The sequence below is a fragment of the Oncorhynchus tshawytscha genome, linkage group LG02, assembly GCF_018296145.1.
Source record: "Oncorhynchus tshawytscha isolate Ot180627B linkage group LG02, Otsh_v2.0, whole genome shotgun sequence".
NCBI lineage: Eukaryota > Metazoa > Chordata > Actinopteri > Salmoniformes > Salmonidae > Oncorhynchus > Oncorhynchus tshawytscha.
Genome location: NC_056430.1, coordinates 73,138,429 through 73,210,517, shown reverse-complemented (window position 1 = coordinate 73,210,517; position 72,089 = coordinate 73,138,429). Strand labels below are relative to the sequence as shown.

The 72,089-nt window shown below is 43.9% G+C and overlaps 3 protein-coding genes across 3 annotated transcripts; all 3 read left to right on the top strand.

Moving 5' to 3' along the window:
• Positions 1-45,294: 45,294 nt before the first annotated feature.
• Positions 45,295-48,469, top strand: fdx2 (ferredoxin 2). The gene is made up of 5 exons (XM_024416785.2): positions 45,295-45,498; positions 45,939-45,990; positions 46,264-46,370; positions 46,720-46,807; positions 46,992-48,469. Exons 1-5 carry the CDS (start codon positions 45,321-45,323, stop codon positions 47,146-47,148), a joined length of 582 nt encoding a protein of 193 aa, XP_024272553.2. The 5' UTR covers positions 45,295-45,320; the 3' UTR covers positions 47,149-48,469.
• A 421-nt stretch (positions 48,470-48,890) lies between these two features.
• LOC121840575 (GATA-type zinc finger protein 1-like) lies at positions 48,891-56,292 on the top strand. Its single transcript, XM_042304446.1, has 7 exons — positions 48,891-49,011; positions 49,128-49,283; positions 51,476-51,540; positions 51,618-53,019; positions 53,199-53,308; positions 53,832-53,925; positions 55,804-56,292. Exons 4-7 carry the CDS (start codon positions 52,862-52,864, stop codon positions 55,937-55,939), a joined length of 498 nt encoding a protein of 165 aa, XP_042160380.1. The 5' UTR covers positions 48,891-49,011; positions 49,128-49,283; positions 51,476-51,540; positions 51,618-52,861; the 3' UTR covers positions 55,940-56,292.
• A 1,653-nt stretch (positions 56,293-57,945) lies between these two features.
• LOC121840573 (forkhead box protein D1-like) lies at positions 57,946-59,840 on the top strand. The gene has a single exon (XM_042304444.1). The coding sequence runs from the start codon at positions 58,103-58,105 to the stop codon at positions 59,105-59,107; it is 1,005 nt and encodes a 334-aa protein (XP_042160378.1). The 5' UTR covers positions 57,946-58,102; the 3' UTR covers positions 59,108-59,840.
• The last annotated feature ends 12,249 nt before the right edge of the window (positions 59,841-72,089 follow it).

Here is a 72,089-nt window from a genome sequence, read left to right as displayed (position 1 = left end):
CCCTCCCATACATACTTTCCCTTTCTATCTCTCCCTCTCTCTCCCTCTCATACCCACTTTCTCTTTCTCTCCCTCTCTCTCCCTCCCATACCCACCTTCTATTTTTCTCTCTCTCCCTCTCTCTCCCTCCCATACCCACTTTCTCTTTCTCTCCCCCTCTCTCCCTCCCATACCCACCTTCTATCTCTCCCTCTCTCTCCCTCCCTCATACCCACCTTCTATCTCTCCCTCTCTCTCCCTCTCATACCCACCTTCTATCTCTCCCTCCATACTCTCCCTCCCATACCCACCTTCTATCTCTCCCTCTCTCCCTCTCATACCCACCTTCTATCTCTCCCTCTCTCTCCCTCTCCTCCCATACCCACCTTCTATCTCTCCCCTCTCTCTCTCCCTCTCTCCCTCTCATACCCACCTTCTATCTTCCCTCTCTCTCCTCTCTCTCCTCTCTCTCTCCCTCTCTCCCCTCTCATACCCACTTTCTATCTCTCCCTATCTCTCCCTCTCTCTCCCTCCCATACCCACCTTCTATCTCTCCCTCTCTCTCCCTCCCATACCCACCTTCTATCTCTCCCTCTCTCTCCCTCTCATACCCACTCTTCTCTCTCCCTCTCTCTCCCATACCCACCTTCTATCTCTCCTCTCCTCTCCCTCCCACCCACCTTCTATCTCTCCCTCTCTCTCCCTCCCATACCCACCTTCTATCTCTCCCTCTCTCTCCCTCTCATACCCACCTTCTCTCTCCCTCCCTCTCTCTCTCTCCCTCCCATACCCACTTTCTATCTCTCCCTCCCTCTCTCCCCTCCCATACCCACCTTCTATCTCTCCCTCTCTCTCCCTCCCATCTCTCCCTCTCATACCCACTTTCTATCTCTCCCTCTCTCCCTCTCTCTCCCTCCCATACCCACCTTCTATCTCTCCCTCTCTCTCCCTCCCATACCCACCTTCTATCTCTCCCTCTCTCTCCCTCCCATACCCACTTTCTATCTCTCCCTCTCTCTCCCTCCCATACCCACCTTCTATCTCTCCCTCCCCCTCCCATACCCTCCTTCTATCCACCTTCTCTCCCTCCCATACCCACCTCTCTCCCTCTCTCTCCCTCCCATACCCACCTTCTCTATCTCTCCCTCTCTCTCCCTCCCATACCCACCTTTCTCTCCCTTCTCTCCCTCTCTCTCCCTCCCATACCCACTTTCTATCTCTCTCCCCCTCTCTCTCCCTCCCATACCCACTTCTTTCTCTCCCTCTCTCTCCCTCCCATACCCACCTCTCTCCCCTCTCTCTCCCTCCCATACCCACCTTCTATCTCTCCCTCTCTCTCCCTCTCATCCCACTCCCATACCCACTCTTCTCTCCCTCCCATCCCCTCTCTCTCCTCTCCCATACCCACCTTCTATCTTTCCCTCTCTCTCCCTCCCATACCCACCTTCTATCTCTCCCTCTCTCTCCCTCCCATACCCACCTTCTCTCTCCCCTCTCTCTCCCTCTCATACCCACTTTCCCTCTCTCTCCCTCTCTCTCCCTCCCATACCCACCTTCTATTCTCCCTCTCTCCCTCTCTCTCCCTCCCATACCCACCTTCTCTTTCTCTCCCTCTCTCTCTCCCTCTCTCTCCCATACCCACTTTCTCTTTCTCTCCCTCTCTCTCCCTCTCCCTCCCTCTCTCTCCCTCTCTCTCCCTCTCCCTACCCACTTTCTCTTTCTCTTGTATTTCTTTTATACATCAACACTGTGAAGTCATGTACTAGTAAAATAAATTCTCCAGCCCTTTGGCCCACACACACACTAGGATGATGCTGATTCCTTTCAGCTGAACATGCTTCTCTCTTCCCTCTGAGCTGGGATTTGGATGTAGCCATGGCCTTGGGAGCCCTGGCGTTGTGGGCAGTTATGAGGTGAAGGAGGTGATTATTCTAGGTTGACCACAGTCTCTCCCCTACACGGAGGTCGCCATGACGACGATGAGATCCAGGAAGTGAGGTCATAGTGAGGTTTCTATGATTTCTCTGGACTGGCAGAGGTAGAGATTTCTCTGGACTGCCAGACATTTTGACTCACTCATTAGTAGAAGTGAGTTTAAGCTTTTTATGCCCTGATATTTAATGTCTACGTAGAGGGAGATGGTTGTCAAGAGGAGAACGTACGGTAACTGCTCACTCAAAAATCCTTAACTCTCATTGCACTTAATCCTTAACTCTCATGGCATTTAATCCTTAACTCTCATGGCATTTAATCAGGCCTATAAAACTATAAAACGTCAGGCCCATTTATTTCACTACTTCAGCTCTACATGTATAGAAAACAGCCTTATAGGCTACAGCCACCAGCTCTATAGCTACACAGCCTTATAGGCTACAGCCACCAGCTCTATAGCTACACAGCCTTATAGGCTACAGCCACCAGCTCTATAGCTACACAGCCTTATAGGTTACAGTCATCATCTCTATAGCTACACAGCCTTATAGGTTACAACCACCAGCTCTATAGCTACACAGCCTTATAGGTTACAACCACCAGCTCCATAGCTACACAGACTTATAGGCTCCAACCACCAGCTCTATAGCTACACAGCCTTATAGGTTACAGCCACCAGCTCTATAGCTATTCTGCCTTGTTGGCTCCAACCACCAGCTCTATTGTTACACAGCCTTATAGGTTACAGCCACCAGCTCTATAGCTACACAGCCTTATAGGTTACAGCCACCAGCTCTATAGCTATACAGGCTTATAGGTTGTAGCCACCAGCTCTATAGCTACACAGCCTTATAGGTTATAGCCACCAGCTCTATAGCTACACAGCCTTATAGGTTACAACCACCAGCTCTATAGCTACACAGCCTTATAGGTTACAGCCACCAGCTCTATAGCTACACAGCCTTATAGGTTACAACCACCAGCTCTATAGCTACTCTGCCTTATTGGCTCCAACCACCAGCTCTATAGCTACTCTGCCTTATTGGCTCCAACCACCAGCTCTATAGCTACACAGCCTTATAGGTTACAACCACCAGCCCTATAGCTACTCTGCCTTATTGGCTCCAACCACCAGTTCTATAGCTACTCTGCCTTATTGGCTCCAACCACCAGCCCCCCCCCATTCCCGCCCTGCCCCTCCACGCACACACACTTAAATCCTTACGCACTGATAGGGCCTAACAACAGACCCCAGACCAGGTCACTAATGATAAGAGTGCATTCCTTCCTCAACTGTTACCATCTGAGTGTTTTTCCATCTCTCTCTCTCCCTCTCCCCCCTTCCAGGTTCCAATGGAAGCCCACATCGTTGTGCGTGATGTTTACTCTTTACGTATTGGATCTCTCACTAGTTTAGTTTGAAGTTAGGTTACATGAACAGGACCTGATACTGTCATTAGGTAGTTTAGTTTGGAGTTGGGTTACATGAACAGGACCTGAGACTGTCATTATGTAGTTTAGTTTGGAGTTTTACATGTTTCATTATGTAGTTTAGTTTGGAGTTGTTACATGAACAGGACCTGAGACTGTCATTATGTAGTTTAGTTTGGAGTTAGGTTACATGAACAGGACCTGAGACTGTCATTATGTAGTTTAGTTTGGAGTTGGGTTACATGAACAGGACCTGAGACTCATTAGGTTGTTTGTTTGGAGTTTTCCACCCCACTTGCAGAAGTTTGGAGTTCCACATGAGCCTCAGTTTATGAGGTTCAATTTCATTTTAAGTGGCCGGGAGAAAGCACAGTGGCTTTTCACAGGATGAGTTAAAGTAACTGTCTAGTGTTTCCAGATTTCTATAAAATATGACCTATAATTAATTACAATATAAGTTAAATAGTTTCCCTTCCAATTTTGTTTAATTAAGTATGTTAAAAAACTATTTTCTGTGTTGGAATGGTGTGAGGGTACCCCAACAAATAATGGTGTAGGCGTATATCGGCCATAAAAAACATGAACGCGAGTAGACTGCTGATTGGCCAGCTCCTTTTCCTCAGGAGGATGACATCGTCCACTATGAGGGAATTACAAGTATTTTTTAAACAGTCTGTTTGAGATACAACTTTGGGGTGTTTTTTATTTTTCCTCCTCCTTAGCCACAAATATGAGTAAAGGATGAGTCAGCAACATTATTTGGGTATGAGTTAACAGAATATGAACTTTTAATCGTGAGATTTTCACTGGACAGTTACTTTAAGAAATTAGTTCAGAGAAAGTGGGTGGGTGCGGTAAGTGTCTTGTCTTCCACTACTGATATTGGTAGAGTGGTTTTGTGGGGATAGCAGGAAAGAATCCGCAAGCAGTGAGTCATCACAATTAGGCCAACCCTAATTATCCAGAGAAAATGGCCCCTACTGGCTCAATTACAGAGATAACAAGGAGATTACACCCTGGACAGAAAGAGAGAGAAACAGCTGGAACACCTTTAAAGTCCTACTCCAGTCTCATTTTCACCTCAATTAACACCTGATTTACTACTTGATTAAAGGTCTTACTCACATTGGCTACGGAGAGCATGTTCACACAGTTGTCCAGAACAGCTGGTGTTCTCACGCATGGTTCAGTGTTGCTTCAGGGTTGGGGTGTAAGGTTTGAGCATAGCCTGAAGGTAGGGAGGGGAAGTTCCCCTGCTGCTCTGTAGGCAAGCCTTGTAGTGGATGCCACCTTCGACTGGAAGCCAATGGAGTGTACAGATGAGCGGGGTGACATGGAAGAACTTATGAAAGTCTGGATATAGTTTGGATGTAGTCAGCCCAGCTCTGGTAGACCACCGTCTTAATGAGAAGCAGACCAGGGCCCTGTTGGGGTTTTGTGTGTGATACATTACAACCCTCTCGGCTCCACTGGACTGTGTAACACATCATAGAGACAGGCAGACAGGCCTCCACAGGACACGCTGCAACCGTGTTCACCTCAGGCCCCCTCCTGTGGACACATCTCATTAAGTCTCACTCAATCCCCAAGATTGATGGCTGATGAGTCGCTCATTCCTCCCAGTTGCCAGATTTCACACTCATCCCCTACGGGACCTGTGTGGGTGTCAGTCGAAGACTTCTGACACAGGGAGCCCCAATGGACGCCGTTTCAATGACACATGGTGGTAATCAAAATAAATGAGAGGACGACACAATAAAACACCACACCACACAGCTGTGCAGGCCTGATCCCCTGTGGATCTCAACTCTTGAGGATTGTGTTGCTTGAGAGTAATTCCTGGTATTTTCTCTTTCTAAAGCCCCATGGAATTCCCTCTCTCTTTACCCCTTTTAGTTGAAAAGAAACTAGAAATCAGCAAGAATGTAAATGAAAGCCAGACTCAGACCTAGAATGCATCCCAAATGGCACCCTATTCCCTATATATATAGTGCACTACTTTTGACCAGAGCCCCATGTGACCTGGTCAAAATAAGTGCACTATAAAGGGAATAGGCTGCCATTTGGCGCTCAGACTCAGTGTTCGTCTTCTCCTGTATCCTGAGCTAATTTGTTGAACATGCAGCCAAGAAGACCGATAAGGTAAAAGGTTGAACTAGCAGAATACCAAGACATGCTCCAGCCTGAAACCCCTTTCGCCCCAGTCTCTTTTGTTCAGGAAGTAAAACCCCTTTCGCCCCAGTCTCTTTTGTTCAGGAAGTAGAAGTGCTTTATATGCTGTAGTTCCGGATGGATGGGCAATATGTTTGGCCGAGCAAAACCCCAGACACGCAAATGGAGGCTAGCTAAAACGTTAGCGTGACTGGAAAGGATTTGAAGTGAATTCTGAGACGCTCTCACTTCCTTTCATCCCTTTCAAGTACTTTCTTTAAAGCAGGCTCCTTCCAATTCCAATATCCATATAAAAAGGGGGGATTCGAGCGAAGGCAAATGAGTTCCTCGCATCCTGATCCTTTTTCAAACGCGACCAAGCGATGATGACAGCGTTACAACGTTGACTCCATTCCTTCCTATTGGTGGTCTGGTGTCGTCGTGATATTCTTGTCAGGTTCCCAATAGAGGGAGAGTGTGCGAGCACGGGCAGACCTGGGTTCAAATGGTATTTAACAATATTTCAAGTACTTTAGCTGTACTTGAGTGTGAGACTGGGAGGCTGCAGCGAGCGGGGCTCGGGAGCTTTCTCTCTAGCACGCCAGGGTCATTAGCTGAGGTTTGGATGGCTCTTCAAGAAATATGACAGATATCAAAAAGAACGCTGATGATGATGTACCATGAAACTCAAACTCTGGTTTATTACTCAACATACCGACCAACCCTCTAAAAACCATTAACTCTCCTGGCATTCGATAGAAATGGCAGAACATGAGAGGTTTCTTCAACATTTGGATTCTCTGTAGAACCCCATAAACACTATTGTACTATACTTGTGAGGAAGGTTTTTGGGATGTTTTGAGCATGTTTAGTCAAATGTAAATGTAGGGAAACAACAATGCGAGAGCTAATTCAAAGTTTATGCAGCAGAACATTTCAGACTTGGGAGAATCAATAAGAAAGATGGGAGCTAAACAAATAAAGATAGTTCTTCAACCAGAGTTACTATGAAAAAAAAGAGGGTTCTTCTATGAAGAGTTATTACAACATGTGTCCTTGATTTGAAGCGAGTTAACACTCTTGGAACTCGTTCAACTGATGGCGTACGTGTGTTATCCATAAATCATTTAGTCTCCTGTCTCATTCAGTACTCTGCTGGATTGTTACATATCACGAGTATCTTTTTTAAAGCAGCAGTGAATATTTCAACCTCTCTGCACGTCTGTAATATGCCACATCATCCTGGGAATCCCTAGCAACCAGGTGTCAACATTTAAATGAGTTACTGAGTTACTGTTAAGATGTGTAGATAAGATAAGTGAAGAAGGTCAATTAAGAAGATCAGTTAAGGACAAGCAACCCAAATAGAGTCTTCACACAAACAAGCTTCATGCTCACAATTACATTCAGTCATAACTTTAGTCACGTAAGACATCATTTATAGCCCATTTGATAATGAGAAGGAAATACGTGACAACCTATACTTAGCATGCGCTGTTATGATTGAGTTGAATATGGTCCTACCTCCTCAGACTGTCACCCATAGAGATCTATAATCATCTCTATGGCCCCACATGAAAACAATTACGTTTCCTATAGAATACTACAGCACTTACCATAGAATTCTATAGTAAACTGTAGCATACTGTAGAATACTGTACTACACACTGTAGGATCCCTCGATCATGTGTAGTACCTACTATAGAATGTTAGTAGTAGCCCATGTGCCTCAGTAGGTAGAGCATGGTGCTTACAACACCAGGGTTGTGGGTTCAGTTCCCGTGGGGGACCAGTATGAAAAGTATAACATGTGTACACTCACTAGCGTAAGTCGCTCTGGATAAGAGCATCTGCTGAAATGTAAAAGTAGAATACTATAATAAATACTACAGTATTACTCCCCCCCCAACACAAAAAAACCCTGCAGTAAATGCTATAGTAATCTGCATAAAAACACCTCGGTCTGCAAAAATGTATCATTTAACTATAGAAAATACTACAGTATTTAATTTGCATATACCCTGTCCATTCCCCTCTCCCCCATAGCCCAATTTATGCCACCCATAAGTGAAAAACGTATATGCCAAGTATAGATCATGTTGTGTTCCAAATAGGTTATCAGAAAGTTCAGAAGCTCCTCTGAAGTATCCATTCAGACCCCAGTCCTACCTAGAGGTTATGGAAAATGTGCTCTTTGAGTGTTTATCCAGTAGGTTTCAAAGATAATAAAAACAAAACACTACAGTAAATAATACAGTAATGTCCATAAAAACACGAAAGTAAATACTACAGAATATTACAATCTGCAAACACTACATAAATGACTATAGTATATATTACATTTATTTTACTACAGTAGTTATACTATAGTTAACTGTAAACTAACTACGGTATACTAGATTAAATTCTACAGGACTAAAGTCTGAAAAAACAACAACAGTGAATATTACAGTAAAGTCTGCAATGAACACCACAGTGAATACTATAGTATTTATACCAATGTATACAAGAGTGTTTTTTCATGTGGGGAGGCGACATGACAATCACTGTTCATGAAGTCCACAGAGTGGCAGTAGGAGATATATAATGTGTCATCATCCAGCAGGTTCTGGAAGCCATTCAATTGGTCCATGCTGGGTTGGGCCGGACTGAGCCGGGGGAAACGTGAGCCCAACAATGAACTGTAATGTTTTCCTTGGATTCGTCAACGTCAAGTCTCTCTCTCTGTGTCAGGATGTGTATCTCTCTCTTTCTCTATGTGTCAGGATATGTAATGTAGCCCCCAAACCACATCTCCATCTCAGCACTACCAGCTGGGTCCTGTTTCTGTTTCCTCTCGCTAGCCGAGGAGTGCCGACTGGACTCAACTCGAAGCAGAATTCATTCAATGGGGTATCATGTCTCCATCAGCATAGTGTTGCATAGCATACTGGCAGATACAAAACAGCTGCTGTCATCCAGGATACTAAATTGCCCGGCAGTGAAACGTGAAAGCCAGGGAGGTGAGTTGAACGTATGTGGTTGGACAGCCTGACTGCTCAGTACTCAACATGGTCTACAACGGTTTCCTCTTCTGTCCGCAGGGACTGAAACACTGTACCATAATCACACACCACACTTTAAATGGTCTCACGTAAACACACATTCTGCAGTGCACCCCAAAGTCCTATACCGTATACAATGATTTTGTATATAGTATCATGATATGATGATCATATTCATGAGTATATCCACACGTGACCGAGCACACATACACGTACACGCACTCACACATACACACACACAGGGCAAAAAGGATCTTCCCAACCCTGGTTTGACTCCTCATTTTTCAGACGGTCCCTCTCTCTGCTCCCATTGTCTATTAGATCACAAATAGAACCAGAGACGATACTATTTTTAAAATCTTTTCTGGGAAGATAATAAGTAACCCTAACCTTAGGTTTATATCAGGCCGTTTCTCTCTTTCATGTTCAGATTGCTTGGAGAGGAATTGCAATCAAACAATGCAGTTGAGGCCTTATTGTTGTTAGTTTAAAATTTAAATAACAACAAATATAAACTGTAAAAGTATATATTGACAACAACAAAAAATGATTTAGCTTATTTGTTTTACCATCTGCTAACAACATTAGCTCATCCAAACAGACTGGCATCCAGGTCACTTAGGTGAACCGCTCAGTAGTCAGTACAGTTCTGCACATCTAAATGCATGCTCTTCAACCGATCACTGCCCACACCTGCCCGCCCGCCCAGCATCACTACTCTGGACGGTTCTGACTTAGAATATGTGGACAACTACAAATACCTAGGTGTCTGGTAAGACTGTAAACTCTCCCTCCAGACTCATATTAAGCATCTCCAATCCAAAATTAAATCTAGGATCAGCTTACTATTTCGCAACAAAGCATCCTTCACTCATGCTGCCAAACATACCCTCGTAAAACTGACTATCCTACCGATCCTTGACTTCGACAATGTCATTTACAAAATAGCCCCCAACACTCTACTCCGCAAATTGGATGCAGTCTATCACAGTGCCATCCGCTTTGTCACCAAAGCGCCTTATACTACCCACCACTGCGACCTGTATGCTCTCATTGGCTGGCCCTCGCTTCATATTTGTCGCCAAACCCACTGGCTCTAGATCATCTATAAGTCTTTGCTTGGTAAAGCCCCGCCTTATCTCAGCTCACTGGTCACCATAGCAGCACCCATGAACTGCAAAAATTACTGAAGCTGGAAAGGTATATCTCGCTCACTAGCTTTAAGCACCAGCTGTCAGAGCAGCTCATAGATCACTGCACCTGTACATAGCCCATCTGTCATTAGCCCATCCAAGTACCTCATCCCCATACTGTTATCTATTTTTTTATTTTGCTCCTTTGCACCCCAGTAGCTCTACTTGTACACTCATCATCTGCACATCTATCACTCCAGTGTTTAATTGCTATATTGTAATTATTTCGCCACTATGGCCTATTTATTGCCTTACCTCCGTTATCCTACCTCATTTGCATACACTGTATATTGACTTTTTCTATTGTATTATTGACTGTATGTTTGTTTATTCCATGTGTAACTGTGTTGTTGTATGTGTCGCTCTGCTTTGCTTTATCTTGGCCAGGTCGCAGTTGTAAATGAGAACTTGTTCTCAACTAGCCTACATGGTTAAATAAAGGTGAAATAAATAAATTAAATAAAAAACAGTTCTGCATAATTCTATGTCAATCCCAATCAGTGTTTTGGGACTGAGGAGATCACCAGGTCAATGGGAGTCTGAGCCATCATCCAAACTACTAGTTGTAGTATTTTGTTTGGGATATTTAACCCCCCCAGTAGAAAGGGGTTATTTTTGTTTTCATGTGACTGATGGTCCGGGTTGTTTACGGAAGCGCAATTATACGAGCAACTGAGCGGCCATATTAGTCCCCAATGGCCTCTCAATAACAACCCTATGGAAGTCAATGGGGGGCTAACTAGCAAGCTAGCTGTTAACTGTGTTAGTGTTCAACAACACAGGAGACCCATGGCTCCAAGTCTGACAGGTTTTCCATGTTAGAGAGCAGGAATGAAAAGAGACAGAGGCATTTTTAGTTGAGGGAGAACTTGGAAAATGAGGCGATGTCGGATTTCACGAGCTTTCTAGTGAGCCTCTGACATTCTCATTTAGTTCCCATTGGGATGTGTCATTAGGGACCTTTCCCCTCCCCTTCCAGTTTAGGTATGCACAGCTCTGCCAATAGAAATGTGGACTGAAGAGGAGAGAAAGAGAGAAATAGAGAGAGAGAGAGAGAAATAGAGAGAGAGAGACACAGACAGACAGACAGACAGACAGACAGACAGACAGACAGACAGACAGACAGACAGACAGACAAAGAAAAAGACAGACAGAGACAGATGGAAAGACAGTGAAAACAGACAAAAAAAAAGGCAGCTGGAAAATGAAAATGAAAACACTCACTCACCATGGTAACCTATGCGCGCGTTGTGCCATTTTCTTTTCAATGATAATACATTTGTTTGATTGCACCTTGACTCACATTGGTTGAGTGCCCTCCACTTCTTTTCATTATCAATAGGCTATTTCTTTACAGATATTGTAGTAAACTACAGTCTAATAATATTTAATGTAATTGACTTGGGAAGAGAGGACCTCCCGGTCGCAGCCGGGTACGACAGAGCCTGGGCGCGAACCCAGGGTCTCAGGTGGCACAGCTGGCGCTGCAGTACAGTGCCCTTAACCACTGCGCCACCCGGGAGGCAGCCTATAGCCTGTTTTAGAGAATTGTCATCATTGAATATTGTAAGAGCTTTCATTGTCGGCTTATATGCCCCCTTTATTTATCCTACGGTTCTGACTTGGTGTACAGGGAGAATACTGTAAGAACAGCCCATGTTCTGAATTCTGTCGCTGTACATTTCAAAAGTCAGCCATATCAGCTATGTTTTTTTGTGGGGAAATGGTTCCATGTTTTATTTTGCTCACAACCGCTGTCATTTAAAAAGTAAAATGACTGGGGAACAGTTGCAGTGTGTGGGTAAAATCACTGGGGAACAGTAGCAGTGTGTGGGTAAATCCCTGGGGAACAGTTGCAGTGCGTGGGTAAATCACTGGGGAACAGTAGCAGTGCATGGGTAAATCACTGGGGAACAGTAGCAGTGCGTGGGTAAATCACTGGGGAACAGTAGCAGTGCGTGGGTAAATCACTGGGGAACAGTAGCAGTGTGTGGGTAAATCCCTGGGGAACAGTTGCAGTGCGTGGGTAAATCACTGGGGAACAGTAGCAGTGCGTGGGTAAATCACTGGGGAACAGTAGCAGTGCGTGGGTAAATCACTGGGGAACAGTAGCAGTACGTGGGTAAATCACTGGGGAACAGTTGCAGTGCGTGGGTAAATCACTGGGGAACAGTTGCAGGGTGTGGGTAAATCACTGGGGAACAGTTGCAGTGCGTGGGTAAAATCACTGGGAAACAGTAGCGGTGTGTGGGTAAAATCACTGAGGAACAGTAGTAGTGTGTGGGTAAAATCACCGGGGAACAGTAGTGGTGTGTGGGTAAAATCACTGGGGAACAGTAGCGGTGTGTGGGTAAAATCACTGGGGAACAGTAGCGGTGTGTGGGTAAAATCACTGGGGAACAGTAGCGGTGTGTAGGGTAAAATCACTGGGGAACAGTAGCGGTGTGTGGGTAAAATCACTGGGGAACAGTAAAATCACTGGTGTGTGGGGTAAAATCACTGGGGAACAGTAGCGGTGTGTGGGTAAAATCACTGGGGAACAGTAGCGGTGTGTGGGTAAAATCACTGGGGAACAGTAGCGGTGTGTGGGTAAAATCACTGGGGAACAGTAGCGGTGTGTGGGTAAAATCACTGGGGAACAGTAAAATCACTGCAGGTGGGCGTGTAAAATCACTGGGTAAAATCACTGGGGAACAGTAGTGGTGTGTGGGTAAAATCACTGGGGAACAGTAGTAGGGCGTGGGTAAAATCACTGGGGAACAGTAGTGGTGTGTGGGTAAAATCACTGGGGAACAGTAGTGGTGTGTGGGTAAAATCACTGGGGAACAGTAGTAGGGCGTGGGTAAAATCACTGGGGAACAGTAGTGGTGTGTGGGTAAAATCACTGGGGAACAGTAGTGGTGTGTGGGTAAAATCACTGGGTAGAAAATCAGTAGTAGGGCTGGGGAACAGTAGTAGGTGTGGGTAAAATCACTGGGGAACAGTAGTGGTGTGTGGGTAAAATCACTGGGGAACAGTAGCGGTGTGTGGGTAAAATCACTGGGGAACAGTAGTGGTGTGTGGGTAAAATCACTGGGGAACAGTAGCGGTGTGTGGGTAAAATCACTGGGGAACAGTAGTGGTGTGTGGGTAAAATCACTGGGGAACAGTAGTGGTGTGTGGGTAAAATCACTGGGGAACAGTAGTGGTGTGTGGGTAAAATCACTGGGGAACAGTAGTGGTGTGTGGGTAAAATCACTGGGGAATCCAGGGGGAAAAAGCCATATGTGTTAATTGCGTTGTTGCTCTATAACCTGTTAGTATAGAAACATGTTGACTCACCCTATTGTAGAGAAATGCCAAAACTATCCTCTTCTTTCATGTTTAATAAATGGTATATTTTGTTGTCCTAGCCTACCTGGCTAAGATGCTCACTATCCTGACTTCCTTTCATGGGCAATGATGCGCCAGGCCAGCTAGTTAACATTAACCTACTAGCTACATGTTGAACTTCCATCCTCTCAGGCCAGGGGAACAATGTTTGAATTATAATAATTTGCCAGTACAGAGAATTAAGTTAAACCACAAGTACAAACCCTTATCTCCGTTCGTGGCTAATTTAGGAGAGGGTTGATGTTCAATCACGTTTGGCTTCTGATAAATGTGATTGGTGTGAAGCCAAATCCAAACAGGTGTCACAACTTCCGCCGAAGTTGGTCCCTCTCCATGTTCGGGCGGCGTTCGGCGGTCGACGTCACCGGCTTTCTAGTCACCACAGATCCATGTTTCATTTTAGTTTTGTTTTGTCTTCATTGTACACACCTGGTGTCCATTCCATAATCATGTTCCTTATTTAACCCTCTGGCTTCCCCTTTTGTTTTGTGCGTGATTGTTTTTGTCAAGGTGTTCTGTGTACGTGTTCTGGATTGTTCATGTTTATCCTTGTTGGATTATTGTTGATATTGAGTAAATATCGTGGCTTTACTCATACCTGTGTCCTGTGCCTGACTCCACTTTATTCCATTCACCTGGAACAATGACAACAGGCTTTGTTTTGGTATGCCAGGACCATTTCCAGCTGAGCTTACTCAGTTTAGCTCAACACTGATATCAAGGGAGGCCAAATGCTCGCTGGCTTCCCTTGCATTCAATGCTACGGGTGACAACAATGTCATACTCTTTTTGTCCACAGGATAAGATAGACACATAGGCTACTGAGACACAGGGGGCGCTGTTTCCTTCGCTCCGATGCTTTCTCCAGTGAGATACATTTAGCCTCTTGCGAATTGAAGGACGTTTATGAAACACAGAGAGATGAAAGATACATTATTTGGCTTCCCTTGGCATCCACTAATACACGTCTATCCGCTTCATTAGGGAGCAGGCATAAGGTCTTACCTTCATAATGATACCGATAGAAAATAATAGCAATCTTAAAAAACGTGATTCTCCTTCATATTTCACAACCTCCGTGGGCTTTTGAGTAGCGATCTGGCAAAAAATAGTAGGCCTAAACTTGATTTAGGCTACATTGTGGCATGCTAAATGGTTCTGATTGGTCATGGATGATCAAGCAAATAGATGAGCTATATCACCTCCACTTATTTGCCCAGACAGAAACCATTTAACCAAATAGCCTATACAGATGAAGATTAAGTGAAACAAAATGACATTGATTGACTATCAGAGAAGTCAGTGAAGTCAGGTCCTGAGGCCTCGGATACTAAGTGACTGCGAGTAAAGGAATCCAATTACTAAACTACATAACATGGCAAAATATTCCAATAAATGAGCCAACTAGACAAGATGATCAGGAACTAACATTTTCCCGGCCTAATTGTAGCCTAACCAATATCCAAACGGAGATTCACTGAAAACAAAAATCGGACATTTCTTGATTTATCAAGACTCGTCCCCAAGCTTGTCTCAAAGCAGCACGATGACGAAGTCCCCGATCAAAATGGAGCTGAAATTATCATCTAGCTGACCACACGCAGGTCCTATTGCATCAAAAGGGTTGTATGAGTTTCAGGTCGTTTGGCGGAAATAAAAGTGTTGGCTTTACTACAGGCAATACCTTTCACATATCATGAAAAGGCGGGGGTATGGTAAAGTTGGCTGGAAAATGTCCATATGAAAGGGACGGCCTATAATGGATCCATGGATGAGCCAGGAATACTTCAGTATGCAGAGACGGACCCTTCTCTAATTCAGGAGTGTTTAGACTGGAGAGAGAAGAGAGCCCTCAATAACCCCTCACTGGCCACTCCTGAACCCCTCTTTCTCTCTTCCCTTCCGCTGTTCCCACACTGACTGCGTGTGTGTGTCTTGTTTCCGCAGTGTCTTTGTGTCAGGAGTAGAGAAGAGATGTGTACACTCACACATCTGTGCTAATGTTTAGTGGAAACTGTAAGTTCCTGATTCCATGTCGGATTGAGATAATTGCTCTTGGTTTGACCCTGGGAAACCAGCTAGCATTATGCATCAGCTGCAGCCTATCTTCTACTAGCCCTATCGTGTATAATAGCATAACATGGAAACCAGCTAGCATTATGCATCAGATGCAGCCATCTTCTACTAGCCCTATAGTGTATAATAGCATAACATGGAGACCAGCTAGCATTATGCATCAGATGCAGCCTATCTTCAGCCCTATCGTGTATAATAGCATAACATGGAGACCAGCTAGCATTATGCATCAGATGCAGCCTATCTTCTACTAGCCCTATAGTGTATAATAGCATAACATGGAAACCAGCTAGCATTATGCATCAGATGCAGCCTATCTTCAACTAGCCCTATAGTGTATAATAGCATAACATGGAGACCAGCTAGCATTATGCATCAGATGCAGCCTATCTTCTACTAGCCCTATCGTGTATAATAGCATAACATGGAAACCAGCTAGCATTATGCATCAGATGCAGCCAATCTTCTACTAGCCCTGTAGTGTATAATAGCATATGGAAACCAGCTAGCATTATGCATCAGATGCAGCCTATCTTCTACTAGCCCTATAGTGTATAATAGCATAACATGGAAACCAGCTAGCATTATGCATCAGATGCAGCCTATCTTCTACTAGCCCTATAGTGTATAATAGCATAACATGGAAGCTAGCATTATGCATCAGATGCAGCCTATCTTCTACTAGCCCTATAGTGTATAATAGCATAACATGGAAACCAGCTAGCATTATGCATCAGCTGCAGCCTATCTTCTACTAGCCCTATAGTGTATAATAGCATAACATGGAAACCAGCTAGCATTATGCATCAGATGCAGCCTATCTTCTACTAGCCCTATAGTGTATAATAGCATAACATGGAAACCAGCTAGCATTATGCATCAGCTGCAGCCTATCTTCTACTAGCCTTATAGTGTATAATAGCATAACATGGAAACCAGCTAGCATTATGCATCAGATGCAGCCTATCTTCTACTAGCCCTATAGTGTACTAATAGCATAACATGGAAACCAGCTAGCATTATGCATCAGATGCAGCCTATCTTCTACTAGCCCTATAGTGTATAATAGCATAACATGGAAACCAGCTAGCATTATGCATCAGATGCAGCCTATCTTCTACTAGCCTTGTATAATAGCATAACATGGAAACCAGCTAGCATTATGCATCAGATGCAGCCAATCTTCTACTAGCCCTGTAGTGTATAATAGCATAACATGGAAACCAGCTAGCATTATGCATCAGATGCAGCCTATCTTCTACTAGCCCTATAGTGTATAATAGAATAACATGGAAACCAGCTAGCATTATGCATCAGCTGCAGCCTATCTTCTACTAGCCTTATAGTGTATAATAGCATAACATGGAAACCAGCTAGCATTATGCATCAGATGCAGCCTATCTTCTACTAGCCCTATAGTGTATAATAGCATAACATGGAAACTAGCTAGCATTATGCATCAGATGCAGCCTATCTTCTACTAGCCCTATAGTGTATAATAGCATAACATGGAAACCAGCTAGCATTATGCATCAGATGCAGCCTATCTTCAACTAACCCTATAGTGTAAAATAGCATAACATGGAAACCAGCTAGCATTATGCATCAGCTGCAGCCTATCTTCTACTAGCCTTATAGTGTATAATAGCATAACATGGAAACCAGCTAGCATTATGCATCAGATGCAGCCTATCTTCTACTAGCCTTATAGTGTATAATAGCATAACATGGAAACCAGCTAGCATTATGCATCAGATGCAGCCTATCTTCTACTAGCCTTATAGTGTATAATAGCATAACATGGAAACCAGCTAGCATTATGCATCAGATGCAGCCTATCTTCTACTAGCCTTATAGTGTATAATAGCATAACATGGAAACCAGCTAGCATTATGCATCAGATGCAGCCTATCTTCTACTCGCCTTATAGTGTATAATAGCATAGAATGTATCTTGCACGAGGATTAGCAGCACAGGTCACTCATTGTGACAGCATAACATGTTGACATTCCAAATCAGAAACCCTGTACAGCTGTACACTAAGGCTGTGTTCCCCAAAGACACCCTATTCACTATGTAGTGCACTACTTTTGACCAAGGCCCATCGGATAATATATCTGGGATAGGGTGTCATTTCAGATGCAGACTAACAGTTCCACTCATAGTGCTTCCTTTGAAAACAAGTCATCCACACAGGATTGCCCGTCGTACATCGATTTTACGCTCTCGCCACTCTACATCTGAGCTGTCGTCGAGAGACGTAACATGCCACATTAGCTGTGAAGCTTTCAGGGAACTCACCCCAGGTCTGGTGCTTAGTAATAAATCAACACTGAGCCTATGAACTCTGCAGGGTAACATTTTTGGTATGTGCTCAATATGGAGGAGCCCCAGCTTGAGAGCAGCAGGGTCTCAGTTCATTAGTTATAGGAGAGGAAAGGGGAATTGACAAGAAGATGAGCTGTGCATCACACATCACCATATATAACCTTTAATAGTTACAGGTAACACACACCTTCCTGGCTCTGTGTGTGTGTGTGTGTGTGTGTGTGTGTGTGTGTGTGTGTGTGTGTGTGTGTGTGTGTGTGTGTGTGTGTGTGTGTGTGTGTGTGTGTGTGTGTGTGTGTGTGTGTGTGTGTGTGTGTGTGTGTGTGTGTGTGTGCGTGCAGTGCGCTCATGTGTGTGTGAGAGAGAGAGAAAACAAGGGCTATAGAGTGAAAGAAAGAAAGAGCGAGGTTGAGTGAGAAAGCAAGGAAGAGAAAGAGAGAGTGAGAGAGAAAGAGAGAGGTGGGGTGAGAGACAGACAGACAGATAGACAGAGAGAGAGACAAAGAAAAAAAGAGAGACAAAGAGATCGAAAGACAGAGAAAGAGAGAGTGAACGAGAAGTAGGGAGATTGTATGTGAAAGAGAGGTAGGGAGAGAGTGTGTGGGAGAGGTAGTGATAGAGTGTGTGGGAGAGAGAGGTAGGGAGAGAGTGTATGGAAGAAAGAGTTAGGGAGAGAGTGTGTGGGAGAGAGAAGTAGGGAGAGAGTGTGTGGGAGAGAGAGGTAGGGAGAGAGTGTGTGGGAGAGAGAGGTAGGGAAAGTGTGTGGGGGAGAGAGGTAGGGAGAGAGTGTATGGAAGAGAGAGTGTGGGAGAGAGAGGGAGGGAGAGAGTGTATGGAAGAGAGAGTGTGTGGGAGAGAGAGGTAGGGAGAGAGTGTATAGAAGAGAGAGTGTGTGGGAGAGAGAGGTAGGGAGAGAGTGTATAGAAGAGAGAGTGTGTGGGAGAGAGAGGTAGGGAGAGAGTGTATGGAAGAGAGAGTGTGGGGAGAGAGGTAGGGAGAGAGTGTGTGGGATCAGCAGCTGGAGGGCTCTTTCTTTCTCGATGGGGCCTCTGTTTATTTACTATACTACACTTCCACTCCTCTTTTTCCTCTCTCCTTCTCCCGCTCTGTTTCATTCCCCCTCTTTCTCATCCTCTAACTCTCCCACTCCCCCTCTCTGTCATCCTCCCACTCACGTCTTCCTCCCATATATTTTAAATGGTTTCTCCCACTCTCCACTTTTACCCTACTCTCCAACTCCGGGACTTCCCTTTCCCACTCCCCCTCTCTCCATTTATCTTTTCCGACTCATTATCCCCCTTTCCCAAATGGTCACTCTCCCCTCTTCTACAGTATGTGTTCTTCTGCCCCTCTCCCATTCCCAAACCGTTTCCCATATGCTCCTATATGCTATGTATGATTACCAGAAGAACTAAGAAGAAGAACATCCATTGTTCATTGGTTATGGTTCCCTGTGGCCATTTTTATATACAGTATAAACCATCACACAGCAGCATGCCAGTCAAGGGCAGCGAGTCGGCCTAGATTACATCTAAACTCCATGTTAGTTTCTGTCCCCATCTTGACTCAGTTGTATGTCTTGGTAAACGTTCAACTTCTCTGTAATTGATCTGGTTTGTTGGTGCACTATGATGAACCGGCATGTTTCCGTGTGTGTGTGCCAATGTTTCCACAGGAAATGGCCCCGGTCTTAACAGGGTGAGCAGGTTTAGGCTCTGATATGTATTCTGCTCTAGAACAGCCTGAGACACACACACCACACACTCATGGACGGACGGGGGCAGAGGCGCAGGCTTAATTTACCAACAAACCACATGTTCTCAGGGACACCACAGCAGCTCATCAGCAGTATCTTTCAGTCTGTCAACTTTGCCCTCTTACTGTCCCAAAGCTCAACTCCTGACTGAGAAGTTGTTTTTGATCCCTCCCTCCCTCCCTCCCTCCCTCCCTCCCTCCCTCCCTCCCTCCCTCCCTCCCTCCCTCCCTCCCTCCCTCCCTCCCTCCCTCCCTCATTAGAAATGACTTTGTGTAAAGGGCAGGAGAGTGATATAATATGCCCTATGTATAATTGAACTAATAACAGGTTAGAACGAGATCCCACAGTCACTGGGTCCTGCAGGAATGGAGTTTAAGAACCTGGTATAGAGGGACTGGCTCCAGATGCTTTGGTTTGTGAGTGTGTGTTTGTGTGTGTGTAAGTGTGTGTAATTACATGTGTGTGTATGTGTGCAAATGCATGTGCGTGTGTGCGCATGCGTGTGCATGCATGTGTGTGTGTGTGCCTGCCTCAGCATGAATGCCTGCTGCAAGGCAAACCATGTAGGATACAGGCTCCGGAGAATAAAGTTGTGTGTTTTGCGACACAGGAGAAGAATGAGAAGAGTCCCTAGCAACACAGCTGGCGCTGTGAAAGGATACTCTATTTTTATCATCTTGTGCTTATTTGGCTGTTTCCAATCACTGTGGCTCTTTCTAGAGAATCCTCAGGAGTACTGGAACTTCCAGAGCTGTCTGGATGATAGTAGAGCTTCTCTCTCATTTAGGCATTATCTCTATTTTCAGTTTCTAAGACAAACATCTGCTCAGTGGTAGGTATAGTTAGGTCAGTTTAATGACTACAAATAATGGATTATTTCTAAGAAAAGAAGCTGAATTCGGAGATAGGCGATGGTAATGGTTTGGTCATATTTATTGAAGACAAAAACAATGTTTTGTTCTCGGAAAAGAAGCTGAGTTCGAGGCTGACGATTAGTTCATTTTAATGAAAGGAAAAACAAGGTCCATGTTTGTGCCTGTTGGACGTAAGCAGCTGGTATAGGTTGTGTTCAGTGTGCAGAGTGAAGGAAAGTATGTCATCAAGTAGGTTGTTAGCTGTGGACTGACTGCTGTGTTAAGTCCAGAGTCCTTGTCATAAGAGGGTGTATGTGTGCCCGCGCGTGCATGCATGAAAGCCCAGGAGGTTGGTGGAACCTTCATTTGGGAGAACGGGCCCGTGGTAATGACTGGAGCGCAATAGGTGGAATGGTATCAAACACATCAAACGCATGGTTTCCATGTGGTCGATACCATTCCATTGACTCCGTTACAGCCATTATTATGACCCGTCCTCCCCTCAGCAGCCTCCACTGGTATAAAGCTTGGTGGATTCTGACTGTGTATGGTAAAGCACACTCTCCAGGCCCAAAATAATGCCTAATGAACCACACCCTCTAACCACTAACCACACTCTGTACTCTGGCTCTCTGTCTTTGGTAGAAACTTAGAACTGCTGGAGTCTATACATGTTGGCTTCCTTTGTTTTCATTCTAATAAATATATTTCCTTCATGTTTCTGGACAAGACTATGCCCAGCATGTCTTCTGGCAGGGTTTACTCCCTCCAGTAAACGGCCTGCCCTGAAGAAAAAGGCAGAAAGACTGGCCCCCATCTCAGCGACGCCTGCCTGCACTCCCCAACCCCAAACCCACAAAGAATGGGAACGGAGAATAGTGGGAAAGAGAGGGGGATGGAGGCAGATGAGAGAGGGATTGAGGGAGGGTTTATGAAAACCACCATGGATGAAGGCAATCTTTAATAAGGGGGAAATGTGAGTTTCTGTGGTTACTGGTAACGGCACCAGTTGTCTAGGAGGAAGATTGTGAGATGTTGAACGAAACAGTTTGTTTACCCAGAGGAGTGAACGAGTCCATAGCCCCCCCACACACACACACACACACACACACGCATTCAGAGCCGGTCAGCTCTCATGGCTACAATCAATTATAATGGTCTCCATAGACTGACAACATTCTAAACAATCTACAGACCATGCCTCAGATTGATTATGGCCTGTATTGTATTCTCAAAGCATATTAGCCACTTAGCCTGTTAACCTTGCATTAACCTTAACCCATATCTCTACAAGTACTCTGTGGGGGGAAGAATGTGGGGAATTTTCCCTTAATGTGCTTACATACCTCAGAAGTCCTTCATTAGTGGCAGGATGTGACATCACTTAAAAAACATGTGTGGGTTGGTTGTCCATCTACTGTCCTTAATCTACACTCTGCCTGGACTAACATCTACACTCTGCCTGGACTAACCTTTACACTCTGCCTGGGCATCTACACTCTGCCTGGACTAACATCTACACTCTGCCTGGACTAACATCTACACTCTGCCTGAACTAACTAACATCTACACTCTGCCTGGACTAACATCTACACTCTGCCTGGACTAACTAACATCTACACTCTGCCTGGAATAACATCTTCATTCTACCTGGACTAACATCTACACTCTGCCTGGACTAACTAACAACTACGCTCTGCCTGGACTAACTAACATCTACACTCTGCCTGGAATAACATTTACACTCTACCTGGACTAACAGCTACACTCTGCCTGGACTAACATCTACACTCTGCCTGACTAACATCTACACTCTGCCTGGACTAACTAATATCTACACTCTGCCTGGACTAACATCTACACTCTACCTGCTAACATCTACACTCTGCCTGGACTAACATCTACACTCTACCTGGACTAACATCTACACTCTGCCTGGACTAACATCTACACTCTGCCTGGACTAACATCTACACTCTGCCTGGACTAACATCTACACTCTGCCTGGACTAACATCTACACTCTGCCTGGACTAACATCTACACTCTGCCTGACTAACATCTACACTCTGCCTGGACTAACATCTACACTCTGCCTGGAATAACATCTTCACTCTACCTGGACTAACATCTACACTCTGCCTGGACTAACATCTACACTCTGCCTGGACTAACTAACATCTATACTCTGCCTGGAATAACATCTTCACTCTACCTGGACTAACATCTACACTCTGCCTGGACTATCATCTACACTCTGCCTGGACTAACATCTACACTCTGCCTGACTAACATCTACACTCTGCCTGGACTATCATCTACACTCTGCCTGGACTAACATCTACACTCTGCCTGACTAACATCTACACTCTGCCTGGACTAACATCTACACTCTGCCTGGAATAACATCTTCACTCTACCTGGACTAACATCTACACTCTGCCTGGACTAACATCTACACTCTGCCTGGAATAACTAACATCTATACTCTGCCTGGAATAACATCTTCACTCTACCTGGACTAACATCTACACTCTGCCTGGACTAACATCTACACTCTGCCTGGACTAACATCTACACTCTGCCTGGACTAACTAATATCTACACTCTGCCTGGACTAATGTGTGTAAGTGACTAGAGGAGTGATGGATCACTTAAAGATGCACTCCAGTGATTGTGTTACTTTATCACACAGATACAGTAAAGGTTTAAAACAAATCTTCATGGAGTAGGCCATTCGAGGATGCGGTCTGATGGTGCCCTCTGATGTCATCGGCCTCCCCCCTTGCTTGTGAAAACAATAGAGGAACCCCCCCACTGGTGCCATGTCAGAGGATACCTCGACCACCTATTGAGATGGACATATAGTTAAGTAAATCAGATGATAAATGATCTGAAAGTGAGACTGGAGTAGGACTTTAAGTATGGTTCATGTAAACTAGTTGAAGCTCCACAGACACCCCTGTGTTACTCCCTTCCCTATGTTTAGTGTTAGTCATGGTCAGGGACACTGTCGTAATTTCACATTCACACTCCCTGAACGTTGTCTACAAAATGTCTTGGAGGGAAAGTACCAGCTCAACACAAAATGTTCTATATAAGTAATTTGGTTTGGATCAGGGTGCTATCTCTACTGTAGGCTACATGTTCAGCTATCCAGTGGTAAACATTCACTTACATAAAGAATGTTCTCCCTCACTGATTGTGCATTTGTTGTCTGGTTGTGCTTTTACTGTAAGCTTACTGCCTGGGAGCTGCCTGGGACTGAGGGGGTCTGAGGGGACTGAGGGGCCGTCTCCAGTGGCGTTTCACTGTGTTTACTCAGGTCTGGCTGAGGGGCCGTTTCACTGTGTTTACTCTGAGGTCTGTGGGGTGTTTACTGAGGGGGCCGTCTCCAGTGGCGTTTCACTGTGTTTACTCTAGGTCTGAGGGGACTGAGGGGCCGTCTCCAGTGGCGTTTCACTGTGTTTACTCTAGGTCTGAGGGGACTGAGGGGCCGTCTCGAGGAACAGTATGTTTGTCTAACCAGATAAAAGGTGGAGACTGCAGGGTGAGATTGAGAGATGGCTGAGACAAGTAGAAAGCAGAGCAAGAGCAGTAGAGTTGTACCTGTAAACATGATTATATGTACTATTATTTATACTAATTACATTTTCATGATCGTCATTGCATTGTAATGTATTTACTGATATGCTGGACCACTATACTGCTTTGGCAATATCTACAAATTGTATTTCATGCCAATAAATCAATCAGAGAGAGAGCGAGAGAGAGAGAGAGAGAGAGAGAGAGAGAGAGAGAGAGAGAGAGAGAGAGAGAGAGAGAGAGAGAGAGAGAGAGAGAGAGAGAGAGAGAGAGAGAGAGAGAGAGAGAGAGAGAGAGAGAGAGAGAGCATAAGTAGATGGTAAACATATGATACTACACTATAGTACATGACCAATTCATTACTGCATTTAAATCAAAAGTGAATAAAATCAAATCCCATTTTAATCTTCACTAAATGTGCACATATGTTATAATGTGCTCAACATATTTGGGTATTATATGTTGTACAATCATCAACCGCGTGGTCTATAATGTGGTAAAAAAGCAATTAAGAGTCCACAGGATAATTGTTCTTTCACGTCATCAGATATTTAACTAAAATTGAGACCGCTTAGGGTAGCAGAGAGATGCAGAATAAGCACAGCCACAGAAGCCAACACCACAAGAGAACACAACCGACAGTAACTCTGTGCAGATGAGGAGGAGGAGACGGGGCTTTAGTAGCCACCACATTGCCTGACACAGGAACTTCTAGATGCAGTTGGCTCAGTGTCTCTAGGCTGACTAAGCTTACTGAGGAGAAGCCTCCCTGGGAGAACACAATCCAGTGGTCCCATTTGGATACATGTGATCTAAGCAGTATGTGGTTAGACTAGAGTACTGCTACTACGGTTCAGGGAAAGCTGAGTGTCTGGGCCGACTAGGCATACTGAGGAAAAACATTGGAGAATTCACATGAACTACATGCAAACCGTGATCACTGTCTTGCTGACATTATTTTGTTCTACTTCTCAGGTCTCCCTAACTGACTCCCACAGAGACAGATATGTAGAGACTTTGATGGAAACCTGGAGTGGCTGGTAAGGGCTGCTGTGGAGGAGGACGGGCGCGTATGCTGGGGGGCCACACACACACACACACACACACACACACCACCACCACCTCATCAAGCGAGTTCCCCACCACCAGTCCAGAACACCCAGATTGAATGATAACCCTATTGCTCTCAATGGACAGATCTTTCTTGAAGATAACCCACTGAGGGACGATGTTCTCAGTGGAGATGGTATCTGAACCTCCATGTTGAATCTCCAGGACTGGGTTGCACTCCAAATGGCACCCTATTGCCTACATAGTGCACTACTTTTGACCAGGGCCCATAGGGTTCTGGTCAAAAGTAGTGCACTATGTAAGGAATAGGTTACCATTTGGGATGTAACCCGGACTCTTTGATGGGCACAGGTCCATTATTCATACATCATGTGGGAGAGAGGGGAGAAAGACTCAGTTACCATAGTTGGAAGCCTGACTGTTTCTTAGCAGTGATCTATGCTCTGGCCCTTACATGGGGGTTTACACCATCACACAGTGTTTGTTTTCAACTGCTGAACGTAGCCTTTAAGATACAATTGGCGGTTGTGTTGTAATAGAACGTTAACGTCAGTATATCTTCAATACCTCCTAGTTTGTGGTACTGTGTGACTCATTACAGAGGCCTGTAGATTTGGATCAGGTTTTAAAACATAGCCAACCGTCAGTTGACCATTCCATCCTTGTTATTGTAGGGGTCCGTTGTTGGAAACGGAACTGCTATTTAAACAGGGTACGTTTCCTAACACACCCATTCACTCGGCTCCCTCGGCTCCCTCGGCATCCCTCGTCGCGAGTGTTCATCTAACACTCATATCCTCATATTGTACTGCAGGAAAACTAGAGACCCAAACCTAGCCCTAACCTTTCATTTACTATGAGCAATGGGAAAAATGTATGTCAACAGAATGTTTTGTAAAACGCAACCCAGAAATGCTGCTGTGGTTTTCACTTTTCAGAGACATCTGGTGGTTGTCTTTCATATTGTTTTGGACAGTGATTCCACTGGGCAAAGACGTCATAGCAACCCTCCAATTCGGATAGATTTTTTTCTGATTTGATTGAGAACTAAGAAACGAAATCAATCAAAATCCCTGTGTTGATGTATATTGAACTGGACAGAAATGGCTAACAACGAAAGACCACAACACCAAGGTTTCTCTCTCACATGGACATTTTCCACTCTGAGATGTTTAGGAGCAGTGGAAGGCAGGACGTCAAGTGGTCATCAAAACACTTCGTAAAAACACAACTGAAATGCTTCAAAGATTTTCTGGGCCTATCTGGTAGATTACTATACTGGCACTGTATTGGACAGGACATACATGATTGACAGGTGGTTTGAGACCACCAAGTCTCTCTAACACTGATATTTGGCTCCCGCAGAGGTTCGGAACTTCGGGAGCAGTGGAGAGGTCAGGGGGAGCGTCCCAGGAACGGCACAGGGGAGGTTAGAGTTTGGCAGAGTGCCAAACTCCCGGGAACGTGATCTGGATCCAATTCCTGGTCCAATAAGCTGGACCCGGAATAGGAGCCAATATTCCGCTAAGCTCTTCCCATTCCCAAACCCCTCTGGAATACTTCATAACATTCCAAGATTCTTTCCAACATCCTTCAACAGTGTGCAGGTGTGCTATTAGTGTGATACTACAACAAACACATGTCAGTGGAAAGAATGTAGCCTCATGCCTGTTCACTTACTTAGCTCTGATCCTATAGGGTATGACGTTAGTCTGCTTTAAGCATAGTAAATGAGACATTGAAGTCTTTCTTCTAAGGGGGAATTCCAAACTGTGGCGGAGATCATTGTATATCTGTTCCACTGGAATGTGTGGAGATTCTTTCCCTTCAGCTACACCAGATAAGAGATCAAAACGCTCAGCTCCAAGTCTGTGGGTTACCATTTCATTAAAAACCACAACCCCAAATGTTTTTTTGGTGTATTCATTTTCGCACATTCATTGTCTTGGCAGAGAATCTAGATTCAAAGCCCAAATGCTGGGAAAAGGCGATTAAATACACAGTCATCTATCTGTCTGGTGTCGCTGGTGTGTGTGTTTTAATGTTTGGTTGTTTATGTCTGTTTTTGCAGTGTGTATATGCTGTGGCGTTCCCTCAGGCATACCGTAGTAGACAGGTGGGTAGGGTCTAGAGGAGGTAAGCATGCCAGCAAGGCAATGTACAGGACCCTGTGTGTGTGTATGTGTGTGTGTGTGTTTGTGTGTCACTGTCTGTCTATGTATGTGAGTAAGCCCTCTTGCACTGTCTGTCTGGTTTATATTGATTGTCACACAGAGCGGTAGTTCAGTCTGAAGTGTCTTTGCCCCACAACCCTCTGGGCTGTCTGGATCTCTTTAATGAGGAGGGAGATGATTGAGTGATCTGTCATTAGCAAGGATTTCAGTATATATTATGAGAGACAGTAACCACAGTTCCAGTAGTATTTCTGTGTGACACAAGACAGGGTGTGTGAAAAAGTCTTATTAGAGACATCTCCTAAAAACTGAAGATGACTCAGTGAACACTCCTTACTTTATGCTTAGGTGCACTTTGTGTGTTTGTGTGCCAGCATGCATGCTTGTGCTTGAGTTCCTGTGTGTGAACACACGTGTGTGTGTGTGTGTGTGTGTGTGTGTGTGTGTGTGTGTGTGTGTGTGTGCCTGCAAGTGTGTGCCACATAAGTGTGTGTGTGTGTGTGTGTGTGTGTGTGTGTGCCTGTGTGTGTGTGTGTGTGTGTGTGTGTGTGTGTGTGTGTGTGTGTGTGTGTGTGTGTGTGTGAGGTCAGGGTAAAAGCACAGGGGGATCTGAAGTGGTGGAGGGAAGGTTTACTTTTAACCCAACAGGAAACCCTGTGGCAGTAACTCACAGAGGTGGGTGACAGGGCTCCGCATGATGCCAGGGACTGATACACCCTCCTGGGCTTGGGGCCTGGCCACCCTCCCCTACTACCACCCCCTCTTCCAGGAAGAACCAGAACAGAGCAAAGACCGTTCAACTGCCACCCACCCAGCCTGGCCTTATCAACATCCCTCTGGCCTGGGGGGTTGGAGGGTAGGGGGGGTTGGCTGGTGGGCTGGCTATAAGGGGGCTTGGGGTGGAGAGGGTCACAAAGGCTGTTGTGGTTTAGATCTAGGTTTAACAATCCTTCTTTAATCTGTCTCCTCTCTACAATGATTGAAGTGGATTTAACAAGTGGCCTCAATAAGGGATCATCATTTTCACCAGGATTCACCTGGTCAGTCTGTCATGGAAAGAGCAGGTGTTCCTAATGTTTTGTACACTCAGTGTAGTTGAACTGAGACTGTGACTGACCACACAATAAAGTGTCTTCTCTAATTCTATTCAACATATTACAAATCATTTTTATTTATCTATCTAGTCCTTATTTGATCAGTTGGATTTTAAAATAGCTCATTTGCATGAGATTAGTTTTCAGGACAATTTGGCCCTGATGGGACCACACACACACACACACACACACACACAAACAAATCTACGAGACCTTATCCCGAGATCTCAGTAAGGGTGGAAAAGTACCCAAAACCACAGAATCAATGCTTTGTTTAAATTGTTGGTCCTTTCCCTAAATCAAGATAGCTCTTCACAGTGTGTGAAGACAAATGTCTCTCTCCAGGTTTTATGCTGAAGTAAAGCCTGCTGTATATGTTGTCAGAGTTGTAGATCAAATCTGATGAATAGAGGAGTAACATCCCTGCTAGAGAACAGTGGGCTCTTTCAGTGGACCCATGCCGTAATCTGTCTTGGAATCAATTAATGGTTTAGAAAATAATTTCATCTAACTGCCTTTGGAATCATTCACTTTTAGTGAATCATTTCAGTAATATACCAAACAGTCAAATTACTTTTAGGGAATCAGTCAACTTATTCACCAAGGAATCGTTTAACTTTTAGGGAATCATTTCATCTACAGTAACAGTCAAAGGTTTGGGCAGACCTACTCATTCAAGGGTTTTTCTTTTTTACTGTTTTCTACATTGTAGAATAATAGTGAAGACATCAAAACGATGAAATAACACATATGGAATCATGTAGTAACAAAAACAGTGTTAAACAAATCTAATTATATTTTATATTTGAGATTATGTAAAGTAGCCACCCTTTGCCTTGATGACAGCTTTGCACACTCTTGGCATTCTATCAACCAGCTTCACCTGGAATGCTTTTCCAACAGTCTTGATGGAGTTTCCACTTATGCTGAGCACTTGTTGGCGGCTTTTCCTTCGCTCTGCGGGCAAACTCATCCCAAGCCATCTCAATTGGGTTGAGGTCGGGTGATTGTCTGATGCAGCACTCCATCACTCCCCTTGGTCAAATAACCCTTACACAGCCTGGAGGTGTGTTGGATCATTCTCCTGTTGAAAAACAAATGATAGTTCCACTAAGCGCAAACCAGATGGGATCCTCCATGCTTCACTGTGGGAACCACACATGCGGAGATCTTCCGTTCACCTACTCTGCGTCTCAAAAAGACACGGCGGTTGGAGCCCAAAATCTGGACTCATCAGACCAAAGGACAGATTTCCACCAGTCTAATGTCCATTGCTCGTGTTTCTTGGCCCAAGTAAGTCTCTTCTTCTTATTGGTGGCCTTTAGTAGTGGTTTCTTTTCAGGAATTCAACCATGAAGCCCTGATACACGCAGTCTCCTCTGAACAGTTGATGTTGAGATGTTTCTGTTACTTGAACTCTTTGAACCATTTATTTGGGCTGCAATCTGAGGCTGGTAACTCTAATGAACTTGTCCCCTGCAGCAGAGGTAACTCTGGGTCTTTCCTGTGGCAGTCCTCATCAGAGCCAGTTTCATCATAACGCTTGATGGTTTTTGCGACTGCACTGAAGTGTTCCGTGTTGACTGACCTTCATGTCTTCAAGTAATGATGGACTGTCGTTTCTCTTTGCTTATTTGTGCTGTTCTTGCCATTCTTGCCATTCTTTCCTTGCAGTCATGAGTGAACAGGCAGTACAGGACGGGACTGAGCACGCACCCTTGAGGGGCCCCCCGTGTTGCAGTTCAGCGTGACGAATGTGTTGTTACCTACCCTCACCACCTGGGGGCGGCCCGTCAGGTTGTCCAGGATCCAGTTGCAGAGGGAGGTGTTTAGTCCCAGGGTCTTTAGCTTAGTGATGAGCTTAGAGGGCACAATGGTGTTGAACGCTGAGCTGTAGTCAATGAATAGCATTCTCACATAGGTGTTCCTTTTGTCCAGGTGTGAAAGGGCAGTGTGGAGTGCAATAGAGATTGCATCATCTGTGGACGTAATGCAAATTGGAGTGGGTCTAGGGTTTCTGGGATAATAGTGTTGATATGAGCCATGACCAGCCTTTCAAGCGTTTCATGGCTACAGACATGAGTGCTACGGGTCTGTAGTCATTTAGGCAGGTTACCTCAGTGTTCTTGGGCACAGAGACTATGGTGGTCTGCTTGGAACATGTTGGTATTACAGACTTGGGCAGGGAGAGGTTGAAAATGTCAGTGAAGACACTTGCCAGTTGGTCAGCACAGGCTCGGAGTACACATCCTGGTAATCCGTCTGGCCCTGCGGCCTTGTGAATGTTGACCTGTTTAAAGGTCTTACTCAAATTGGCTGTGGAGAGCGTGATCACACAGTCGTCTGGAACAGCTGATGCTCTCATGCAAGTTTCAGTGTTACTTGCCTCGAAGCGAGCATAGAAGTTATTTAGCTCGTCTGGTAGGCTTGTGTCACTGGGCAGCTTCGGCTATGCTTCCCTTTGTAGTCTGTAATAGTTTGCAAGCCATGCCACATCCAACGAGCGTCAGAGCCAGTGTAGTACGGTTTGATCTTAGTCCTGTATTGTCGCTTTGCCTGTTTGATGGTTCGTCGGAGGGCATAGCGGGAATCCCTATAAGTTTCCGGATTACTTTGAAGAATCTCAAATATAAAATATATTTTGAATTGTTTACACTTTTTTGGTTACTACATGAGTCCATGTGTGTTATTTCATAGTTTTGATATCTTCACTATTATTCTACAATGTAGAAAATAGTAAAAAAAATAAAGAAAAACCCTGGAATGAGTAGGTGTTTCCAAACTTTTGACTGGTGCTGTATATCTGCCTAGGAATCAACGGTAAGCCTTTAGATTGGGATCTAAGGGCACAAAGGCACTGTTGCGGTAAACCATGGACTCTGTCTCTATCTATAATCCAAATGCAGCCTGGACCCTGCCTGCTGTAGACAGACACATCACAGGCAGGCAGGAAGGCATGCCAAAGATCCCTCTCTCTTATCATCTCTGTCTGTGTGGTGATAAGACCCTGAGGCTCAGACAATAACTCTGCTGCTCAGGTACGGATGTTGCACTCCACACGTTCCACTCCCAGGGAGTCAGACACAACAGGAGTAGCATTATGGATAGACCTAAGTTCCAATAGTATTGGTTTTCTTTAAAGAATACTTGAAATAGCTGTGTTTGAGCTTGCCTGCTGCGATGGATCCGATCAAGCAGGCACCAACTAAATCAAAAAGCAGTGCTTGTAGTATTGTTTTGCCTGAAGTTTCTCTGTCCATTTTCTCCGAAACGTGGTAGCATCAGAGCCCAGTTGGCAAAGATGTATCTCTCCAATTGATTAAAGTTTGTTCTTTGATTCATTTGGGGGTTGGATGAGAAGTGAGTGAGTGGGAGTGAAAGAGACACAAAAAGAGAGATGGAGAAGTGAATGATAGGGAGTCTTCTGCCAGTATAAGCACTAGTGATATATTGACTTGGACTCGGTCAACAACTGACCTCAGTTCCAGGCCCGTTGAGACGCTCCTCTTACCCCTTGTTCAGGTCAAAGATGTTAGAAACAGAGATAAGTACAAGAGGCTTCACATTAGAAAGTCATGATGACCGAAGAGCTTTAAAGAAAACAACCACATTGCTACCATAAATGGAGTTTCTTGGTATTTGTTAGATCTTTGTAGCAAAGTTGTCCTCCAATTTAACGTAATGGACAATATATGTCAAAGTCACTTATTGGTCAGGACTTCCTGGTTAAATAAATATTTAATAGATAGACGTGAAATGGTGGACAATGCATAAAGTGAAGAAGTAGCAGTGAAATGCTCCTTTCATTGTTGTGCCTTAAAACTCCACGTCTATGACTGCCAGGAAAGCAGAAGACCCAATTGAAAGGTAGGAAGTGAATATGCTTTTCTTTAGCCTGTCAGTGTCCAGCCTTTACCAATAGTTTCCCTACTGCTGGTTCCTACCATTGAAATGGTATTATTCTTTTGTTCCTCTGTCTAGCATGACTGCCCGTTGTTGGAGACGGCAGTAAGGAACATAGCTGTGGTTTGGAGAGGAAGAAACCATAGATCTCTACCAAATGGCACCCTATTCCCTACATAGTGCACTTATTTTGACCAGAGCCCCGTTAAAAGTAGTGTACTATATATGGAATAGGGCGCCATTTGGGATGACACCCATAATCCATAATGAGTTGGACACACAGATAAAACAATGTCAGAAAAAAAGAGCAAAGAAAGACAGACAGAGCGGACCGCACACGCACTAACGTAACACCAAGGAGCGAGGGAGTCTGTTGTTATGTGAAGATGGGAGACTATTGCCAAGTGGGCGAGTGTGCTCAAGCAACCGGGTCCAGTCCAGGCAGTGTGTGTTGGTTTAGCTGTGTGTCAATGTTGGATATCCTCCCCTCTCTCTCTTCTGAATGCAATATGTGGTCTGGTGGTTAGGAAAATGTTGGTGGTCAGCTGAAAAATCTCACTCTAGTTGTGAGGAATTGTTCTAGTTCGCACTTGCTGGGGCGAACACTTCATTGGGTCAACCAGTTTACAGAAATGAGAGACGATTTACAGCCTGTTTTTCTCCTTTCATGACTCCCCCTCATCAATGTGTGCCAACTTATAAATCAGTTACCTACGCAGCTTTTTAGAGGTTGCTTAAAAACTGGAGTCTTAAAACATTCAATGGTATTACAGGAACCCATACCACCATTATGAACCCATATATTCGTAGAGCACAGCCACATGTGAAGTAAAACAGGACCCAGTTCATCATAGTGTTAACACTTTGTAATCCCTATGGAACTTTCTATCCAATGTCTCACAGGCCTCCAGTCTGAACCTTGACTAGTCAGACTAGGTTAACTGGGGTCACCAAATGTCCCTGCAAACAGATCAAGACATAACCCCCTCACTCCCCATAACTCCCCCAAACTCACCACCTCAACTAGGGGTCACGGAAAGTCCCTGAGACAGATCAAAATATAACCCCCCCCTCCCCCTCCCCACCTTAAACTCACCAGCTCACCTGGGGTCACCAAACGTCCCTGAAACAGATCGAGCCCCCTCCCCCCACCTTTCAACATTACGAAGATATCCGGTCCCCAGGCCGCTCCTCTCCACTCCCCAGAGAGACCATCAATCATCATGCTGTCATGACAACAGGGGAGGGCCCTGGGCTGGCTGATACTCCCAGGGTGTATCTGTGTTCTGTGTGTCAGACTGGGTAAAGTGATTGACAGGTCAGTCTACCATGGCAACTTGGAATGCTGTGGCTTTCTGTGATTGACATGTTGGAATATATTGTAGTAGGATTGTTCAATGGATGCATTTATTGATATAGGTATGTTAATTAGGGTTCATTTAAAGTTCTGTTTCATGATTACACCCGTCTCAGGCAAAGTTAGAAGTACTTCAATTGAATCCAACAACATGAAACAAAAAGGTTAATCAATTTGATATTGATTCATATGTTTTTAAATGTGTTTCTCCAAAGATTATAGAAAACAAACACCATCAGGACTGAGCGATGGCTTCCTTGATGTGTTGTGGTCTTTGAAATGATTTGTTATACAACCCTGTCACCCCTCTGTTTCTCTATCTCAGGTTGAAAGGTCAAAGGTTAACCGTTTCAAAAGGTCAACAGTCATACTGTCAATACTGTCTATTACTTGGCCAGACACTGGTAGCACACCAACGACTCACAAACAACAAACAAACCACAGACAAACCAAGCATAACCCTTACTACTGAAGTCTGTGGGTTAGCAGAGCTGTGGTCCATGTGCCTCAGTTGGTAAGAATGTGGCTATAAACTGTGGAGTTTTGGGAGAGTGAATGGGCTCAATGATTGTGACAGCTTTTCACGTCATTCCACACATAAGGCATGGAAAGTATAGCACAAACCAAACAGTAAAGATATCTCTGAATCACCACATCAATGTCACAATGCCACAGAGATCAGAAAGATGTTCATTGACATAACAATCAAAACCTGCAGAAAGCACAGGCACAATTCACACACACACCCTCAAAATGTCACAATCAGTGTGCAAATGTCTCAGGGACATCATCAAATCTAAGCTCAAGCTATCAAACAAATCAAGAAACAATTAGTCAAACTTATCAAACCTTTATTCACATGTAGTTTACATTTATTTATTTTTTTGTCATTTTGCAGATGCTCTTATCCAGAGTGACTTACAGGAGATATTAGGGTTAAGTGCCTTGCTCAAGGGAACATCAACAGATGTTTCACCTATGTTTCACCTTGGCTCACAGATGTGAGATGTTTCACCTCGGCTCTGGGATTCGAACCAGCAACCTTTCGGTTACTGGCCCGATGTTCTTAACTGATAGGCTACTCACCAAAATCCTCTGTTCCATAATTTTCCGTTTAATTTCACAGATATTCTTGCGTTTCCATGCAGACAGAGGCTTTCAGGGCATAGGGGACATAGTAACCTGTTCTTTATTACTTACGTAGCTTGGACCGGTTGAGGTTTGTGTGTCATCTGAACGACCTGAAAGAGAAAGGAGTCCCGATACTGCTTGTCTTGCACAAGTCTACATTCACTCAGGCACACAGAGCAGCTGCAAACATGAGATAACGATGAGACGACATGAAATATGGTGTTCAGAAGACGTGTTCTGACTTGCCCTTTAGCCAACACACTCTTTTAGAGGCCATCAAATATCCCAGGATGACAGGATGATGCAAAGTGGTGTGGATGACCATAATATCATTAGAAGACATTTGAATATTAAAATTCTTCGAAAACACATGCACACATACACACACAGGCGCGCACGTGCACGCACACACACACCAACCATGATTGAGTGTATAGAGTTTCACGTTTCAAGTTGTATTGGTCACGTGTAGAGAAACCCATAGGAAGAGTCTGCTAACATATAACTCTGTCCCTGACGGCCTGTCCTGGGTGGAAAGACCTGGGAATATCAGAGTATCAGAACACAGCCATAGGCAGAACTGGAGACTTCTCAGAGGGGAGTTCCAGAGGAGCATGACGACTCCACTAACCTAACATGCCCAGGCCACCGCTGAGGAGGAAAGGTAAACCCAGGCTTGCCTCTGGGTAGAGAGAGGGGGAGAATGTCCACTGGTGTGTGTGCGAGTTTGTCTGTGTGTGAGCATGTGTGTTTGAGCTTGAAATAAGACAAGCATGGCTTTCCCATCGGAGGATATTCAACCCAATGCTTAGAAACCAAGGGTAGAGCTGAGATAATATTGACACACTTATGCGCTCACACACACAAGTCACCACAAGAATGGCAAGAGGGGACAGGCTCGAGCTAGAGACCATTTGATCTTGTTCAGGTCATGTGTGGGTGGACAGTTTAACAGTCCTCCACCCACCAGACCCTTACAGAGCCGCAGCTGACGACCCGAGGGCTCAAGGATGCACCGGGAGTCACTTCCTGGTCCCTGATGGAATCCACAGGCACACAGGTTTTGGGCCTGCTCTAACATTAACTGAAGGATGAATCCCCCTAACAGGAACGGTTTACTATTCTTGAGGAATTTGGCACTCACTCAAGCACATCACACACAAGTCTCACACACCCACACTTACACACACACACACACACTGACTAAAGACCTTCCAAAGACTCACAAAGAACAAACACACACACACACACTATGGCAGACACACACACACACACACTCACAGGATCAGACCTGGGTGTATATACAGCCATATGGGTATGGTATGTATTTCAAATATTTAAACTACTTCAGGCCTGTAATGTATATTACTCTAGGGTAGGCTTGTGGTCTGTCTGTTTGTCCTTGATCATCTGTGTACTGAACATAATGGAGTGAGTGTAATGTATATTACGTGTTTTTCAGTGTTTGTCAATTCCCATGACTTTCGGGGCCTTAATGAAATATTACTGACAAGCCCTTAACCAACAATGCAGTTCTGAAATAGGCTTTACTCTAGGTTAAAAACATGATCAAAAAGGCCTGAAAATGACATAACAATAACGAGGTTAATAGTTATAAGAGGGATTACCAGTCTGTCAAAGTGAGGGGGTACATTACTCGAGGGGGGTTCAAGACTGACTTGGGGCCATTTGATTCATATTCAGCAGTCTTATGGCTTGTGGGTGGAAGCTGTTAAGGGGCCTTTTGGTCCAAGACTTGGCGCTTAAGACTGACTTGGGGACTGTAATGTATATTACAGTCTATTACTTAAGACTGACTTGGGAGTCTTTAATGTATATTACCTCTACTTTTAAGACTGACTTATGGGCCTGTAATGAATTAACAGGAAGAGGAACTTGGCTAGCCATCAGAGCTGAATTACCCTTACTTTAGACTGACTTAGGGCTGTAAAGACCTTCCCTTGGTTTAAGACTCACTTGGGGTCTGTAATGTATATTACCTCTATGTTTAAGACTGACTTGGGGCCTGTACAGTATATTAACTCTATTTAAGACTGACTTGGGGCTGTAATGTATATTACCCTAGGTTTAAGACTGACTTGGGGCCTGTAATGTATATTACTCTAGGTTTAATACTGACTTGAGGTCTGTACTGTATATTACTCTTGGTTTAAGACTGACTTGGGGCCTGTAATGTATATTACGTGAGGTTTAATTCTGACTTGGGGCCTGTAATGTATATTACTCTAGGTTTAAGACTGACTTGGGGTCTGTACTGTATATTACTCTAGGTTAAAGACTGACATGGGGCCTGTAATGTATATTACGTGAGGTTAAAGACTGACTTGGGGTCTGTAATGTATATTACTCTAGGTTTAAGACTGACTTGGGGCCTGTAATGTATATTACTCTAGGTTAAAGACTGACATGGGGCCTGTGCTGTATATTACTCTACGTTTAAGACTGACTTGGGGACTGTAATGTATATTACTCTAGGTTTAAGACTGACTTGGGGCCTGTAATGTATATTACTCTAGGTTTAAGACTGACTTGGGGCCTGTAATGTATATTACTCTAGGTTTAAGACTGACTTGGGGCCTGTAATGTATATTACTCTAGGTTTAAGACTGACTTGGGGCCTGTAATGTATATTACTCTAGGTTTAAGACTGACTTGGGGCTGTAATGTATATTACTCTAGGTTTAAGACTGACTTGGGGCCTGTAATGTATATTACTCTAGGTTTAAGACTGACTTGGGGCCTGTAATGTATATTACTCTAGGTTTAAGGTTTAAGACTGGTTTACTTGGGGCCTGTAATGTATATTACTCTTGGTTTAAGACTGACTTGGGGTCTGTACTGTATAATACTCTAGGTTTAAGGTCTGTACTGTATAATACTCTAGGTTTAAGGCCGTCTTGAGGCCTATGGACAGATCATGATAAAGCACCAGACTTCTTACACTAGAGGAATGACTCGTTTTATGGGGATGTATATCACATCTCACATGTCAACAAGAACGCCCCACTGTGGAATTTTTACTGCCATGAAAGCTTTAGTATTATTTGTTAGTCATGTCTCGAATGGACATTTCAAGGCTGAGGATGTTTACCCCTGAGACTGTTGAATTGGCCCAGGGGGCAGTAGAGGAGTGTGTGTGCGTGTGTGTGTGTGTGTGTGTGTGTGTGTGTGTGTGTGTGTGTGTGTGTGTGTGTGTGTGTGTGTGTGTGTGTGTGTGTGTGTGTGTGTGTGTGTGTGTGTGTGTGTGTGTGTGTGTGTGTTGCATTGCGACCCAGGGTGCAGAAGGAGAGTTTAGGACCCCACCTCTAGACTCCAGTCAAAACATAATCTTTGTCTCTTCATCGTCCAGTGACCTCAGTCAAACACAGTCCCCCTCACTGCCTGCCTGGATCAGATAGGCCCTTGCCAGAGATATTAGAGAAAGTAGGAGATAGAAATCCCATTGGGAAATGAATGGAGAGATGTACAACGCCCCACCCAGCAGACTGTCGACCAATCACGTTCACGTTGTCATGCTGCGTCACGTAGTTGGTAAGCTAATCATCATGCAATCCCTTCTCAAAGTCAGGGTATGAGTCTATTTTCCTTGAAAGTACATAATATCATGATTCCAAAGCTATACGATATTACATAGAACAAGTTAATTATCTCACATCTTCTTGTTCACAAAATTCATGCTAATGTTGTTATGAGCTAGCGCCCAATTGACTCCCAGTCACTTTTCTTCTTATTTTGTATCATGGCATTTGCAGATTTTGTTTGTGCATGCCGCCACCTACTGTGGGGTAGTGTGTGGTCGATCACATAGCCTACATTTTGTGATACAAAAATAAAAAATGCACCACCAACTAACATCTACAGTGGCAAGAAAAAAGTATGTGAACCCTTTGGAATTACCTGTACTTCTGCATAAACTGGTCCAAAAATGTGATCTGATCTTCATCTAAGTCACAACAATAGACAAACACAGTCTGCTTAAACTAATAACCCACAAACAATTTGACATTTTCATGTCTTCATTGAACACACCGTGTAAACATTCACAGTGCAGGGTGGGAAAAGTATGTGAACCCTTGGATTTAATAACTGGTTGACCCTCCTTTGGCAGTAATATCCTCAACCAAAACGTTTTCTGTAGTTGCAGATCAGACCTGCACAATGGTCAGGAGGAATTTTCGACCATTCCTCTTTACAAAACTGTTTCAGTTCAGCAATATTCTTGGGATGTCTGGTGTGAACCGCTCTCTTGATGTCATGCCACAGCATCTCAATCGGGTTGAGGTCAGGACTCTGACTGGACCACTCCAGAAGGCTTATGTTCTTCTGTTGAAGCCATTCTGTTGTTGATTTACTTCTGTGTTTTGGGTCGTTGTCCTGTTGCATCATCCAACTTCTGTTGAGTTTCAATTGGCGGACAGATAGCCTCACATTCTCCTGCAAAATGTCTTGATAAACTTGGGAATTCATTTTTCCATTGATGATAGTCAGCTGTCCAGGCCCTGAGGCAGCAAAGCAGCCCCAAACCATGATACTCCCTTCACTATACTTTACAGTTGGGATGAGGTTTTGATGTTGGTGTGCTGTGCGTTTTTTTCTCCACACATAGTGTTGTGTGTTCGTTCCAAACAACTCAACTTTAGTTTCATCTGTCCACATAATATTTTACCAGTAACACTGTGGAACATCCAGATGCTCTTTTGCAAACTTCAGATGTGCAGCAATGTTTTTTTTGGAGAGCAGTGGCTTTTTCCGTGGTGTCCTCCCATTAACACCATTCTTGTTTATTGTTTAACGTATCGTAGACTCGTCAACAGAGATGTTAGCATGTCCCATTCTTCTTAACCTCATTGAGCATTCTGCTCTGTGCTCTTGCAGTCATCTTCGCAGGACGCCACTCCTAGGGAGAGTAGCAACAGCGCTGAACTTTCTCCATTTATAGACAATTTGTCTTACGGTGGACTGATCAAGGCTTTTAGCGATACTTTTGTAACCCTTTCCAGCTTTATGCAAGTCAACATTTCTTAATCTTGGGTCTTCTGAGATCTCTTTTGTTCAAGGTATGGTTCACATCAGGCAATGTTTCTTGTGAATAGCAAACTCCCATTTTGTTAGTGTTTTTAAAGGGCAGGGCAGCTCCAACCAACATCTCCAATCTCGTCTCGGTGATTGGACTCCACATTAACTGACTCCTGATTCCAATTAGGTTTCGGAGAAGTCATTAGCCTAGGGGTTCGCATACTTTTCCCAACCTACACTGTGAAAATTGAAATGATGTATTCAATATAGACAAGAAAATACAGTACTTTGTGTGTTATTAGTTTAGGCACACTGTGTTTGTCTGTTGTTGTGATTTAGATGAAGATCAGATCTAATTTTATGACCAACTTATGCAGAAATCCAGATAATTCCAAAGGATGCACGGGCATTGAACCAGCATCTGTAGTAACGCAGTTACTGCGATGCAGTGTCTTAGAATGCTGCGCCACTCGGGAGGCTTCATCCACAAAGTTTTAATGCTTATCAATTGCCTTGCACAAAGTATCAAAATTCTAAAATAGTACTTAAACAGGACTCTTAAAGAATTTGATTTAAATGTTAATTGTATTTTTGGATCACAGAAACAATAACAAAATATGGAAAAATAAATAAAGAGAGAGTAGCCCCAATCTGCCGGAGCCCCAAGTAATACATTTGGGCCAGATAACGCTCACCGGAATCGGCACAAGCCCCAAGTAATACATTTGGGCCAGATAACTCACACCAGAATCGTCCCGAGATCAATTCCCGCAACCTAGCCATAAGTATTACTGTCGAAGGCGGCCCAGACATCGGCCGAGTCTGACTCTCAGCCGAAATCGTCCCAGATCCACTGTGCTAGCTGGGAAATCATCAGGTTCAATTTCTGAGCTATCAGAGCTATCACAGACAGCAGAATAGGGTTTGTACTTGGTGCCATTCTTCCTCAACACACATCTTCCCACTGCACTCGGCTCTTCTCCTTCTTCCTCTCTGTCAAATCTGTTCACCACGCTCATGCCGCTCCTTCATCTGCTGTACTGCTTTCAGAACACCCACTGATGGCCTTATTCTTCTGTTCCATCTCTGGCCTCGCCATGCTCCCAAAACGTGCCACAGTCGTCAGCCAGGTCTCCTCCTCATCATCCATTTTAGCAAACAATCCAACTTCACCACCGAGTTTCAGTCGCCGGTTGACAGCCTCCTACTCACTCCTTGAAGGAGAGGTCTCCAAACTTCCGGTGCCGACAGAGATGGCCACCTCGCTTCGCGTTCCTAGGAAACGATGCAGTATTTCGTTTTTTTAATGTGTTATTTCTTACATTGTTACCCCAGGAAATCTTAGGTTTTATTACATACAGTCGGGAGGAACTATTGATATAAGAGCAAAGTCAACTCACCAACATTACGACCAGAAATACGACTTTCCCGAAGAGGATCCTCTGTTTGGCCCACCACCCAGGACAATGGATCAGATCCCAGCTGGCAACCCAAAACAACGGCGCCGTAGAAGGGGCAGACGGGGCGGTCTTCTGGTCAGGCTCCGTAGACGGGCACATCGCGCACCGCTCCCGAGCATACTACTCGCCAATGTCCAGTCTCTTGACAACAAGGTAGATGAAATCCGAGCAAGAGTTGCCTTCCAGAGAGAAATCAGAGACTGTAACATTCTTTGTTTCACGGCAACAGGGCTCACTCGAGACACGCTATCGGAATCGGTACAGCCAGCTGGTTTCTTCACGCATCTCGCCGACAGAAACAAGCATCTCTCTGGTAAGAAGAAGGGCGGGGGTGTATGCCTTATGATTAACGAGATGTGGTGTGATCATAACAACATACAGGAACTCAAGTTCTTTTGTTCACCTGACATTGAATTCCTCACAATCAAATGCCGACCGCATTATCTACCAAGAGAATTCTCTTCAATCATATTCAGAGTCGCGTATATTCCGCCCCAAGCAGACACATCAACGGCCCTGAAAGAACTTCATTTGACTATGTAAACTGGAAACTATATATCCTGAGGTCGCATTTATTGTAGCTGGGGATTTTAACAGGGCTAATCTGAAAACAAGGCTTCCTAAATTCTATCAGCATATCGATTGCGCAACCCGGGCTGGCAAAACCCTGGATCATTGTTGTTCTAACTTCCACAACGCATATAAGGCCCTCCCCCGCCCTCCTTTCGGAAAAGCTGACCACGACTCCATTTTGTTGCCCCCTGCCTATAGACCGAAACTAAAACAGGAAGCACCCGAGCTCAGGTCAGTTCAACACTGGTCCGACCAACCACGCTTCCAAGATTGCTTCGATCACGTGGACTGGGATATGTTCCGCATAATGTCGAACAACAACATTGATGAATACGCTGATTCGGTGAGCGAGTTTATTAGCAAGTGCATCGGTGATGTTGTACCCACAGCATCTATTAAAACATTCCCCAACCAGAAACCGTGGATTGATGGCAGCATTCGAGCAAATCTGAAAGTGTGAACCACTGCTTTTAATCAGGGCAAGGTAACCGGAAACATGACCAAATACAAACAGTGTAGCTATTCCCTCCCCAAGGCAATCAAACAAGCTAAGCGTCAGTATAGAGACAAAGTAGAGTTGCAATTCAGCGGCTCAGACACGAGAGGTATGTGGCAGGGTCTACAGTCAATCACGGACTACAAAAGAAAAACCAGCCCAGTCGCGGACCACAATGTCTTGCTCCCAGACAGACTAAACAACTTCTTTGCCCGCTTTGAGGACAACACAGTGCCACTGACACAGCCCGCTACCAAAACCTGCGGGCTCTCCTTCACTGCAGCCAACGTGAGTAAAACATTAAAACGTGTTAGCCCTCGCAAGGCTGCAGACCCAGACGGCATCCCCAACCGCGTCCTCAGAGCATGCGCATACCAGCTGGCTGTTGTGTTTACGGACATATTCAATCAATCCCTACCCCAGTCTGCTATTTCCACATGCTTCAAGAGGGCCACCATTGTTCCTATTCCCAAGAAATCTAAGGTAACTGAGCTAAATGACTACCGCCCCGTAGCACTCACTTCCGTCATCATGCAGTGCTTTGAGAGACTAATCAAGGACCATATCACCTCCACCCTACCTGACACCCTAGACCCACTCCAATTTGCTTACCGACCCAATAGGTCCACAGACGACGCAATCGCAATCACACTGCACACTGCCCTAACCCATCTGGACAAGAGGAATACCTATGTAAGAATGCTGTTCATCGACTACAGCTCAGCATTTAACACCATAGTCCCCTCCAAACTCGTCATTAAGCTCGAGACCCTGGGTCTCAACCCCGCCCTGTGCAACTGGGTCCTGGACTTCCTGACGGGCCGACCCCAGGTGGTGATCTCCACTCCGCTGACCCTCAACACTGGGGCCCCACAAGGGTGCGTTCTCAGCCCTCTCCTGTACTCCCTGTTCACCCACGACTGCGTGGCCATGCATGCCTCCAACTCAATCATCAAGTTTGCAGACGACACTACAGTGATGGGCTTGATTACCAACAACGACGAGGCGGCCTACAGGGAGGAGGTGAGGGCCCTCGGAGTGTGGTGTCAGGAAAATAACCTCACACTCAATGTCAACAAAACAAAGGAGATGATCGTAGACTTCAGGAAACAGCAGAGGGAGCAGCCCCCTATCCACATCGACGGGACAGTAGTGGAAAGGGTGGAAAGTTTTAAATTCCTCGGCGTACACATCACGGACAAACTGAAATGGTCCACCCACACAGACAACGTGGTGAAGAAGACGCATCAGCGCCTCTTCAATCTCAGGAGGCTGAAGAAATGTGGCTTGTCACCAAAAACACTCACAAACTTTTACAGATGCACAATCGAGAGCATCCTGTCGACCCCATTTTGTTGCCCCTGTCTAAAGACAGACACTAAAACAGGAAGCACCCGAGCTCAGGTCTGTTCAACGCTGGTCCGACCAATCGGATTCCACGCTTCCAAGATTGCTTCGATCACTGGTACGATCACTGTATCACCGCCTGGTACGGAAACTGCTCCGCCCATAACCATAAGGCTCTCCAGAGGGTAGTGAGGTCTGCACAACGCATCACCGGGGCAAACTACCTGCCCTCCAGGACACCTACACCACCCGATATCACATGAAGGCCAAAAAGATCATCAAGGACAACAACCACCCGAGCCACTGCCTGTTCACCCTGCTATCATCCAGAAGGCGAGGTCAATACAGGTGCATCAAAGCCGGGACCGGGAGACTGAAAAACAGCTTCTATCTCAAGACCATCAGACTGTTAAACATCCATCACTAACAATGAGTGGCTGCTGCCAACATACTGACTCAACCCTAGCCACTTTAATAATGAAAAATTGATCTAATAAAAGTATCACTAGCCACTTTAATAATGGAAAAATGTATGTAATAAAAGTATCACTAGCCACTTTAAACAAAGCCACTTTATATAATGTTTACATACCCTACATTACTCATCTCATATGTATATACTTTACTCTATACCATCTACTGCATCTTGCCTATGCCGTTCGGCCATCAGTCATTCATATATCTTTATGTACATATTCTTATTCATTCCTTTACACCTCTGTGTAAAATGTAGTTATTGTGAAAATGTTAGATTACTTGTTTGATATTACTGCACTGTCGGAACTAGAAGCACAAGCATTTCGCTACACTCGCATTAACATCTGCTAACCATGTGTATGTGACAAATAAAATTTGATTTGGTTTGATTTCCCTGTCCTAGAATCGCCCAGGCAGCCCATTGACAATGTATGGGCACTGTACACAATGGTCGTTAATACGATTCCAATCGAGTTTCCCATCTCCTTAAAAGCATCAATTCAATTCAAGGGCTTCATTTGCATGGGAAGAATATGTTAACATTGCCAGAGCAAGTGAAATATATAATAAACAAAAGTGAAATAAACAATAAAAATGTACAGTTAACATTAAACTCACAGAAGTTCCAAAAGAATAAAGACATTTCAAATGTCATATTATCTGTGTATACAGTGTTGTAACGATGTGCAAATAGTTAAAGAACAAAGGGGAAAATAAATGAACATACACCTGGGTTGTATTTACAATGGTGTTTGTTCTTCACTGGATGCCCTTTTCTTGTGGTAACAGGTCACAAATATTGCTGCTGTGATGGCACACTGTGGTGTTTCACCTGGTAGATATGGGAGTTTATCAAAATTGGGTTTGTTTTCAAATTCTTTGTGGATCTGTGTTATCTGAGGGAAATATGTGTCTCTAATATGTGTCTGTGACCACCCCTACACACGCATGGCTAGACCTAAACTCAACATATGTTTCATTAAAAATATATATATATATTCAACCTGAACTGAAAAGACAAAGGACAATGTTGTTTGTACCCATAAAACCCCAACTACATAAAACAATAGAGCTCGAATTTAAGGCTTGCAGTAATTTCATATTTCATTCGTTAACATTAATTAAGGTATCAGTACGCGCACTCCTTGGGGGTACATCCACATAGGATAAAGTAACCTAGTTGTTCTTTGATATTTTTATTTCTTTATTTAACCTTTATTTAACTATATACAGACATTACAGATATACAGACATTGCAGACGAGAATTGTTGGTACACAAAGACTGAGATAAAAATATATATATATATATATATATATTTTATATAGAGAATTTGTAATAAAGGCAAGTTAGACAAGTCAGACTAAAAATGGTTTTGTTCGATAAATGTGTGTTGCAACAGCGCGCTCTGCCGCTCAAATAACCGAAGACAGTCCAAACATGCTTATGTCATTGCTACTTTTGTATTGGCTGCTTTCATTCACGTGATCAAAACATAATCATGGCGGTCTCCGCTGGAGTTCGGTCGAGCGTGGGACTGACTTTGAGACTTTCTAGAGTTATACCAGATTGTAGCACATGTCCTTTCAACAGGTTGAATAGTTATTTGAATGGTATAGCTAGTTCGTCGAATGTTGATCGTTTTCGGACGTTGAACCGACACTTGCAGACATCCAAAGGTGAGTTGATCGGTTGCTAACTATCGCAGCTACACTTGGATTGCTATCTAACGTTAGCTAATTGTTCAGCTTCCATGAAACCAATTCATTTATATCAATTTAGTGCTGGACAGCTGCTAACAAGTTAGTTAGTTATGTCTACGAACATCGTAACTAGGTACTATTAGTAAGGATCCCGAGTGGCGCAGTGGTCTAGGGCACTGCATTTCGATGCTTGAGGTGTCACTACAGACACCCTGGTTCGATTCCAGGCTGTATCACAACCGCCGTGACTGGGAATTGGGAGTCCCAAAGGAATCTGTTACTAAGAATGTTTGATAAGTTGTGTAACTAATCTCCAAAGCTGCAAATTCCCTGTAACTAAGTTGGTCTCAAAGTCAGACAACCCGTAAGAGGATATGGAACTGAACGTCAACGATGTCTTTATTTTCTTTGTGAAGGGCTGTACCACAGTGAGGCGGGTGCAAGTGCAGAAGACCCCCAAGAAGAGGTGTAAGTAACTACCTTGCCAGTGCATCATTTAGCTAGCTATTTAGTTAGTTAGTTAGCTATTTATGTATTTGCAATTTTCACTCCATTACAGTACATACATGGTCAGGCTAGTAACCCTAACCCTTATGCAGACAAACTCAAGGGGATATATATATATACATACTTTGTTACTGATTTTCCTTAATGTCATTTGAGTGCATCATGCATTTATCACTTGCATTGTCATTTGTGATCTATGAGTTTTTAATATTGTTGTTTTTGGCCTGCTCTTAGGGTGAATGTGGTGTACATAGATAGATCAGGACAGAGGATTCCAGTGAAGGCCAAAGTGGGAGACAATGCAATGTACCTGGCCCATAGGCACAACATTGAACTGGAAGGTGAGTGCTAATAGGGTTTGTAATGACGTCCTGAGAGAATTCAGGTCAAAAGTTGGTGATTGATTTCTCCATTATTGTATTCATGAAAACAATTTTTTTTTTTATTTAACTAGGCAAGTCAAATTCTTATTTTAGAATGATGGCCTACACCGGCCAAACCCGGACGGCGCTGGGCCAATTGTGCACTGCTCTATGGGATTCCCAATCACGGCCGGTTGTGATACAGCCTGGATTCAAACCAGGGTGTCTAGTGACGCCTCTATCACTGAGACGCACTGCCTTAGACCGCTGCGCCCGGGAGCCACACTTACATCTGGTTTCTTTCTTCCTGTCCATGTGTGATTTTAAGGAGCTTGCGAGGCATCACTAGCTTGCTCAACGTGCCACGTGTATGTGAACAGAGACCATGTCGACAAGCTACCAGAGCCTGACGAAAGGTATGAGATTGTTTTATTATAAAATATGCCATAGTCCATGAGAGCTCATGTCATTGCACGTCTTATGGTTGTACATTGTCCCTGTCAAACGCATACTATAAAAAACTAAACTTTTTTCATTGTCAACAAGACTCTTATAATGCAATGCAAATCAATGGCTTCAATTTGATTCTTCTCATCCCAGAGAGGATGACATGCTGGACATGGCCCCAGCGCTACAGGAGAACTCCAGACTTGGCTGTCAGATCATCCTCACCCAGGAGCTGGAGGGCATCGAGCTTACCCTGCCTAAGGTCACCAGGAACTTCTACGTGGACGGCCATGTTCCCAAACCACACTGAGGACACTACACTCCACACTAGCACCCTACTTAGTGTGAAGCAACGTATTGGGCATGCATTCTAAGTAGTATGCTAGTATGGATGTTGGAACACGGCCCCTCAGGACTGAGTCGTAAGAGAGAAAGAGAGTCGCTTGAAGGATCCCTCCCAAGTCAAGAATGCTCTTACATATCCACATGACTGTGTGACCGAAGACAAAAGCTATATACCAGTCACTGGCTGCATTTAGACAGCGCCCCTGATGGGATTGGTCAAAAGACCAATTAGTGGAAAAAATATCCGAATTGGGCTGCCTGTGTAAACGCAGCCTCTGAAGTGTGTTGTATTTGGCTCACACTGAAAGTAATGCTGATTGTGGAAGAGTTAGATGGTTTTCAGCATTCATGTATAAATATGTCATGTGTATAGAAGAGTTCTCAGGCCAAGATTGAGATGTCTATCAAACCGTTCAATGTCACAAACAGTTCTTTGTTTCATAGTAACCTGAGTCAGCATTTCAGAAAGGCCTGTTGTCATTGCTATGCAAATAACTTTGTCCTTGAATAGAACATTCCATGTTACAACTCATTTACAAAGGTCAACATACATCTCAGGTGGAGCTTCCAAATAGTCTTGTCTCTACAATAACAGCACTCGCATACAGCTAATGAACAGGATGTTATGTGTACGTATACATAGTTTTCACCATTATATCTACTTTTGGCCAGTATCTAGGAATTTTAATGTGGGTGTGTGGTGACTAGTCAAGACCTTAACAAGCCCATCCACAACACTGAAAGCCCTTTCCCTACATCAAGCCTGTCAGGAATCATTAACTGTCTCTGATATAGCACTTTTGCAGTGTGTTTTGTAAGCAGAGGGCAGCTTGAGATCGATTGGAATGGAAAGGGTTGAATCTGTTAGATAACTGATGATGCCAAGGAGATACTTGGGCTGCATTCACACAGGCAGCCTCATTTTGATATTTTTTCCAATCACAGATCGTTGCACATCAAAGCTGATCTGATTGGTCAAAATGCAGCCTAAACCATTTTAAACTGACAGATGCATTTTGTCCAATTCCCAAGTCATTTCTGTTTCTGTCCATCCATACCCAGTAATGATTTGCCTTGTCAATTCACCGTTAGTAGTCTCATAACTGTCCATCAAAAAACACCTGTATCCAGTATTAGTTGGCTCCTTTATGAACCTGGAATGCTTTCACTTGTACTGTAATTAATGTCTGTCATACGCACAAAACGTGTAGGTGTATTATGTATATATGGTATATCTCAAATTTGCAAGTCTATTTTAGATTTGTGCAATAAAAATACCAAAAGTTTGTACTAGTCTGTCTTAAGCCTTATGCTTTTTAAAAACCACACTGAAGGCAATTGAACACCACAAGTGCAGTATTCAACACCAGTCCTTTGAGAGCAGTTTAAATCCTCAAAACCCAGGAAATGGAAACCAATTGCATAGTCGACCATTTAGCAATATCATACAAGGGTCAAGAAAACCACCTCTGGCCCTTTGAGGACTGACTTTGAATACCACTGCTAAAATGGCTGCGTTTAGGCAGCCCAATTCAGATAATTGGTCTTTTGACCCATCACAGATCTTTTCCCGAGCTGATCTGATGGGTCAAAACGCCTATTAGCGAAAAATGATCAGAATTGAGCTGCCTTTCTAAACAGCCAATGTGTCACTGCTAAATACTGATACATTGTATTTGTTTTGTGTGGGAGATCATTTTAAATGGTTCAAGATAAAGCATCGCTAGTCAAAGTCAACAGTAGACCTACAATTTATACCAAGAACCTCCGTTTCGCGTGTTTTGTAATGGATGGCTATTCGTACAAAGCATTACTAGCCTATTTACCTGTATGTAAAAACGTTTTATATATATATACAGAAGAAACCGAGACGCCACAAGGCCAACAATTCGGGAAAATCCAGAACGCAAATCACTCAACCCACACTTTTATGTGTTTATGCAGGTCAATCAACTTCAATCACAGACATCTGTGGCATCCTGTAGGCCCAACAACAAATGCATTGCGGTAACGTGACTGTCAATTTCCTGAAGCTAGTGATCAAATTGGGGGAAATAACTTGTCATCTCTCTCAAGACCGACTCAGTGAGAAAACCAAGGGTGAGTCTGCATGTTGGCCCTGATCGCCTTGGTAAGAGACAACCGTGATCACCAACGTGATCAGGGCATTACATAATCAAACGATTGAACTCGATAGTTTCAATAACTTTAATCCGATCGATCACAGGGATCTCATAATTCGATTTTTTTATTTAAATACTTAACATTTTCTAAGGTAGGATGTGGAGATATTGTGTGGCAGAAAAGTTCGTATTCAAACGCACAGCCTCAGTGTGCCCTCAGACTAAACAGTGAGCTCGAGCAAGACGTGTCATCCTCTTTCAGGACGTTAATCAAATAGTAGAATGCAGATGATTACGTTTTGAGGAGAAATTCATACAATTTGACAAAGTAAGTGTGATCAATAGGCTATATCGTGTTAGTTAATGTCATTGTAGGCTTACTCATTATTTGCTAAAGGTTTGTTGGGCCATTAATTCTAGCTCTGCTCACGAAGCTAATTTGATTTTGACAGCTAATTCAGACTGTTCTAGAAGTTAAGAGTAGTAGGGTACTAATAGGCTACTTTACAGTCTTTTTAGCTTGAATTATTATAGTACATTGAAATCAACTATCAAGTATAATCATTTATTGTAATTTGTAAGTATTTGTTTTTATTTAGGAAGTGTGTGTGTGTGTGTGTACCGGTAAAAAGTTTTAAACACCTAGTCATTCAAGTGTTTCTTTATTTTTTACTATTTTCTACATTGTAGAATAAAGTGAAGACATCAAAACTATGAAATGACACATTGAATCATGTAGTAACCCAAAAAGTCTTAAACAAATCAAAATATATTTGAAATTCTTCAAATAGCCTCCCTTTGCCTTGATGACAGCTTTGCACACTCTTGGCATTCTCTCAACCAGAGAGAATGCTTCATGAGGAATGCTTTTCCAACAGTCTTGAAGGAGTTCCCACATATGTTGAGCACTTGTTGGCTGTTTTTCCTTCACTCTGCGGTCCGACTCATCCCAAAACGTCTCAATTTGCAGAACTCCATCACTCTACTTCTTGGTCAAATAGCCCTTAAACACCCTGGAGGTGGATGTCGTTGTCCTGTTGAAAAACAAACAATAGACCCCCTAAGTGCAAACCAGATGGGATGGTGTATCACTGCAGAATGCTGTGGTAGCCATGCTGGTTAAGTGTGCCGTGAATTCTAAATAAATCACAGACAGTGTCACCAGCATAGCACCTATTCCTCCATGCTTCACGTTGGGAACCACACAAGTGGAGATCATCCTTTTAACCTAGTCTATGTCTCAAAGACACGACAGTTGGAACCAAAAAACTCAAATTTGGACTCATCAGCCCTAAGAACAGATTTCCACCGGTCTAATGTCCATTGCTTGTGTTTCTTGGCCCAAGCAAGTCTTCTATTATTGGTGGCCTTTAGTAGTGGTTTCTTTGCAGCAATTCGACCATGAAGGCCTGATTTTCACAGCCTCCTCTGAACAGTTGATGTTGAGATGTGTCTGTGACTTGAATGCTGTGAAGCATTTATTTGGGCTGCAATCTGAGGTGCAGTTAACTCTAATGAGCTTATTCTCTGCAGCAGAGGTAACTCTGGGTCTTTCATGTGGCGGTCCTCATGAGAGCCAGTTTCATTATAATGCTTGATGGTTTTTGTGACTGCACATGAAGAAACTTTCAAAGTTCTTGAACATTTCCATATTGGCCTTCATGTCTTCAAGTAATGATGGACTGTCGTTCCTCTTTGCTTATTTGAGCTGTTTTTCCATTATATGGACTTGGTCTTTTACCAAATAGGGCAAGCTTCTGTATACCAACCCTACCTTGTCACAACACAACTGATTGGCTCAAAAGCATTAAGAACGAAAGAAATTCCGGAAATGAACTTTTAAGGCACACCTGTTAATTGAAATGCATTCCAGGTGACTACATCGTGAAGCTGGTTGAGAGACTGCCAATAGTGTGCAAAGCTGTCATCAAGGCAAAGGGTGGCTATTTGAAGAATCTCAAATATAAAATATATTTTGATATGTTTAACCCTTTGGTTACTACATGATTCCATATGTGTTATTTCATAGTTTTGATGTCTTCACTATTATTCTACGATGTAGAAAATATTAAAAATCAAGAAAGAAAATCCTTGAATGAGTAGGTGTGTCCAAATTTTTTACTGGTACTGTTTTCTTTCCACAATATGGGCACATCAACATGAGCACAGGAGCCATTTACAGACCAGGCAGCCAAGGGACCATGGAAGATCCGGACACCCAGGAGGGCCTGCAGGTGTGTGTGCTGTGCTTGAGGTGGGTCAATATTATCTCAGTGTGTGGTTGAGTCTTCTTTCTTTTATTTTTCTTCAGGTGACCCAGTCCACTATCCTCTACCTCATCCAAGAAGCTTCCAAGCTAGCAACTCCCACCCCTGTCCACAACCGCTCTGTAGACTCAAAGCCTAAGACTTTACCTGTATCAAATGAAAGGTCTAAAAAGAATCAAGTGTCTGATCATAGACCTTCTCCTCCTCAGCACAGTTCCTCTCTCATGAGACTTCATAACCAGCCAAAAGATGACTTAGAACAATGTAGGAGACATACGAACTCAGTCCTGCCCAGCCGTCATAGTAGCAGCAGTCCGTGGGAGTTGATGAGCCTGATCAACATGCAGTGTGAGAGACTCCTCCAGTCAGATGACCAAGAGGGAACCTCATCTAGGGCTCAGTTGGTTCCTATAGACTCTGACGATCATCCTCCTGAAGGTGTGGGGTACAGTAAGAACACTGTCGCTGTCTGCCCCACTCTAGTCAGTACCAGAGGGGATTCTCCCCATCCGCATGTCGGGTCCAGGGGAGAGATGGGGGAGTTGGGTGGAGGTGGTTATTGCTCACCCATATGTCCAGGTACCAGTTCTCAGACATCACCGGATGTCAATGGCAGCGACAAAACTAAACCTGGTGTGGGAGCTTCAGACTCTGAGGTTGTAACGAACAAAGAAACAGGAGCCACATTTTGTCTTAACGGTGATGGATTGTCTGTGAGTGAAGAAAGCAGAAGGGTCCCCTGTGCCTTAGTCCAAGATGACAACACAGTGAAGGAGGTCCGTCCTGAGGCAAAAGACGGGCTGTCAGTTAAACATCCGTCTGTGTCATATATAAACCTGTTTGGGCAAACGCTTGTCCACAAAGTAGCTACAATTATGGATGCAGCAAGTCTGTCGTCTCCCTCCGTAGACACCATGACATGCTTACATCCAGGCCCAGAAGAGCTGAACCTTAACATGACCCTGGACTTCAACTCAAACATATGTTTTACCTTTGACCCCAAGGAAGACATGCCACCAGCCCCAAACTCCTCTTATAATACTATGTTGCTCATATTGAACAGTGAAGCAGGGTCTGTGAATGTGAACGAAAAGTCAGTACAAGATGGCAGTTTTGCAGGCGTCAAAGCAGAGCTCAACGAAAGCTCCATGGAAGAGAACACAGACACAGTACAAGATGCCAGTATTATTGCAGACTCTCCGTTGGACCTCACCCAAAGGTGCAGGGACTTGGAGGATGACATGGGCACTATCCCCGCAGCCCCCAGTCTCCCTCTCTGTCTGACCCCATGTGGAGGTCCACCAAGGCCCCTAGGAAGCAGCTCCGTCCCAGCCGGAGTGTGGATGTTGGAGACCCAGACTTCCAGGGAGTGACGTTCCGGATGCAGACGGAGCTGGACGACAGCAGGGAGCAGTGTCGCCTTCTCATCACCTCCAAGAAGTACAGGTATGGTTGATGTCAGAGTGCTTTGCTCTTTCTCCCCATAACTCAAAAACGTGTATTATATTATTTAGCGCTGCCGTAATAAAACGGATTATATGAAATTCAGTTTGTATGTCACAAATTTCCCTATGCAGTATATTGTTGTAAAATATCTCACAATTGTGTGTGTGTGTGTGTCCTAGTGAAGAGCTCTCTAGTGGTCCGACCAGGAGGTCACTGAGAGCAGGCAGGTCCCGTTCATCCCAGAGTTCCATGAGGACCAGCAGCTCTGAAGAGAGCGACCCCTCCTCCAGTGACTACCAATCTCTATCACTCTTCACCGGGAGGGGGCGCCACTACTGCACAAAACAATACCAGCACCGTAGAAATAGGCAGAACACTACACTCTTAGAAAAAAGGGTTCATGAGAGGTTAATTGCAGGGATGTTTTGTGTAGAACTATTTCTACTCCAGTAATCCAGGAGGGGGTACCATTACGACACAAATCCAAACACTTTAACTAGAACCATAGACAGGTGGAATACATTTGATGAGGGGGAGTTTTAATGGAGGTATTTTGGGAAACGGCTGTGTAAACATCCTAAGACTTTAATGAGTAACGTAGTGTACAGTGTTGAGGGCAGGGTTGCGAGATCAGGTTGTGCTTTGGCACTCCCACTCACCGTGCACCTAGAAAGAAAACCGAATGAGAGAGAAGCCGCATACTGAGTCATGGAAACATGTCATTTCATTATTCTACAACATATATTTAGGAGGATTAGGGCACAAGGCCTGTTTGTTTGTACTGATAGCCACTCCTTTCTCCTCCCCATCAGAGAATAAGATCTGTGCCTCTTGCTGCACCATGAAGACTCCTCTGTGGCGAGATGCTGAGGATGGTACCCCGCTGTGTAACGCCTGTGGAATAAGGTGAGTCACGTTAAATACAGTGCATTATCAAGCATATCGTCACGGCCCAGAGTTTCTCCTGGTCAGGTCACGTGGCCATGAACTCTGACCCTGTGGTTATAGTAAATGGTGACAGTGACGTAGATGGTTTGATGATCACAATATTGCATAACTCTGTATGTGAGCAGAATTAGAACTTGAAGGACACGTAAGGCCATCAATCACTGTGACCTACAGTTGAAGTCGGAAGTTTACATACACTTAGGTTGAAGTCATTAAAACTCGTTTTTCAACCACTCTACACATTTCTTGTTAACAAACTAAAGTTTTGGCAAGTCTGTTAGGACATCTACTTTGTGCATGACACAAGTCATTTTTCCAACAATTGTTTACAGACAGATTATTTCACTGTATCACAATTCCAGTGGGTTAGAAGTTTACATACACTAAGTTGACTGCCTTTTAAACAGATTGGAAAATTCCGTAAAATGATGTGATGGCTTTAGAAGCTTCTGATAGGTTAATTGGTATAATTTGAGTCAATTGGAGGTGTACCTGTGGATGTATTTCAAGGCCTACCTTCCAACTCAGTGCCTCTTTGCTTGACATCATGGGAAAATCAAAAGAAATCAGCCAAGAACTCAGAATTGTTTTTGTAGACCTCCACAAGTCTGGTTCATCCTTGGGAGCAATTTCCAAATGCCTGAAGGTACCACGTTCATCTGTACAAACAATAGTACGCAAATCTAAACATCATGGGACCACGCAGCCGTCATACTGATCAGAAAGGAGACGTGTTCTGTCTCCTAGAGATGAATGTACTTTATTGCGAAAAGTGCAAATCAATCCCTGAACAACAGCAAAGGACCTTGTGAAGATGCTGGAGGAAACAGGTACAAAAGTATCTATATCCACAGTAAAAGAAGTCCTATATCGGCATAACCTGAAAGGCCGCTCAGCAAGGAAGAAGCCACTGCTCCAAAACTGCCATTAAAAAAGCCAAACTACAGTTTGCAACTGCACATGGGGACAAAGATTGTACTTTTTGGAGAAATGTCCTCTGGTCTGATGAAACAAAAATGGAACTGTTTGGCCATAATGACCATTGTTATGTTTGGAGGAAAAAGGGGGAGGTTTGCAAGCCGACGAACACCATCCCATCCGTGAAGCACGGAGTTGGCATCATCATGTTGTGGAGGCGCTTTGCTTCAGGAGGGACTGGTGCACTTCACAAAATAGTTAGCTCCATGAGGAAGGGAAATGATTTGGATATAAAGAAGCAACATCTCAAGACATCAGTCAGGAAGTTAAAGCTTGGTCGCAAATGGGTCTTCCAAATGGACAATGACCCCAAGCATACTTCCAAAGTTGTCCTTAAGCCATTTTGCCACAACAAAGTCAAGGTATTGGAGTGGCTAGCTCAAAACCCTGACCTCAATCCTATAGAAGATTTGTGGGCAGAACTGAAAAAGTGTGCGAGTAAGGAGGCCTACAAACCTGACTCGGTTACATCAGCTCTGTCAGGAGGAACAGGCCAAAATTCACCCAACTTATTGTGGGAAGCTTGTGGAAGGCTACCCGAAACGTTTGACCCAAGTTAAACAATTTAAAGGCAATGCTCCCAAAATACTAATTGAGTGTATGTAAACTTCTGACCCACTGGGAATGTGATGAAAGAAATAAAAGCTGAAAGAAATAATTCTCTACTACTATTCTGACCTTTCACATTCTTAAAATAAAGTGGTGATCCTAACTGACCTAAGACAGGGAATTTTTACTAGGATTAAATGTCAGGAATTGTGAAACTGAGTTTAAATGTATTTGGCTAAGGTGTATGTAAACTTCCGACCTCAATTGTATATCCCCTGTTATTCTCCTCCATGTCTACTTACTCCTCAGGTATAAGAAGTACAAGGTACGCTGTCTGCAGTGTTGGCACATCCCTAGGAAGGAGGGCAACTCCAACTCGCGCTGCTTCAAATGTGGAAACTTATCACGGCTGGCTACGTCCCACCGCAAGCACTCTGCCTTGTAGGGGAAGGGAACACATTTAGGCCTTGGCATGAGGTCCTAGACACTGATACCACAAACAGTCCCCCTCCAGGTACATGGTAATTGGCCACACCTCCTGACTTTGACTCGTGGAGTTATTTGATCATTTATTGCATCACATACTGTCATAGTGTGTCACGGTGTTGGCTGAGCCATGGTGAGTCAGTCTGACGGGTCTGGCTGCTTTTAGCACTGTAGCGTGCGCTTGTCACTTTAGGAAGAAAGAGTTCAAATGAAGAACAGTCTCCTGCTTGGAGGCTGTGTCTGACAATAGACTGTCTGTCTGAAATGACCCTGACCAAAGTAGTGCACTATACAGGGAATTTGGAGTCTCTGGCCAAAAGGTAGTGCACTTTTGGGACTAAGGACCCATGGCTCTGGCCAAAGACGGTGCCCTGCTTTACTGGGAATAGGTAGCCATTTTGGACTGTTTACTCTCCTTGTTTACTAGGCTTGACATTGGTGCTATCCAGTTTGTATGTTACATTAAGTTCAATTAATTTGAGTGATATATTATCTGTTCTTGTTTAGTTTATTATTATTTTTTTTCTATTTGGTTGTTTCTGGACTGCCCTTAGCATTAACTGGCTGGATTAGAGATGAAGCAATTCCTTATCTTGACTGTTTCCTGTAAACAAATCAAAATAAACGTTTGTGTTAGTGTGTACTACACTTTTGGGTTTGGTGTGCATAAAATTTGTGGTAACATATCTTATTCGGTTTGTTTTCATTTAATCTCTCAACCCTCTGAATGTGTGTGCCTACGACTTGGTCTAGAATGAGGAATATGAATTGATGCGGAACCATATTCAAACTGATTTGTGAGAATTGCTTCAGGGATGTTTCTATGCTTAAATTAAATGCAATTAGTGGGACTTTAAAATGTATCAAAATAAGAAAGATGCAAATTTACTATCAGACACTGCTGCAGCAGGGTTGAATACATGACCTGGCCTGTGCATTATTTTGTGCCGGTAGTGAAACGGCCCTTCTTCTTTTGCCGATGTGTCTTTTTCCAAATCAGAAAAGTGCATAATCCGTTCTGAAATAATAACCACACAGTATTAGCCATGTGCTTGGCCACCCACTTGCGTTATCTGCTGGAAATATTGGAATTCTCATAAAGTATTTAGTATAGACCCGTTTTAAATTAAAATCTGTCTACTGCTAGCTTGTCTTTCACATGTATAGATAAGTGGCCTAACCTAATCATAACATTTAGTTAAATCATATATTATTCGTTATAGCTGGCCATAAATTTAATGGAAAGAATGGCTAATACATGATGAACTTTAATTGATTATACAATATCGAGCTAGCTAGTGTCTTTAACACCCTTATAATGTTTATGCATTACTGCAGAGAGACCACACGTAAAAGCGCAGCAGGTGTGCGTGCTCTGGCACCGACGTCATTTTGTGCTAGCTCTCTAGTTCAGTGCTTCTTCATCCATTTCTCCTTTCAGAAAACAATACATTTTTAACCATATTTGACTCTCAAGTGAAATAAAAGCCATCATAAAAGGATGCTCTGGATCGAGAACTGGGTAGGATTGGCATTTGTTGTGGGAGACCGATTCTATTCAAATAAAAGGCTGTAGGTATTCAATAATGGTTTTACAAATGGGAAAACGGGATATATTCTTGAGTCCTGTTATCTGTTAAACGTGTCGAAGAAAACTGACAATAGTTCACCCATCAAATGATTACAATCGGACTTCTGATTTGAGTACAAAGTGAATTTCTATTGAGTGTATGACAACAAGCCCCAAAGACTGTGTCCTAATGTGCCATTGTGTGTTGGACATAAAGTTGTCTAATGGCCTATGCTTTATTCCATACGTTAGTTCTCTCCAAGATCAAAAACACGTTTGTAGGCCTAATGGTTGTTGTGACTGCTTGTGATGGATGTTTACGTTAGTAAGTCTTTGTCGTAATTATTTTCAGGACTGAGGAGGAAGAGCAGCAGGAGGAGGGGGTGAAAAGTATTTTGGTGCAGCTGGGTTTTCTTTTTCTTTTTTGTTAATGAAAAGCGAAGAGGCAGGAGGCAGGCCCGTCGCGTGTGTCGGCTCTGGCTGGTGTCCGACCCGAGGCTCATCATCTCGCCTGTTGGCGCATGCAGGTGGCACCGGACCCGCGAGAGGATTATGACCCTGGAAGGAGAGCTCGAACTCATGGAGAGGGCAGATGCCGACGTGGATGGAAAAGGGAACAAAGCTACACGGAACGAGGGGTATGTATCATTAACCAAAGAAGACGGGGCCGATTTGGAGCAGCAAGGCGCTGCGTCCTTGTCTCCAAAACAGCCAGCGAAGGATACGGAGGATGAGGGTGAATTTACGCCGAACTGCACAGAGAGAATCGCTGCCTCGGTGAAACCTCCGTACTCCTACATCGCTCTTATCACCATGGCAATCCTCCAGAGCCCGAAGAAAAGACTGACTCTCTCGGAGATATGTGACTTCATCAGCCAGCGCTTCACGTATTACGGGGAGAGGTTCCCGGCGTGGCAGAACTCCATCCGCCACAACTTGTCCCTCAACGACTGCTTCGTCAAAATGCCCCGGGAGCCCGGTAACCCCGGAAAGGGGAACTACTGGACGTTAGACCCTATGTCGTCTCATATGTTCGAGAACGGGAGCTTCCTACGGCGGAGGAAACGTTTCAAACGGCAGAATTACCGATTTGGGATGATGGACACCCGGTGCCCGCTCGAGCGCAGCAGCATGCTCCCTGGATTTTCGTTCTACGGGACGAACGGAATAGGGCCGTGTCATTTTCAGGTACCCGGTTTGGAATTGTACCGTCACTTGGGCATCGAACATCATTCTGTTTCTAACCAAAGCATCCCACCAGTGAGCAGCATCTTGCCCGCGCTCTCCTCACTTCTATCAAGGAATTCGAACGTTGTCCAAAAGACATTTCTTCCACATCCGTCTCTTAGCTTTGAGAATTTCGAAACGACGCGCCGCTCAGCCTCGACAGTGGGCCAAGCTTTGGTCCCCGGATCTTCATTTCTGTCCCCGGCTTCGCTCCATTCAATGGGCGCTCCGCATCTCTGGAGCTTTCATCCCGAGTACCACAAACTACGCTCTCTCCCCACCTCCAGCCGTATAGCAAATGAACTCTTGCAGCAACTTGGTGACAAATAGCTTAATCAATAGTGTTTTCTGTATTGACGAGGATTCATCAGGGAAAACCACCTTTCATAGATTTGTATCTATTCAATTAAACAAATGCTTCAAATGAAAAAAATATGTTTTAAAGATGTGTCAATTGAGTCAACATTTTTAACAATGTTAGTGACCAACCCCAAAAATATGTTTTAAAGATGTGTCAATTGAGTCAACATTTTTAACAATGTTAGTGACCAACCCCAAAAATATGTTTTAAAGATGTGTCAATTGAGTCAACATTTTTAACAATGTTAGTGACCAACCCCAAAAATATGTTTTGAAGATGTGTCAATTGAGTCAACATTTTTAACAATGTTAGTGACCAACCCCAAAAATATGTTTTAAAGATGTGTCAATTGAGTCAACATTTTTAACAATGTTAGTGACCAACCCCAAAAATATTTTGAAAGATGTGTCAATTGAGTCAACATTTTTAACAATGTTAGTGACCAACCCCAAAAATATGTTTTAAAGATGTGTCAATTGAGTCAACATTTTTAACAATGTTAGTGACCAACCCCAAAAATATGTTTTGAAGATGTGTCAATTGAGTCAACATTTTTAACAATGTTAGTGACCAACCCCAAAAATATGTTTTGAAGATGTGTCAATTGAGTCAACATTTTTAACAATGTTAGTGACCAACCCCAAAAATATGTTTTGAAGATGTGTCAATTGAGTCAACATTTTTAACAATGTTAGTGACCAACCCCAAAATATGTTTTAAAGATGTGTCAATGTCAACATTTTTAACAATGTTAGTGACCAACCCCAAAAATATGTTTTAAAGATGTGTCAATTGAGTCAACATTTTTAACAATGTTAGTGACCAACCCCCAAAAAATATGTTTTAAAGATGTGTCAATTGAGTCAACATTTTTAACAATGTTAGTGACCAACCCCAAAAATATGTTTTAAAGATGTGTCAATTGAGTCAACATTTTTAACAATGTTAGTGACCAACCCCAAAAATATGTTTTAAAGATGTGTCAATTGAGTCAACATTTTTAACAATGTTAGTGACCAACCCCAAAAATATGTTTTAAAGATGTGTCAATTGAGTCAACATTTTTAACAATGTTAGTGACCAACCCCAAAAAATATGTTTTAAAGATGTGTTGAGTCAACATTTTTAACAATTTTTTTAACAATGTTAGTGACCAACCCCAAAAATATGTTTTAAAGATGTGTCAATTGAGTCAACATTTTTAACAATGTTAGTGGCCAACCCCAAAAATATGTTTTGCAATATAAATGTTTGAGGCCTATATTTTGTGTAAATAAGCACTTTATAATTACATGTTTTCATTTGATTTATAACGACATTTGGCAACATCATTAATTGTAATGTTGAAAACAACACTGAATTTTAAAAAAATCAAATTGAACATGTCAGATTTATTATACAACTGCTCTTGATTCACTAACGCAGAACCTCTCCGAATTAGCCTAATCTCCCAAATGTGCCAATCTTGCCAGTGGCAAATGTAATCTCTATACTTTGACAATGTTATATTTGGCCTTATTTATCTTTAAGGCGAAGTTTGTTTTCCTACACTGTGGAATCAAAAACACACAAAATATTTGGAGCGCAAACAATGTGGAGCCCTGAAACATAAAACCACACGTTTTCAATCGCCTTTTATTTTGAAAGGTGCCTGGTCTCATTTTTGTTAAAGTTGACCATATTTGGTTTGATTGACTGGCGTTATAATTTTACAAATTATCATTTGAAAATGTTTCATTCAGTAGCTTAATTTCTGCTACATTTGGACATGCCTGCGTGGCAGAAAATATGAGCTTCACCTTCTTGGGCACGCGAGTGTAAACCGTTTAAATGTGACGACATTGAGTTTATTTTATTTTACTCTTCGTGTCAACGTGTGATTGATTTCTACATATATATATTTTTTAAAATGTGTAATGTATATGCAAGATCTCACAGTGCACACACACATCTGCCCATTCTTCATCTCTCGATCGAGTTTCTCTGTATGCGCGTGTGTGTGTGAATCGGTGCGTGTCCTGCACCCCTACATGTGTTAGAAGGCATTCCACAGTCAAAACGAACGCCTTCGTATTATAAAGGCCTACAGTTCCAAATCCGGCACGCTAAATAAGTTATGAAACATCTGTTTGTTCTGTAATGTTGCTACACGATTAACCAGACGCATCTAGAGAGATCCAGCCTACATTAAACATCACATTGTTATATTGAGTGTAATGTGCAGTTGTTTACTTCAATGTAGCCAATATTTGTCTGTGTCTATAGATTCTGTGTGCTGCATAGTTCGTTTTGTCTTGGACTTGGGCTTTAGTGTTTACCATATGCCTGCCTCTCCGTTTCAGAAAGACCCATGTCAGCATTACTACACAGCTTATAACACACTCATATTACTCACTTTAGTTGAAACCATCAGTGCATACAGCATAGGGATACTATTAATACATACATTTGTGGATGGGAGTCATTATTGAGTTTTGGGGATGGATGGACATGTGTTTTGGAGCATTTGATCTCCTGCTATAAATCCTAGTGTTATTGGATTGGATTGCTGAGCATCGGAACACACAAAACCTCTCCACTTTCCACCATTGGTCATCTCTTTGAGCAGTTTGTTTTTCCTGGCACACACCATCATATTGGGCTTTTAATCAATTATACCTTTTTCTCCTTCCCCTGTTCCCTTGCCTCTGTTTAACTGTTCTCGCTGTGTGTGTGTGTGTGTGTGCGCGGCACCCGTGCGCCCCATTAATACTCAACTCGGCACTGTGTTTTAAAGGCCCCTGTGCGCGCATGGCGGGCGATATGAAGGAGTGTGTATTTGGAAAAGGGGACCCCCCTCGCGGCAACAGATGACAGTGACATATAGCAGGAGTGCCACCCAGAAGGCCTATGAGCTCACACTTCAGCCATGCATCCACAGAGAACGAGAGAGATGAAGGGAGGAAGGGATAGATAGAGAGAAAGTGTGTGCACGTGCACAAGTGTTTGTGTGGAGCTTCTGAGTTTCAGGAGAACAAGGATACAGATGATGGTGCCAGAAAGGAGTTTAGTAGAGGACAGGGAATCAAGTGAAGGAGAAAGAGATGTGTTTGAAAAAGGGAACATCTGAAGAGTAACAGAGAGAAAGAGAGTTTAACAATGGTGATGGTGGTGACAAAGAGTGGCTTTGATTTTACAGTCAGGTATTTACCCAGTTACTGAGAAATTACATCATAATTACCTATAATTACATTTGGATCTTTGTGTTTTACTGAAACAACCACTCCTATGTGCCGTTAAGTACCAGGTAGTTTAGAACTCTTTGAAGTAAGTGCAAAAATTCCATTCTTACCACAGAAGTGTAAATAGGGACTGTCAAGTAAAATCCTTCCATCCTATTCTGTTGAAATAACTTTGACCGCAATGTTCTTACCCCAGGACCTGTATTCAAAAAGCATCTCAGAATAGAAGTGCTGATCTAGGATCAGGTCCCCCTTGTCCTTATAATCTTATTCATTATGATATAAAAGGCGCGTTGCAACGGCAAAACTGATCCTACATCAGCACTCAGAGACATTTTACGAATATGGTCCCAGATTCTTTTCTATTACTTTTAGAGATGTGATGCACCGAATGTTTCCAATTATCTCATAGCTAGAAATAGGACCACAACAAAAGCAGGAAAAAAATAAAAGTCCAAATAGCCCTAATTTCTCTGCTATGTTTAGCCTCGCTACGTGATGTCAGAGATGTCAGACAGCCAGATGTCATGACTTCACCCTCACTCACCCCTTAACCGATCCAACACATATCAATCTGTGTGTGTGTGTGCGCGCGCACGCGCACATACACATCTCTACCATACATCAGTCACAAACCCCAGTTTCCAGGTCAACAAACAACACCAGCCATTTACTTCTTAGAGGAAAGACAGATTGACAGAACTGTAGGAAAGAAAAATGTAGGAAAAAACCCCAGATACTACCCAGGTCTAGTGTGATTTGTAGATGGAGGGGTATTTTAGTTCGGATTAGCCTCTGATAGAAAAAACTGTTGACTTGGTGTTAGACACACACACACAACTATGCTGCTCTCCTTGTGCCACCTTGGTGTACGAGGCAGGGTGGACTGGTGTGTATGTGTGTGTTGTGTCTCTGCTTCTCTTTCCTACTGCTCCTCACTTCCTTCTTCTCTCCTTGTCTCCTGCTTATCTTTCTATCCAAACTCTCACCTTCTTGTCTTTGCTCAGCCCCCCCTCTCTCTTTCTCTTTCTTTCCTTCTTTCCTTCTTTCCTTCTTTCTCTCTCTCTCTCTCTCTCTCTCTCTCTCTCTCTCTCTCTCCCTCCTCTGCCAGTCTGCCCTCCTGTTGTATTTCATATCTGTATTCTAGGTCTATGCCACCCAGCCGTCTGTGTAGTGAATATGCTGTTCCTCCAGCCCAGTGCTAGGTAGCTCACTGTGTTGGTGGTCCCTGGTGTAAGCTGCATCCTCCTCCTCTCCTGTTCCTTTTTTTATATAGCAAACACAAAATGGTTCCTAATTCTCTGCTGCTGAAGGGTTGTTATTTGTGGCTTTTGGCTGGGGCAGCAGAGCCAGGCTTTTAATTAGAACAAGCTGCTGGATCTCCAGTTGTCTTTTCTTCCTTCGTGGCCTGAAGGACTCTCGCTCCAGATCTGGAATAGTACAGAACAATTCATTACGTTCTCAGACACTTAGGGTGGTTGTGATCTGCCTGGGTGGAACCTGTTGATGTATGAGATTGAGTCCACACTTTATTTGGATCATCCAGATAGTCCCTCTGTCGATGCTCTAGAGGTTGTCTTACTATCAACAAACTGTCCCTTGATAAGCAACTTGCTTGCTAAGGTTAGGTTTAGAATAAGGATTAGGGTAAGGGTTAAGTTTAGGGTTAGGATAAGGGTTAAGGTTAAAGCTAGGCTTAGGGTTAGTAGATAGATAGTCTACAGACTATCAGTTATATTTCAACTATCCAAATAAAGTGTTACTGAGATTGAAGCAGGCTAGTTGTGGTCTCCTGTGCCTAGGGTTTTGGGTTAGAATGAGGGAGGGAGGGAAGGAGGGAGAGAGAGAGGGGGGGGGGTGAAAATCTAAATAAAGAGTTTCTCACAGTATGTTCCGGAGCGTTTGGGGGCTGGACAGACAGCGCTGTTCTGTGTGTCGTCCTACAGCCCATGAATTCATAAATATACCCCTGCCATCCCTACCTCTCTCTTTCTCCTCTCCCTGCTCTGTGTCCAGCTCTGCCTCCAGTGCTCATAAAACCAGGGCTGACAGGTGCTGGAGACCCAAAGCAGGACTGAGGGAGAGAGAGAGAAGGAAAAGGAGTGCTTTTACAGTGTTTTAATTGTAGACGCTACAGTGGAGGGCGCGTTCAGACAGGGCAACACAGATCTAGGATCAGCTTCACTCCCCAAGTCCTAACCTGACCTAAGACTAAACTGACCTAAGTCTAGCATTTACAGCACAGGGCAACTTAGACCTATTCCTTGAAGCCAACACGCCATTTCCTCAAGCCTGAGGGGGAGAGGTAGGGGGAGAAAGGGCGAGTCAGCCACACCAGTGGGGGAGGGAACGACAGTGTCAATGGTAGCTTTGTTATTTTAGAGGAGGACTCGTTACTCCCACCCTCTCCTCCTTCCCCCCTTCCCCAGCCTTGTGGGTCCAGCCAGTTACACAGATGGGAGCGGGGGATTGCTAGGATGTTTTCCGGGGTCGTATTGACGATCCCACATACCGCACTGCCAGACCACCCTGGTGGAATTATTATTTGGTCTAGTAAACGTGCATGAAGAGATTCTCTCTCTCTCTCTCTCTCTTTCCAATGTTCATATTATATTCACTGATAGTTTGCCTGGTTTCACAGCTGTCACACCACTCATTTAGCTACAGTAGGCCTAGCATCATTAGCTACAGTAGGCCTAGCATCATTAGCTACAGTAGGCCTAGCATCATTAGCTACAGTAGGCCTAGCATCATTAGCGACAGTAGGCCTAGCATCATTAGCTACAGTAGGCCTAGCATCATTAGCGACAGTAGGCCTAGCATCATTAGCTACAGTAGGCCTAGCATCATTAGCGACAGTAGGCCTAGCATCATTAGCTACAGTAGGCCTAGCATCATTAGCGACAGTAGGCCTAGCATCATTAGCGACAGTAATTAGTGGCATCATTTTTGGAAAACAGAATGCATTGCTGGTATTTGTATTTGTGTAATGACCGATGCTGGAGATGAGAAGCAGGTACGGGAGTCAACATTTATTCAGGAACAGACGGGTAACAAACAGGAACAGAGTCAGCACACGGGTAAACAACAACAATTAATGCTGAAGTAGGGAACAGAGCGGGTAACCAGACAGTATTAGGGGAGGTAATGATAGAGGTGATTGAGTCCAGGTGAGTCCAATAATCGCTGATGCGCGTGATGGGGGGAAGGCAGGTGTGGGTGATGATGGTGGCAGGAGTGTGTAATGCTGGGGATCCTGGCACCTTCGAGCGCCAGGGAGGGGGAGCGAGGGCAGGCGTGACAGTACTCCCCGGGCGAGCCTGACGGGCCGGCCAAGGCACCGGTGTTGGACTGGGAGCCTGGCGAGCCGGCTGAGGCATAAGAGTCTGACAATCCGGCTAGGGCGTGAAAGACGGTCGATCCCACTGAGGCGTGGGAGCCCAATGCTCCGACGGAGGCATAGCAGCCTGGCAAGCCAACTGGGCGTAAAAACCTGATGATCCGGCTGAGGCTCGGCGTGGGATGGGCACCTTCTGAGCCAATCCGGGGCAAGAACCTCTCGAGCCAGCTAGGGCAGCCTGAAGAGCTGGCTTAGGCATCCCCGGTTCCATCAGTGGCGGGCCCCGGACCCGACGTCACCACCAACCGGAACGCCAGCACTCCCCGATGCTTTGTAATGATGGCTTCAGCATTCTGTAACTACCGACGCTGGAGATGAGAAGCAGGTACGGGGAGTCAACATTTACTCAGGTACAGACAGGTAACAAAACAGGAACAGCGTCAGCACACGGGTAAACAACGACAAACGAAAATTCATGTTGAAGTAGGGAACAGAGCGGGGAACCACACAGATACAGTATATGGGAGGTAATGACAGAGGTGATTGAGTCCAGGTGAGTCCAATAATCACTGATACGTGTGATGTGTGGAAGGCAAGTGTGCGTAATGATGGTGACAGGAATGCGTAATGCTGGGGAGCCTGGCACCTTTGAGTGCCAGGGAGGGGGAGCGGGGGCAGGCATGACAAATTGTATTTATTATTGATCCCCATTACTCTTCCTGGGGTCCAGCAAAATTAAGGCAGTTTATACAATTTTAAAAACATTACAATACATTCACAGATTTCACAACACACTGTGTACTCTAAGGCTGTTCCACCACTACCACATATCTACAGTACTAAATCCATGTTTATGTGTGTGTATAGTGCGTATGTTATCGTGTGTGTGTACATGTGTCTGTGCCTATGTTTCTGTTGCTTCACAGTGGTAATATAATGGACCTGTATGTACAGCGTGGTAATAAACTGGACCTGTATGTACAGCGTAGTATTATAATTGACCTGTATGTACAGCATAGTAATAAACTTTACCTGTATGTACAGCGTAGTAATAAACTGGACCTGTGTGTACAGCGTGGTAATAAACTGCACCTGTATGTACAGCGTGGTAATAAACTGGACCTGTGTGTACAGCGTGGTAATAAACTGGACCTGTATGTACAGCGTGGTAATAAACTGGACCTGTATGTATAGCGTGGTAATAAACTGGACCTGTATGTACAGCGTGGTAATAAACTGGACCTGTATGTACAGCGTAGTAATAAACTGGACCTGTATGTATAGCGTAGTAATAAACTGGACCTGTATGTATAGCGTGGTAATAAACTGGACCTGTGGTAATAAAACTGGACCTGTATGTACAGCGTGGTAATAAACTGGACCTGTGTGTACAGCGTGGTAATAAACTGGACCTGTGTGTACAGCGTGGTAATAAACTGGACCTGTGTGTACAGCATGGTAATAAACTGGATCTGTATGTACAGCGTGGTAATAAACTGGACCTGTGTGTACAGCGTGGTAATAAACTGGACCTGTGTGTACAGCGTGGTAATAAACTGGACCTGTGTGTACAGCGTGGTAATAAACTGGACCTGTGTGTACAGCGTGGTAATAAACTGGACCTGTGTGTACAGCATGGTAATAAACTGGACCTGTGTGTACAGCATGGTAATAAACTGGACCTGTGTGTACAGCGTGGTAATAAACTGGACCTGTGTGTACAGCGTGGTAATAAACTGGACCTGTGTGTACAGCGTGGTAATAAACTGGACCTGTGTGTACAGCTGGTAATAAACTGGACCTGTGTGTACAGCGTGGTAATAAACTGGACCTGTGTGTACAGCGTGGTAATAAACTGGACCTGTGGCTAATAAACTGGACCTGTGTGTACAGCATGGTAATAAACTGGACCTGTGTGTACAGCGTGGTAATAAACTGGACCTGTGTGTACAGCGTGGTAATAAACTGGACCTGTGTGTACAGCTTGGTAATAAACTGGACCTGTATGTACAGCTTGGTAATAAACTGGACCTGTATGTACAGCGTGGTAATAAACTGGACCTGTGTGTAGCGTGGTAATAAACTGGACCTGTATGTATAGCATGGTAATAAACTGGACCTGTATGTATAGCGTGGTAATAAACTGGACCTGTGTGTACAGCGTGGTAATAAACTGGATCTGTATGTACAGCGTGGTAATAAACTGGACCTGTGTGTACAGCGTGGTAATAAACTGGACCTGTGTGTACAGCGTGGTAATAAACTGGACCTGTGTGTACAGCGTGGTAATAAACTGGACCTGTGTGTACAGCGTGGTAATAAACTGGACCTGTGTGTACAGCGTGGTAATAAACTGGACCTGTGTGTACAGCATGGTAATAAACTGGACCTGTGTGTACAGCGTGGTAATAAACTGGACCTGTGTGTACAGCGTGGTAATAAACTGGACCTGTGTGTACAGCGTGGTAATAAACTGGACCTGTGTGTACAGCGTGGTAATAAACTGGACCTGTGTGTACAGCGTGGTAATAAACTGGACCTGTGTGTACAGCGTGGTAATAAACTGGACCTGTGTGTACAGCTTGGTAATAAACTGGACCTGTGTGTACAGCATGGTAATAAACTGGACCTGTGTGTACAGCGTGGTAATAAACTGGACCTGTGTGTACAGCGTGGTAATAAACTGGACCTGTGTGTACAGCTTGGTAATAAACTGGACCTGTATGTACAGCTTGGTAATATACTGGACCTGTATGTACAGCGTGGTAATAAACTGGACCTGTGTGTACAGCATGGTAATAAACTGGACCTGTGTGTACAGCGTGGTAATAAACTGGACCTGTGTGTACAGCGTGGTAATAAACTGGACCTGTGTGTACAGCGTGGTAATAAACTGGACCTGTGTGTACAGCTTGGTAATAAACTGGACCTGTATGTACAGCTTGGTAATATACTGGACCTGTATGTACAGCGTGGTATTAAACTGGACCTGGATGTACAGCGTGGTAATATACTGGACCTGGATGTACAGCGTGGTAATATACTGGACCTGTATGTACAGCGTGGTAATATACTGGACCTGTATGTACAGCGTGGTAATATAATGGACCTGTATGTACAGCGTGGTAATATACTGGACCTGTATGTACAGCGTGGTAATATACTGGACCTGTATGTACAGCGTGGTAATATAATGGACCTGTATGTACAGCATGTGTGTAACTTCGACCATAAAGCAAATTTGCAGCACATTTCAACAAACACAAAGTTGTCATAAAGGGCAGATATTTAAAACACGCTATAGAGTTGACAGATGGGCCTCAGATTATAAGAAGAGTTGCTACATTATAAGAAATTTTGCTACATTACAAGAAGTGTTGCTACATCATAAAAAGTGTTGCTACATTATAAGAAGTGTTGCTACATCATAAAAAGTGTTGCTACGTTATAAGAAGTGTTGCTACATTATAAAAAGTGTTGCTACATTATAAGAAGAGTTGCTACATTCTAAGTCACGCAGAACTCCCCCACGCACCGCCAATCCATCTGTCAATCAAAAGTCATGACTAGGAATCTTACACACACACACACACACACACACAACCCTGAAATGAAACCACTTGCACCACATTGTAATTTGACTCATGTGATTATAACCCTGCTACAAGTCTGGTCTCCATATGGTCATTCAATACAAATCCATTCAGGCTCTCATGTCTTTCAACTCGGCTCATGTGTTGTGTTTTGTGAAAGAGTCAGGCTTTTCTCTCTCTCTGCTTTCCCCCTTTTCTTGTATTTCCTAGTGTGTGAAGTGCATCCCAGCTCTGTCTGGTTGCTGACTGACAGTGGTCTACTTAGCTGAGTTTTTGCTGTGCTTGAGTAAAGCAGGGCAGGACTAAGGCTCAGAGGCCTGTATTGAGCCTGTACAGATGACTCAAGACTCATATTCAGTCGTTTATGAAGTGGGCTGTCATTTATATAATGTATCACAGACTCCATACGTTTTATTTACATCATATTTACATTTACATCAGCAGATTTCACAAAGTGCTGTACAGAAACCCAGCCTAAAACCCCGATCAGCAAGCAATGCAGATGTAGAAGCACGGTGGCTATGAAAAACTCCCTGGTTTTCCCTAGCCACCATTCATCTAACGCATTCAACTTTGCTTTGTGGAGGTCTGTTCTCTTCCCTGGTTAGTCACTCAAAAGGGGATGGAAAGGTGTTGTTTTACAGCCCTTTTATACAGCCTGAGCAGAAACAACACCCCATTACGAGGCCAACGTGAATAAAACTAATAGCACCCTATAACCAAGAACGTTACCACATATAACCTTTAATAGTTACAGGTAAAACACACCTTCCTGGCTGTGTGTGTGTGTACGTGTGCGTATGTGTATAAGATGTGTGTGTGTACGTGTGTGTATGTGTACATGTAGAGAGATATGAATAGGGATAGTGTGTATGGGGTTAGAGGGTAATCCATGATGTTTTATTTTCTCTGCATACCGGTTGAACTAAATCTCATTATGAGTACAAGTTATTTATTGGGTTGTTTCAGCCAACTATGAGAAACATGTGGAAATGAAAAAGTTTTATAAATAAAGTTATTAACCTTTGTCTCAATGTATGCCAGAGCCTTGTATGGGCCGCTGCCCTGCACACACACACACACACACACACACACACACACACACACACACACACACACACACACACACACACACACACTGACCGTTTTGCTTTATAAATTGCACGATAGCCAGGACCACCAAAACAGAGATTGTAATTGCACTTTTCAATGATAAAAAAACAATCTAATGCTGTTACAGGCCACTTCTTTTCCCTGTTAGGGTTTATTTGATTAATTTGGCTGCAGCTTTCATCCTGGGTTTACAAGGCTAAGAGCCCTGAACCACCCATGTAGAGCCTGTTAAACACAGGGTTCACCCACTGTAAGATACGTCAACAGCTAGACAGCAGAATGCAGACACATGGGTATGTGTGGTGACTGGGCTGGACAGAGTGAAAATTGTGGTCATCCTTGATGATTACAGTATCGATAGTCCTGTTCTTCTAAAGTGTATCACATCTATCCCCATTACACATACATTCCCCCTCTTCATCACCATCACGTCTATCCCCATTACACATACATTCCCCCTCTTCATCACCATCACGTCTATCCCCATGGTACATACTGTACATTCCCCCTCTTCATCACCATCACATCTATCCCCATGGTACATACATTCCCCCTCTTCATCACCCCATCACGTCTCTTCATCCCATCACGTCTATCCCCATGGTACATACTGTACATTCCCCCTCTTCATCACCATCACGTCTATCCCCATCTTCATCACCATCACGTACATTCCCCCTCTTCATCACCATCACGTCTATCCCCCCCATGGTACATACTGTACATTCCCCCTCTTCATCACCATCACGTCTATCCCCATTACACATCATTCCCCTCTTCATCACCATCACGTCTATCCCCATGGTACATACATTCCCCCTCTTCATCACCATCACATCTATCCCCATGGTACATACATTCCCCCTCTTCATCACCATCACGTATCCCCATGGTACATACTGTACATTCCCTCTCTTCATCACCATCACATCTATCTCCATGGTACATACATTCCCCCTCTCTTCCTCACCATCACGTCTATCCCCATGGTACATACTGTACATTCTCCCTCTTCATCACCATCACATCTATCCCCATTGTACATACATTCCCCCTCTTCATCACCATCATGTCTATCCCCATGGTACATACTGTACATTCCCCCTCTTCATCACCATCACGTCTATCCCCATGGTACATACTGTACATTCTCCCTCTTCATCACCATCACGTCTATCCCCATGGTACATACTGTACATTCTCCCTCTTCATCACCATCACATCTATCTCCATGGTACATACTGTACATTCTCCCTTGTCATCACCATCTCCCTGTTTAGACAGGTGGTCTTCCTTATTCATCACATTCAAGTAGATCTATGTACCCTTGGGAAGTGGGTGGAAGAAGGGATAGAGAGAAAGAGAGAAAGACTGAACTCCAGTTCTTCAACATCATGGCACCCCCCCCCCACTCTCTCTCTCTCATCCTTTTTACTTTTCATTTCATTCCATGAAGTTCACATCTGGATGGCAGATGTCTATCTCAGGCAGAACATATTAATTCTTTCTCCCTCCTTCTTTCCTCCCTCTCTCTCTCTGTCTTTCTCTCAGTTCATTCTCTTTTCCCTCCCTCCCTCTCTTTTTGTGAGTGCAGGCAGGCATGGTGATAATCCTCCTCTCTTCCACCTGGCCTGGACCACCCACTCTCTCACAGCACTATAGAACTGAGCCAGCAGCCCACCAG

What these genes read in the sequence shown, in the direction of transcription:
- LOC121840573 (XM_042304444.1), top strand. Translation starts at nt 58,103, where the DNA reads ATGACCCTGGAAGGAGAGCTCGAACTCATGGAGAGGGCAGATGCCGAC.
- LOC121840575 (XM_042304446.1), top strand. Translation starts at nt 52,862, where the DNA reads ATGTGGAGGTCCACCAAGGCCCCTAGGAAGCAGCTCCGTCCCAGCCGG. An exon ending in ATCACCTCCAAGAAGTACAG is followed by an intron (nt 53,020 to 53,198) that starts GTATGGTTGATG and finishes TGTGTGTCCTAG; the next exon opens with TGAAGAGCTCTCTAGTGGTC. An exon ending in TGTAACGCCTGTGGAATAAG is followed by an intron (nt 53,926 to 55,803) that starts GTGAGTCACGTT and finishes CTTACTCCTCAG; the next exon opens with GTATAAGAAGTACAAGGTAC.
- fdx2 (XM_024416785.2), top strand. Translation starts at nt 45,321, where the DNA reads ATGGCGGTCTCCGCTGGAGTTCGGTCGAGCGTGGGACTGACTTTGAGA. An exon ending in ACACTTGCAGACATCCAAAG is followed by an intron (nt 45,499 to 45,938) that starts GTGAGTTGATCG and finishes TTCTTTGTGAAG; the next exon opens with GGCTGTACCACAGTGAGGCG. An exon ending in GAAGACCCCCAAGAAGAGGT is followed by an intron (nt 45,991 to 46,263) that starts GTAAGTAACTAC and finishes GCCTGCTCTTAG; the next exon opens with GGTGAATGTGGTGTACATAG.